Below are 60,230 nucleotides of genomic sequence, written 5' to 3'. Positions count from 1 at the left end.
AACGTAATGCATATCAGCCATTTCCTCATTTGTGTATGCCATTTGATTAACAAGTGAATTAAAGTAACAAATTGAGAACAGAACAACAACATACAATTAATATTAATTCAATTTCGAACATTCACATACCAATTCAATTGTCACTATCGCTAATAGCGACCTACTAGATAGATTAGTTTCGTATTTTCGCATTTATGACGATTTATCTCTGTAGTTGTTCCTAAAATAATGTTTTGCTGCGAACTGGTTTATTTTGGGCAAAAAACCAAAGAGACGTTTTTTGTTCAGAATGAAACAGGCTATCAGAAATGAATTTTCAAATGGTAAACAAATAATAAGACAGAAAGTTACATTGGAAATAAATTTTAGGGGTTGCGTTTTCCACCCCTTACAATCATGGGGTAAACCGAATAAATCACTGGCTAAGTGTCTTTTTGGTAGTACAAAACGTCAGGTTAATTTCAATATTGTAACTTCTTTAGTGCTTGTGAAAAAAATTGTTATACAAATTTTATGTGCCCCATTTAAGGGATTTATCTTAACAAGGGATGCTCCAATGAAGTTTCTTCATATGAAAGATCCTATCGTTTTTTCGATGAGGAATCACCTCCTTAAATGTTTTACACTTATTTAGTTACAATCTGTATATCTTGTACCCTCTAGGTTAAAGAAATTATATCAATTGGTAATAGTTTTCTCAAGCCTTTTTAGGCCTAAATACCGCAACAAATGCAAACAATGTATTTATGATAAATATATATGTATTCATGTAAGTAGTATTTCACGGAAATAAATGTTCTCCACAAGAAATCTCTTTTCGTAAAATATAGTTTATGAAAAGATGAAACCGATAAAATTGAAGATATGGGGGAAAATTATTTATTACTCTTACTGGCTCAAAGACAAAGAAATTATGCTCATTTATTGTAGTGAAACATTTAAACTATGAAGATTGTAGATCAGGCTGGTCATCTATTTTTTTCAATTCACTAATGTTGAGGTATACAAATAACGGCTTGGTATCCATACCTTTGGAAAAATGGCAGAAAAAATTTCAAAAATTTACTATGCATTGTTTCTGCAGAAATTCCTCTACATTGTTACTGGACTTTGGGACGAATATAACCAGATTGAAAAGGCATGGGAGTTGGAGATCATCAACAATAGTCGAAGGTTTTATGGAAGACTCTATAGCTGTACAAATAAAATGAAAATAATCATATCTACTATGATTACAAAGGGCGAAACAGTGGAGTAAAGTTGGAAAATTGTTCGCACATTACTATAAGTACCCACAACTATCATTCTGAATTTTGCCTTTCTTTTAATGAATATTTTCCTTCATTTGAATTGAAGGGGTTATATTTTTAGGAGTGATTAATTTTTGGGAAAGAAAGTTTTAGGCTTTCTACTACTCCATCTGATACAAAAAAAAGGGATGAGAGAATCTTCCAAAGAAAGGAAGGAAGTAATCAATTTGAAAGTAAGTAACTCTATACATGGATGTGTAGACCATGCAAAGAAGTAACTTTCAGACACAAACTGAAAGAAAGTCCTCCTGAAACAGCTACTTTCATATAAACATTGAATTACACGAAAGAAAAAAAAATATTTCGAAACAAATACTTCTATATGAACACTGAATTATACAGATGATACTTTTCTCTACTCAGTTTGTATTTCAAACATTCGTTGTGGAATAAAAATCAGATATCATTCACATGAGTTCTACTTTAAATGAATGGTAACAAATTGCACTTACATGGAACACTGTCATCCTCACTGGTATACATCGATGTTTCGCTTTAAGACACTTGCCCTAAAGCTCTTCAGTACCAAATTGGATAACATCTTGATGCATGATCTACACATCCATGTATAGAGTTACTTATTTTCAAATTGATTACTTCCTTCCTTTCTTTGGAAGAATCCCTCATTCTTTTTTTTTTGTATCAAGATGGAGTAGTAGAAAGCCAAAAACTTTCTTTCCCATCTCCCTTCAATTATATTTTCCAACTACAAAACAAAGTTACTCTACAGTAACTTTGTTTTGTAGTCAATTCATTAGAGAGTTTTTGACGCGGATACGTCAAATGAAAAGAGAAAAGGCATTTTTCAACGCTTAGGCATCAAAAATTCGTCTGGGCATTGAAAATGCTACTTCTATGGTCGATAAGCCACTAAAATTGACGTTTATGCCAATCGGAGAAAAAGTAGTTTTCCGAGTTTGTTTACGAGTATAATAGGATAGAGATTTTCTACTTCCAGAAATCACTATACAAGGTGTACTTGAATTCAGAGACCATAACATATTACTTAAAAATATCCATTGTCAACAACGTGAAGGCCCACATCCACTTTTCGTTGGGTTAATTAGTGAGTTATTGCTTTATTGAAATGTTCATATTAGTTGTTCTATTTATAAACAGTTGTAAATCAGTCCTGGGCCCCTTATCCCGAATTATCCCGATGGGCGTCCCGTTTTAAGGATGTAGGAGGAGCGACTGGAACAACACGCCCAGGAGTGCTAAACAAATTTAACACCCAATTAGTTGAATACAAATAGTTCTCTAATGAGGAGGAACAAGTAATTGTGGCGGTTTTCAGTTAGTGACTTTGTTGTTTCCCAGGTAAGGACTGATGTTTTATTGAGGGTTGCTGACACTTTCAAATGAACATAATGGAAATATTAAATACTCTTCTAGTGCTAAATTTCTTGGTATGATTCTTGATGAAAATGTATCATGGGGACAACAGTAAGAAGAAAAATAGCTCCCATAATGGGAACTTTATTCTAAATGAGAAATGTACCACTAAAATACCTTAAATTGATTTATTTTTCATTAGTATATGGGAGTATGGGGAGTAACAACAAATTTGAAACCAATTGAAAAACTTCTGAACAAAATTATAAGTTGTATATTCTAGTTAAAGGAGCCTACGGTCAACTTGTTGAAACCAAAAAAACTATTAAATTTGTCATCCTTACATAAATCCAAAGCATGTACCTTCATTATTTGCCCAAAAATAAGCTCAAACATTCAAATTTGACTTTCAAAATCATTTGACGTTATATTTAGGCAATATGAAATTAATGAAAATGAAAACAAATATTGGGCAAACTTCGATTTATTATAAAGGCATCAAGTTTTACAATAAGTCACCGAATGCTTGGAAAAAATGTAATAAACAAAAATTACGAATTAATATAAAATACAAACTTAGTTTTTTACCGACCTTTTTTTTGGGTATTTGTTACCTTCCACAATCTGAAAAATATAAAAATTATAATGGAGAACTTTATACACGTGTAGAATGGCAAACTTTTATGTTTACCCCGATAAGTTACTGCGTAAAAATCAAAGTATTTTTGACAAAGAAAAATCTTCTATTCATCAGTAACTTGTCGTATTTAACAATTTTGCCTATCAAAAAAATATTAAGAAATAATACTTATCTTTTACGTTTCGGAGGCCAAAATCTGCCTCCGTCTTCAGAAATGGACAAAAAAGTTCTAATATACTGGCAGTTATTCATTTTTCATTATTTATTTCTTTACTTCTTCGACAGATGTCAAAGAAGTTTTGAAATATGAAATTACACACATCGGAAAAGTCTAGGGATATTTTTATAACATACTGAATATCATAAAAATAAATGCATGAGGTCATTTAATTTCGATTAAATTGGTACACTCGAGCACCCTGTAGATTTCTATGGGTTGAACAAAGCCTGCAAAAACGGTAACTAATCTTTTATCAAGTTTTTTACAAACTGTAGGTTTTCGGCTAAAATGAATAATCTGAAAGTGTCGAGTTTGTACATTCTATGCAGTTCTTGCTCAGCAATTAAACTGGAAATATTGTGCTTTAACATGGAACGCCATCACTTACCATTGGCTGAGATGAATAGAGCTGTAGGGCTTCTTCAAGGTGGTATGCGACAAAATGATGTAACTCTTCGTTTGGGGGTCTCCCAAAGTGTTATCAGTCGATTGTGGCGGCGTTTCCGTGAAACTGGCAGTCCAGCCGAACAACATCCAGGGTGATGACGCGCTACAACTGCAGTTCAAGACCGATTTTTGGTCTTAACCGCAAGAAGACAACCGACAATCACAGCACCTGAGTTGGTTAACGTGTTGCAGCAGACGCACCAGGTAATCATTGGTCGTGATACTGTCAGAAATCGACTGCATGAAGCAGATCTCCACAACAGAAGGCCACTTAGATGTCCACCTTTGTCGAAAGGCAATCGCGGTAGAAGATTAGAGTGGTGTCAAGAACATAAAAACTGGGATGCAAATGATTGGGCCACAGTTTTGTTTACAGACGAATCCAGATTTGGATTTCATCCAGATTCTCGTCGAGTAAGACTGTGGAGACGACCTGGAAATAATGAACGTTTAAGACACGTCCAGGAAGTCCACACATACAGAGGTGTTACAGTAATGCTATGGGGCGGAATCATGATCGGCGGCAGAACCGATCTCGTTTTTTCCAAATCGCTCCCTCACAGCTCGACAATACCTCGACACCATTCTTCTACCTATCGTCCGTCCGTTTGCTGGTGCTGTTGGTGAAAACTTCCACCTAATGCACGATAATGCTCGTCCACATGTCGCGCGACTAGTGACTGACTGGCTCACCAACGAAGGAGTTGATGTATTGCCATGGCCAGCACAATCACCGGACCTGAATCCCATCGAGCATGTGTGGGACATGCTTCAACGAAGAATTACTCCGCATATGGGGAACATTCACACAACGTTTCAATTGAGAGAGCTTTTAATCGCTGAATGGGCAAATGTACCTCAACAAGACATTGACAATCTCATTTTGTCGATGCACGATAGATGTAGGGTCGTAATAAACCAGCGTGAAGGCCATACTTTGTACTGATTCCATTTTTTTTGTATTATGATTTTTTTTCGGGGTGCCAAAGAAGAGCCATATTTTTTTTAGTTTTGCTTATATGCGCACTCAGTATTTTTGACCATTTAATAAATTTTGTTGTAAGTTACATTCGTTTAATAATCACCCGTCAACTTTTTTTCCCTAAAGCGATCTAAAAAAAAATATTGCCATTTTTAAAAATATCCATAGACTTTTCCGATGTGTGTATGTCAATGTTGTTGACAACTGAAACATTCGATGTAATACAAGGTACTCTCCGATATCAGTTTGTTGCCATTTCGCCACTATCCAAAGTTTTCTTCAAGATGGGTACCCAAGTACGGTCTATTTCTAAGGAGCTATTCGAGATACAATTCTCTCCAGACATGAGAATATACGCTGATTCTTTTAGCTTTCGTCTCTTAGAATGAGGCTCATTGGTAATCATTTTTGGCCTATTCCATTCCACTCGATGTTCACCGTCTGATTTTAAAATGTGTTCTGATAATTTTGATTCCGTCAATTGTCTATTTTTTATATAATCTCGATGTTCATTCTCACACACTTTGAATGGTCTTGAGGTTTCACCAATGTAACTTTTACCACAAGAACAAGGTATTTTATAAATACAATTTTTTGTTTTTTCTTCAGTGTTGTTGGGTTTTGCATGTGTGAGTATAGATCTCAGTGTATTTTTTGTTTTGAAAGTAGTTCTAACATCATATCTATTTCCAATTCGTCTTATTTTTTCAGATAGTCTTGGAATGTAAGGTTTAACGTTAGTTGTGAAAGGTGTCGGTGGATGTTGAGTCGGTAATTGTTTAGTTGGATGTTGTTGAATTAGTGTTTGTTAGTTAGGTTTTCAATTGACTCTTTATTTTCTATTGCATTTATCTTTGAATTTATGAACGAATCTGGATAAGCGTTATCTTTCAAAACAGATTTAATTAATGATATTTCTTCATTGAGATTTTCAGTCGAATTGCATATCATTTTAGTTCTTTTGTAAAGGCAATTTATTATACCTTTTTTAACACTAGCATGATGATTTGATGTATAGTGAAGATATCTATTTGTATGTGTTTTCTTTCGATAAACATTTGTATCAAATTGATCTGATGATTTCTCTAACATTACATCAAGGAAAGGGAGTCGACCATTTTGTTCAATCTCTATTGTGAATTTTATTGTCGGCTCCCGCTCGTTGATATAACTCAAAAAAGCATTCAGGTCATCATGGTTTCTATTCCAAACAGCAAAGATATCGTCAACGTATCTCCACCAAACTTTGGGACCATTCTGATAAGTTTCAACATAAGATTCTTCAAAATAATCCATATATATATGTTACTTAAGATGGGAGATAAAGGGGAACCCACAGCCATGCCAAATTCTTGTTGATAGAAATCATCTCCATATTGAAAATAGGTTTTGTCTATACATAATCTTAAAAGTTCTAATATAGAATAAACATCCAACTTTGTTCGATGTTTTAAAGTTGAGTCATTTTTCAACCTGGATTTGACAATTTGAAGAGTTTTATCAACAGAAACATTCATGAAAAGATTTTCAACATCAAAGCTCATCAGAACATCACCATCACTGAGTGTTATGTCTTTAAGTTTATCTATGAAATGGGTTGTATTTTTTAGGAAACTATTACCGTTTCCTGAGATTGGTTTCAAAATTTCCAAAAGGTATCTTGCTAATTTCTGACTGGGAGATGCAATGGAACTTACAATTGGTCTTAAAGGAACATTAGGTTTATGTATTTTTGGTAAACCATAGAAATGAGGAGGTTTACTAAAATGAGAAATTAGTTGAGTGCGTTCTGTTTTGGTTAGCATGTCTTTATGTTTAGCTAATGTTCTATGAATTTTTTGTTCAATTGATTTTGTTGGATCATCCTTTAGTTTTTTGTAAACGTTTTTTGTTATATTATGTGTTCGGTATGTTGTGTTCGAAATCAACTGAGATAATTTATTTTCATAATCGAGAGTATCCATTATCACTGTGGCATTACCTTTATCAGCTGGAAGTATTTTGGGTAAATTTTCGTTATGTGGACACCCGGCGATTTTGAAAAAATTTTTGACTGTACTTACGTATTTTGATGCGTAGATCACGAATCCGAAAGAAAAAAGCGGCGCTCTCCCTTATTTAAAAAGTTACGGCCCTTCAAAGTTCAGAAAAGTTCAACTTTTCAGCCTTCTTTTTCACTAAATAAACTATATAAAAAACACAAGCATTTATTCACTAGGTCACCTTTACACCTTATTCCTCCTTCTTTAACACTTTTCACTTCAATAATCAACATTTTTCTTATAAAAACTTAATTTAAAAACGAATGCTTCTCCTGATGACATTATTCTATTTTTAGGTTAGTTACTAGTGATATTTCAGAAAAAAGCGGTTGGTATTTGCCGTCGCCTACTATTTCAAATTCGTAACACACCACCAAAAACCAATTTACGATCTAAAGAATGAAGGTAAAAAAACATTTGAATTACTTCAGGAATATGGACTGCATCAGTCGTACCAACCATATCATTAACCTTAAAAACGTAAAATACAGTGATATGTAACCAAAAAGCAGCTCCGTACATTTTTTAACATTTTTATAAGAAAAATGTTGATTATTGAAGTGAAAAGTGTTAAAGAAGGACGAATAAGGTGTAAAGGTGACCTAGTGAATAAATGCATGTGTTTTTAAATAGTTTATTTAGTGAAAAAGAAGGCTGAAAAGTTGCCCTTTTCTGAACTTTGAAGGGCCGTAACTTTTTAAATAAGGGAGAGCACCGCTTTTTTCTTTCGGATTCGTAATCTACGCATCAAAATACGTAAGTATAGTCAAACATTTTTTCAAAATCGCCGGGTGTCCACATAACGAAAATTTACCGTTTCATCTATAGCAGTAACTACTTCAAATGTTGGTACTATTTTTGGAGTTACTGAGAAATTCAGTCCTTTGCCCAGTAGCGATTTTTCATGAATATTGAGAATTTTTGGATGACAAGTTAACTTGTCTTTTTCTTTCCTTTTTTTTTCTTCTTTCCTTTTTTTTAATAATCTTAGTTCTTTGAATTGATTTGTATTACAAGTTAACTACAGTTTTTTCTATAAATTGTTGGTTATTTTCTCTATTACTAAAAATACCTCTTTGTTTTTCTTCCAGTAGTTTTTTAAATTTATTTATGTGAGTTCTTTGATTGAAAGAGTTGAAAGTTTGTTGAATGCAAAAATATAAATAGTCAAAAGTGATTTTTCCTTCACAAAAAATGACAAACTTAGTCTATTTCACAAATCGCCAAGCTTTCGTCTCTGAATAGTCTTCGTCAGGCCGCTAAAATGAAATACAATAGAAAATTACTGAAAAAATGGACTGTACTCACGAGTGATCTGAGTTTTACAATTGAAAATTGAATACTGTTGAAAAGATTTTACAAAATTGGAGCATTGATGTTAATAATGTCATAATTTTCAGATACCTGACATTAGTAATGTCATGTTCAAAGCTTACTGTAATAACAAGAGTGACATTACTATTGAAAAAATTTCTATTTCTAATTGAGAATATTACCGAGATTCATGTATGTCTAGTAAATAATTGAGAATTATACATAGATTATGTCTGTTTTTTTGTTCATATTATTGTGACCATTTCATAAAAAAGCCTTTTGCACATATTTTTTTCTGAATATAAAACTTTTGCTTGATCGAATTTAATTTTGTATCCTGTTTCAATATAATGTTGAGCTAGTGCACATGAATTTTTGTTCAATCTCATATCACTTTGTGTGAAGTTATTCTGCTTGATGATGTTCTGTAATTTATATCACAATTATTATTGTGATATAAATTACATTGGAACAACTTCCAGATCACAACTTCCAACCACAATGATCATTGTTATTTGAATTATAATAATTGTGATTTAAATTATATTGGAACAACTTTGAGTACATTATCAAGCAGAATAACTTTACACAAAAGTGATATAAGTAAGATTAAATTAGCACAACATAAAATTTGATCAAGCAAAATTTTTATATTCAGAAAAAAATATGCCCAAAAGGTCTTTATTAAAAAAATCTCAATAACATGAACAAAAAACAGACAAATCGAATAGTTTCTTTGGTTGACTGCAGGCAGCTTATGGTTCAACTTGTGTATACACATTATAATTTTGTTGTGAAGTTTTTTTATTGGTTTCCATGAGGAATTTGTTGCCATACCCCATACTGATATCAGATATTGAATTTTGGAATATACTTATGAAAAATAAATCAACTTAATGTATTTTAGGGGTACAACTTTCCTTATTTTGAATAAAATTCCAATTATGGGAGCTATTTTTTTCTTATTGTTTCAATGTGTCTCCATGGCATTGAAGCCACAAAGATATTTGATGTAAATTTACTGCAGCCATAGAATTGAAATATATAAGAAACAAAACAGGTCGAAGTATTGATCCTTGCGGTACCCTACATATGTTTTAACTAATTATGTCGCCAACATATTGCTTTCTATTCATCAAATAATTTTGAAACCCATTATAAACTAAACCTCGGATACCTACAGTGTGACCCATTTTTAATGGAAACACCCCCCTAAAATTTGAAGTTGTAAATCGATTTTAATAATTTTTTTTTGAAATGTCAAGTACTGAAAGGTCTACCTTGGGACAAAATTTGAAATGTTTATTAAAGTTTCAGGGCATACTACGATATTTTTTCTTAGTCGAAAATCGGGATTTTTTATTAGCAATTTTTTAATTGAAAAAATCACTACGTCACTGGATTCAGAGTGCCTCTAAACAGGTGTGACCAAAATTTCATGAAAAAATATTCATTATTAACAAAGGTATGACAACTCAAAAATTTGAAAACTCACACAGCTAACAGTCACAATATATCATTTTTTTTATGATTTCAACAATAAAGTGCCGCCAGATGAAAAAAAAAACAAATGGCGTAAATATTTTCAATGAAAATAACGGAATTACATTCACACAATTCAACTAACAATGAAGCAAAAAATTTTAATAAACGTAACTAATAACTAATTATTGAAATGTTTCGATTCAGTGCAACAATTAATTCTAACTCATATTCTAGTAGCCTCTACTAATCCACCACGTATTTCGATACATGTGTCGTAGCGCTTACGAATGTTTCTGATTACGTTCCTTTGTTTTTGAGGGCTAATATCTGCACATACCTGTCGAATTCTTGCACAAAGTTCATTTCTATCTCTTGAGCGGTTTTTGTAAACCTTTTGTGTGAGAAGTCCCCAGAGAAAAAAGTCCAAAACTGTGAGGTCTGGAGATCTGGGTGGCCACTCTATAAACGGACTACCACGGCCTATCCATCGGTTTGGAAAATGTTCGTTAAGCCATTGCCTCACAGCTCTGGCATAATGAACTGAACACCCATCTAACTGGACAATTAAATTTGATCGTTCATTGATTGGCAGCTCGTGAATAGCATCCCAAAACTTTGTGTTTAAAAATTCTAGAAACCTCTGCGCATTAATGTTTTCCTCAAAAAAAAAGGACCAATAATTCGTTCGTTCAATATCCCACACCAGACGTTGATTTTTTGGGAATACTGGCTTTTACAGTTTATTACCCAGTTAGGATTATCCGCTGCCCAAAAGCGACAATTCTGTGATGACACTACTCCATTTATATTGAAAGTGGCTTCGTCGATATATAAAATATTTTATAGGAAATTTCTATTGTTTAAATATTCCCCTTGGGCCCATAAACAATATTCCAGGCGTCTTGCTTCGTCGCCTTCTTGAAGTGTGTGTAAAAATTTTGGCTTGAAAGGTTTAATTTTCTTCGCCTTGAGACATCTCCGAATAGTTTCTCGTGGAATATTCAAATCTGAAGTGGCATTCCTTATTCTGGCATTAGGATTATTTCCGAAATAATCTAAAATGAATTGATCATTCCTGTCATTCCTGTTTCGTCTTTGTACAGGATTACTTTTTAACATCATTTTTGATACTGCACCTGTTTCATTGAACATTTCATTTATTTTATTTACTGTACCGCAGATAATACGAGGACGATCTGGATGTCTCTCATTAAATACTCTACAAACCTCTCTAGCACTTCTAACGTCATCTCCCGAAAGGCGTACAATTTCAATTTTCTCTCTTACGCTCAATCTTGCAGCCATTACACAAAATAATTCGAAGAACTGTAAGGTGAATATTGTTGACAATAGTACACTTAAATATTTCACAAGTGTCAAACTGTAATATCATTTCCATGGCAACTAAGATTTAAATTGAAATATTAATTCTTAGTTTTAGTTAATTTGCGTGAAAACTTGAATGTAATTTCGTTATTTTCATTAAAAATATTTACACTATTTGTTTTTTTTTCATCTGGCGGCACTTTATTGTTGAAATCATGAAAAAAATATTCTCATGGCTATATCTGTTGATATAGGGTGTTTTTTGTAACTGTTAGCTGTGTGAGTTTTCGAATTTTTGAGTTGTCATAACTTTGTTAATAATGAATATTTTTTCATGAAATTTTGGTCACACCTGTTTAGAGGCACTCTGAATCCAGTGGCATAGTGATTTTTTCAATAAAAAATCGCTAATAAAAAAATCCTGGTTTTCGACTAAGAAAAAATATCGTAGTATGCCCTGAAATTTTAATAAACATTTCAAATTTTGTCCCAAGATAGACCTTTTAGTACTTGACATTTAAAAAAAAATTATTAAAATCGGTTTACAACTTCAAATTTTAGGGGGGTGTTTCCATTAAAAATTGGTCACACTGTATAATATACATTTTTTTTAGAAAAATTGTATGGTCCACAGTATTTAATGCTAATGAAAGAACTCCACATTTTTTGTTCGAATCTAAGTCTAGCTATGTCACAAATCTAGAATGTATATTACTGGAGTTTTTTCCCAACACCAAATCGTTATTTTCAACACTTCGACACGTGTTTCGATCACCAAGTGATCATCTTCAAAGAGGAAGGAGTTTTAATCTTCCGAATAGCTCCCTCAGTAGGCCGACGAAACTGCCCATAAATTGGAAGAAGTGCACTAAGCACTTTCTTCACCGAGCATGAATTTTGATAGAAAAATTCTATAATTTGCAAGCGTTGTTCATTCGCAAGTCGATTCATGGTTAAATTATAGACAAAACTGAACAAGTTTGACAGTGACACAAGACACGATTCACGCGTGATCTGTCAAAAGCAGTTTTGCCAAAAAGATACCTGCAAAAAATCACTCATTAGATAGTTGAAAAAAAACTGTTACAAATCTGTTTTTCCGTTAACCATCTGCTGCCCCACTAGGAACTACAGCTCTCAATAGTCTAAACTTGTGCGAACTAAGGACTAACGAGGTCTTACCTTTTAACGCGTGATTCCCAACACAAACAAACTATAAACAAACATCATTTTCCTTCCGCAGATGAAAGATGCCGAGAAAGAGACGCTCCACAGACTCGGACTCTGACGACGAATTCGACGACTCGAAACGACCGCAGCGGAACGCCGCCAACGAGCGAGAGAGGGCGCGCATGAGGGTGCTTAGCAAGGCCTTCTGTCGTCTGAAGACGACCCTGCCCTGGGTGCCGGCGGACACGAAACTCTCCAAGCTGGACACTCTGCGGCTAGCCACCAGCTACATCGCCCATCTCAGGGCCGTACTCATGGACGAGCCCGTTGCGAACGACCCCTTCCACAAGCACCCTCTGACTTTGGTGAGTAAGCATGGTAGAAGTTTCAGCAATCAACTGAAGGCTTGTACAGGGTTTTCCCTACAACTACTTACTTTAAAAACATTTTATTTCGTTATCGATTTTTATTTCTGTACCTATTATAAATTCTTGTTGGGAAATAAGAGCTTTTCTTGAAGAAAATCGAGCAGTCTGGGTTTCGCAAAAAACATGGAACACAGACTTGCCCTCTTGAAAGCAATCGACGATCTTGCGAGTTTCAAAGATCAATCAAAAGCCACCATTTTAGTACAGCTTGGTCAAAGTAAAGCTTTCGATTTAGTTAATTTCGATTTACTCATCAGCAAGCTCAAGTTTATAGGATTCGATGACATTTCTCTTAAATGGATGATCAGCTATCTCTCAGGCCGATCACAGAGGGTCAAACTGGATGATTACTCATGTCATTCCTAAAAGAAACAATCTCAGGTGTACCGCAAGGAAGTATTTTCGGACCCTTGATGTCTTCAGTGTTTATTTTTTATAACCCCACTTTCTTATCACATTGTCAAGTACATCTATACGCAGATGATACACAGCTATATTTGTATTCTCATAACATCGATACAGAAAGTTGCGTGGCCAATAGAAACACAGATTTGCACAAAACATTCCTATACTCGGAGAATCATGGACTGAAAATCAATCCAAATGAAACTTTGGCCTTATGCATAGGGTCTCAAAGACAAATAGTAGAAACTCAGTGTAACTTTAGGCTCACTCTCGATAACGCAGACATTGACTGGGTAGACAGTGCTAAAAATCTTGGCGTAACCATAGATAGCTCTTTGTCTATCCATGAACAAGTGACAAACATTTTCAAAGTATCATTCTTCAAACTCAAATTGCTATATAAATTCCAAGTATCAGTTATCAGAAGAAATGAAACTCAGGTTAGTTAAAACTCTTATTTACCCCCATATCGAGTATTGTTGTTCGGTGTATTACAATTTTTTGCCGCAATATAACAAACAGAATTTACAACGCATGCGATTCGTATGCTGTATACCATATGGTGAACATGTCACCCCATTTTTGTTAAAAATGAAGGAGCTGAATATGAGGTACAGAGTCCAATATTTGATAAAAATGTTTTTTGTTTAAGTTGCTTCAAACTAAAACACCTATAGTCCGTTCATAATTTGTCGATAGCACAAAATGAGGGCCCAAGTCATAAAACGGTCGTAAAACTCGTAAAATCATAGGCGGAGGTTCCTGAGGTGTTTATTCATTAAATATAAAGCTTCAGTTTATATTCGAAACTTGCCTTGAAAGGGTGAAGTTGTTACGAACGAAAATAATTTTTGGTTTAGTACATTTTTTAATCGCATTTAATTTACGGCTCGTTGGTGTTTCGGCGTCTACGGCAGTAATTAACGTCTCTAATATTTATTTTGCGAATTTTGTGCAGTGCGTGAGTAACTTTTTTTCATATTCCTACAAACATATACGTACCTTTCGTTCCTGCTTGTTTTGTTTGATTGCTTGCGATGGCTTCGTCATCATCATCAACATCATCAAGTTTTACACCGGTACTGTTGCGTACAGTCAGTAAGTCTGTCTATTCACCAAGAGAGAAGACTATTGTTTTGAACGTTCACGATGCTCTGGTTTCTCAGAATCCCACAAACACTGTTCAGAACATAATCAAGAGTTGTGCCAACATGACAGGCGTAGGGGAGTCAACAATATATAGGTTCCTATCAGAAAGAAAAAAAAAAGGTATAGCTAACCCAAATACAAACGAATACTTAAAGAGGGGGAGAAAACCTATTGAAATTGATGAATTTGCCAAAAATGGTATTCGAAGGAAAATTCACGAATTTTTTTACAAAAAAGAAATACCCAACTTAAACAAAATTTTACAAGAAGTTAGAGACGACCCGGATTTGCCTCATGTCGGACGAACCAAATTGTGGCAAGTTTTAAAAGAATTAAATTTCCGGTGGGAGAAATCAGACCGAAAATCACTTTTGATTGACCGGGAAGGCAGGAAGGCCAATTTACTATCAGGAATAAACGTGGGTAAACGCAGGTCATACTCTCACAAAAATTTGGACAGATAAAAATATATCAAGCTCCAGGCAAGCCTTTATGGAAGGTTGGTCTACTGGTATTTTCCCACCCTCTGGTAAAGGCAGTAGATTAATAGTTTCTCACATTGGCAGTGAAAAAGGATTTGCTAAGCATGGTTTGTTGGAATTTGAATCCGAAAGCACAAAAGACTATCCCGAGGAGATGACAGCTGATGTTTTCGAAGAGTATTTTGAGCAGATGATTGAACATATACCACCAAACTCAATTATAGTATTAGATAATGCACCTTATCATTCACGACTAGTTGAAAGACTTCCAACGACTGCGTGGAAGAAACAGGATATCATTGACTGGCTGCGGAATAAGTCCCTGCCTTACGAAGATGGAATGGTTAAAGCAGAACTTTTAAAAATTGCCCGGCAACACAAATCTAAATTCAAGAAATACGTAGTTGACAAAATAGCGGAAAAACGAAACATCACAGTCCATAGACTTCCACCCTACCACTGCGAATTAAATCCAATTGAACTCATTTGGGCACAAATGAAAAGCTACGTGGCTAGAAAAAATACGTCATATAAAATACAAGCTGTACGTGAATTGTTATATGAGTCTTTACAACATATTACAGAACAAAATTGGCGAGATGCAGTAAGACATGCAATAGAAGAAGAACAAAAAATGTGGGATCTTGACAATATAATTGATGCGACTGTAGAGACACAACCGCTAATTATTAACCTGCAAGACGACTCGGATTCCGAAGATGACCCTGTTTATTTTGAATTTGAATAGTTTTGTAAGTAATCGTAGTTTATATCATTTAAAAATAGGTATTAATTAAATAAATGTATCTTTTACAAATTGCAAGTAACTTATTATTTTTGAATAAAATAAAGAAATTTTTTAAAAATAAAAATACAGTTTACAGTACCTACAGTTTAAGAATATTAATATATTTATTTATTTAAAGTAACTAATGTTTTAATCATATACTCTACGACACTGGTCACTCATTTCCACTCAAAATACCTACATAATCGGATTAAAAGTTTTATAGCTGTATTGTATTTCTTCAGATACAAGGTGGGTTAGTCGAAAACATCTTAAACTGCCAGTTTTAGTTTGGTTTTTGTTATTATATCATATTAGCTGTCCTCTCTGTATTTCAGTTCTCTAATGAGGGTCAAACTTGCAGTGAGCTATCAACAAATTATGAACGGACTATAGATACCGTACTTCCAAATTTCAAGGATGTTTTTTCTTATATAGCCCCTTCTTATCTAAATGAAATTTTACCCCTTTTAAATCATAATCAATTTAAGAAAGAAATAAAATCACAGCTAATTTAAAAGATTTAAAATTCAATATACGGTAATGCAATGAAATTGTTAAATTGATCAAAATAATGTTAAGAAAATTAAGAGTTATTAGCAACTATATGATGTATTTTTTTTTTCTCTCCTCTATCATTGTTATGATACTAAATAACTCTATTATCGAGCAGTCGTCCAAAACATCCATCTGCTTGGGTTTTTATGTTGATTCTTTCATTTTGATTTTTACCTATCATTTTCGTATTTTATCATCACATATCATTGAAATGCATTCTTCTCTCAAAACGAAAGTTTATTGCCGATAAACATGGAAGTTAGAAGTTAAGGATGTATCGCTTCATATAAAAAACAATGCTGATGACCGTTTCTGAAGAACGAAACGTCGTATTCAAAATCTGAGCACTTTATGTTGTAGAAATCGCGATTTTTCTGTTTCTTCAGGATATCTCTAGACGTATTCGTAATTTTACAGATTTCAAAATATAATTTTGAAGAGTACCGACTTTCCCTCAATTTAACCGACCCTGTATCTCTTGAGGTTTCCAAGATCCCAATGGTCCCCCTCGGATTTGGGACACCCTGTACATGTACAATACAAAAGTTATAGTAATTACTTGAATTTGAAGATTGGTATGGGACCAAACCGTTACTTTAGCACCTCAACACGTGTGTCGTAGTTTGATCTTTCTCTTGAAGATGATCACTTAGTGATCGACACACGTGTTGAGGTGTTAAAATAACGGTTTGGTCCAGTAATATTAATTACTCCACCAAAACAACAACAACAACCAAACAATTATATGATAATTTGAATCAAAAATGTTCATACAACAAAGCAGATGAGTGGAACATACTACTAGTATATATGGGTACAAATAACGCATGTTACAGGAGTAAGAAATTACACGCCTTTTTTACCGGGATTTTAAACTCTGGTAAATATTCGTTTTGAGGGCACCCGGCGATTTGAAAAAAAATGTGAGTGTACTTACGTATTTTGATGTATAGATTACGAATCCGAAAGAAAAAAGCGGCGCTCTCCTTATTCACAAAGTTAACGCCCTTCAAAGTTCAGAAAAGAGCAACTTTTCAGCTTTCATTTTCACAAGATGAACTATTTTAAAACACAAGCATTCATTCACTAGGTCACCTTTACACCTTATTCCTCCTTCCTTGACACTTTTCATTTCAAAAATCAACATTTCTCAAATCAAATATTCAAAAATGTACGGAGCTGCTTTTTGGTTATATATCTCTGTATTTTACGTTTTTAAGGTTAATGGCATAGTTGGTACGACTGAAGCAGTCAATATTCCTAAAGTAATTCAAATGTTTTTTGCCTTCATTCTTCAGATCGTAAATTGGTTTTTGGTGGTGTATTAAGATAATCTACGAATTTGAAATAGTAGGCGGCGGCAAATACCAATCGCTTTTTTCTGAAATGTCACTAGTGACTAACCTATAAATAGAAGAATGCCACCAGAAGAAACATTCGTTTTTAAATTGAGTTTTTTATAAGAAAAATGTTGATTGTTGAATTGAAAAGTGTCACTTAAGGAGGAATAAGGTGTAAAGGTGATCTAGTGAATAAATGCTTGTGTTTTTAAATAGTTTATCTTGTGAAAAAGAAGGCTGAAAAGTTCTATTTTTACTTGTATTTTGTTTCACTGTTAATTAATTTCAGGGTCTTTTTGCTTACTTAGTAAAATTGTTATTTTCAGATATTCTTTTTTATTAGTTCTTTCAGGGATTTCAAACCATTTTATATGCATCAGACAATGGAAGTCCGAACTAATGAAATTCATGAAAGCATTTGTTAGAGAAGGGAAATTCAGAATCCAGAATTGAAAATAGGTTAAGCGTTTTCTGGGACCGTAACAATTCGTATCAATCCAAATGGAAACACGCTTTTAATAACAATGAACTAGTGTTGACGAATATATTAATTAGTAAACATATCAAACTGAAAATTGATAATAGGCAAAGTCGAAAAAGAGCCATAAAGGCGCATTTCCGGCTAATTTTAGAGTCTGCTTATGTTGTGCGGGACACGATGAGTGGCAGCACTTCGCTTATAAAAACATCTTGAACGTCTCGCCTGAATAATTAGAAAGCGCCGCCAAATGCGCCCAGCTGGCGGATTTTCGGCATTAAATGATTTTTGGCCCGAGCTCGTCCCTTTAAGAGCCTCCTTTTTATTTCCGTTTCATTGTGATTGTAAGTATTAAACTTCAACGTGTAAATAAACAACCGCCGAATATATCTTTCCGAGGAAATATTTTAAACTGCCAACGAGCGATTTGTAGGCTCTTTTGTTCGTGGAGCATTTTGGTGTATCAATTATTCGATAATAAAATATCTCAACATAAAACTGTGGGAGACAGAAACAGCCACCACGTTTTCCAGACCTATGTTCTAGTTATAGATATGAGTGTACATGGTTCTCTATGTTTCGCTTCGAAAATACAAAGTGACAAATAAATGAAAAACTCAAAATAAGAAGCAATTTAGATTTCGCTTCACTGAAACAGAAAACACCTGCTCGTAGAAGAAAGAACGAAAAGTTGTTTGATTGTAGGATTTGAATTTGAAGTGTTCTGCTGACAACGAATAATAAATTAAGCTTCAGCATCCAGAACTAGAAGCTGAGAGAGATGAAATACGGGAGGAATCGTGAAAAAATAAAAATGGACTGAACGATATCCGTACATTGAAGATATTTTTCTCTGTTTGTGATAATAACTGATAGTCAAGTTATCTTAGTGAGTTTACCTCGAAATTTGAAATAACCAGCTATAAACTCATATTAACTTGTATTTGACTATAGAAATTTAGGGTCAAAGGTAACAAAAATTAATTTTTTGTACAATTGTCATTGAAATTGACATTTTTAATGGTTGTCAAGAGTATTAAATGATGTTTATATAGTATCTAGTTAATATTTAAAAATATTTTCGACACTAGATTTAAAAGTATTTTAACACGATTTTTTTTGACCAAATTGCAATGAACAAAACATAATTATTCAATTTTTAAGGAAGTTTCATTATGAACAATAGATATAGAAATAATTAAAATCTATTACAAATGTATTATATACGTTACTTACATTATTATTATTATTATTTATGAACATTCATATGAAAAGTATAATGGGGAATGTCCTCAATTTGGGTTATTACAGCAAATGCAAGTTTGAACAAAATAAAGTTGAGTTTTAATTCATGAGTTTTTTAAATTCACTTCGGAAAGTATTCAAATTGATGTTTCAAATGTTGGGTTTTACTTTTTAAAGGGATTTGTTTCTAATTCACATATTGGCAACAGCGCTTATATCAAGTTGAAATAATTTATACTTACCAAGATATTCTACTTTAAAAAAGGAAAATTATCTTTATAAATCAACAATTTAGGTAAAATATAAATTATAGTTCAATACCACCTCCACAAACCAAATAAACATCAGTTTTGTTCTTTATTTATATAGAGGAAGGTTAGGTGCACAAAATGTCATATGTCACAGAATGCCTCGGAACTCGGAACATAAGTAAACAGAACAGCACGCCTCTGAAATATGTCATCTTTGTTTGTCTCATACAGATAACAGATTCATTATCCTTCATTAGCTATAACCGATGTTGCCAAATAGTGAAATAGAAACGAATCCCTTTAAATGTTGAATGCATTATTTCATTCCTCTTTTTTAAGTATTTGAATAATTTTTAAAGAAAAAGGTTGAAATGATAAGTTTAAAATGCGTTGTTTTAGAGCTCTATTATGAAAACTACTTGATTTTCGTCAGGAGGAACATTCCCCATTAGAACAACTGCTGATATTAATACTTCGCGATGTTGAAGAGCCTTATAATAAATTTGAACTATCTGAGTTAACAATTTCATGAGCATTTACATTCAATTCTTGAAGTGAAGATGACGATGCTGTAACGCTGGAGCTAGGCTGTTGGAATTATTCTTTTAGCAATAGCCTTTTTATAAGAAACAGATTGATCGATGTAACCCTCAGGTACTGTTGTAGACTTCCATCCTCCGTGCTTGTTAATATCCGTTGTATTTGCTCCTGATTCTGCTAGCAAAGAAGCAGAAGACCTCTGAAACAGTGACCTGTAGGTATATTCCTTCGATTCCGGGAGGTTCAGAAACTCAGCAATAGAAAAGCTGTCGAAAGCGCTCGCAAATAATTAATAGAAGATATAAAGCTTCAAACCCTTTTTGTAAAATTTAATATTAAAATACTGAAAATAAAGGAAAATTAGTTGCATCATTCATATGTTATGTTATGTTAAGTTATTTCTTGTCTAATGTGATTGTGAAGGAAAACTGATTCAATAAATGTTTGATTGATTGACTAATGTTCAGAAAGACCGATTTCGTTGACGAATTAATTTCCACTCGACAAAGACTCAGTTCTTTTATTTGTTATAGAGAGCTTAACATTTACCTGTCTACGCCCCTGTACTCATGTCAACAGCAATTATTAACCACCGTTTAGAGCTTTCGACACCTCTTTTAACACCAGCCACCTTTATTTATTGCAGACATGGCCGTTCAGCTTCCAGCGGCCCGATTCTTCCACAGATGCGGCCCAAGAAATGAAAGATCACCACCATTGGGGCGATGTTCCTATCCAAACCGCTGTCGTCAGGGATAGAGACGTATCATATTACTACTAATTCGTGTGTGATTTATTTCTGGGGCATATGCGAGAGGAGTTCGATACAGAGTGGGCCACAGGTGACTGAACGGAAATTTGTACAGAAGTGTTTCCAAAGTGTCTTTAACAAATCGTGTCTATCTCCCGATATTTACCTGTGAAAATCTGTCAATTGCAAGCGTTTCCAATCACTATGCGGTTTTTTGTTAGACGATAGAAATATTTGTGTTCTCTGGCTCACCCTGTATAACCATTTTGATGAATTATGATACATACTTATGACTGTCTTCTGTGTCAAGGGGCTTGTAGCAATATTTTATTGTAGGTTATTTATTTTTATAGTTTTAGGAAAGAGAGAAAGGTGGATTAAATTGTCTATTTGAATTATCAGGGTCTTTTATTTTATCTATTGGAGTTCTTTCTAGGATGGAACTTATTTTGATCATTATGAAATTACAACTGGTGTAATAATTATAATTATTCACATGCGGCGTGGCGGCAGGTATGTTTTTTAGGGCTACCCTTTTTCTCGTGCAGATAAATTCAATATATGAATTGAATTTACTGAGGACAACAGTTTATTTTTTTCAAACACAGAGGAATGGAAAAACAAAATGATGTATAGTATTTCCAATACCAATTGGAACAGCACAGATAAGAAATTCCCGCCTCGACATAGGCGTCGGCATATTATTTTTCAGTGGTAGTTTTTCAGTTACTTATTCTTACAATCATAGCAATTGATCACCCCATGAAAAAGTTATCTCAACTGAATTTTTCCACCATGGGTGATTATGAAAAACTTGGAAATTTAAGGTAGTTGATTTCCGAGCCGAAAAATCTGAAATACAATGAAAACACAAATAATCACACCGAATTCTCGTCAAACATATATTTACAAAATAATAGAGGCCAACAACATTGCTAGAAAAATCGAAATTCTTCTTCGCTATATTCGGATGAGGTGGAATCATCATCGGGTCGAATAACGATCGGATTTATGGAACTTTGCACATAATATTTGCCAACCTTGGAAATATCATTTCTCGGTTATTTAACGACGAGATTGGAACCTTTGGTGTAAAAGTTGAAAACTTTTTCTACAGATCAATTACCCTAACACCAAACTGATATTTTTGCACTCGACCCGCTTTTAGCTAACAAGGTTAGCATCTTCAGGAGGAGCAAATTGATACTGAATCTAAAGACAAGGATTATCTGTTTATATACCTAAAGTTTTTTGGTTCGATGTGGACTTTGTTTGTTAAATGATGATAATCCTAATTGATTTTTCGGTAATTAACTAGTGGAACAGCTTTTTAATCTATTGTTGACAAATTAATTTGTAGGTAGTGGTTCCACTAGTTAATTACCGAAAAATCAATTAGGATAATCATCATTTAACAAAACAAAGTCCACATCGGACCAAAAAACTTTAGGTATATAAACAGCTAACCCTGAAGATGCTAACCTTGTTAGCAAAACGCGCGTCGAGTGCAAAAATATCAGTTTGGTGTTAGGGTAATTGATCTCTAGAAAGTTTTCAAAAATCGGTTTGCAAAACCACTCACTACCTCACCTTACCCCACGAACACACGGCACTGATAAAGAAATATTGTGAAACGAACAAAAAATTAAAAATTAAACGTTGATAGCACGTTTACTAACTATCTGGGCGACTAGGGGCCACAGGCAAGAAATGTTTATGACTGTACTCTTATTTTTATTGCCGTTCCAATTGGGAATGGATAGACTATAATGTAATGTTCATAAATTAACACTGAATCCTCAAAAATCTAGTAATATTCATTTATTTCACTATGATTTATTCGAAATTACAATTTTTAATATCAATTTGGGATATTGCAACACAATCTGTGTTGAAACCATTAAGATCATTTCAAAATGAAACCCTAAAACGTATTTATAAATACTCTTTTCAGAGCCTAGAACCTGAGTAAGTTTGGAATACAATCACTAAATTCAAAATAGAAATATATTACACATCTATTGATGATGAATGATAAATGATTAAATTATCAGACCCAACTGATGTTTTTCATTTTCTCAACATTTTCATTGGTTGTTGGTGTACTGGGGCGTCCAAAAAGCAGGCATGATACCACCAAGGAATCCAATAATAAAAACAACTCTCTTGACAGAGTCTGCGGAGTTCGAAGAGAAAATCTCGTTACTTCATTCGTTTTTACGCCTCTTTTTGTACAATATTCGTCACTCCAAGAGCTGACAGCTCCATGACAAATATTGTCTTATAATAATCATCATTATTATTCGTACTATCACTTAGATTGGTATGAATATTTTAAATATTTAAATTTCAGAATACACGAATAACGAGAGTTGATAAATAAAACTACGGAAGGAAGTAAACAACTGAAACTTTTTTCTTTTTCAACAGTTTGAAGATGATAGATCTAAATCATCAATACATTCAAACATCGACACTGTCATCTTGTTGAAAGGCACATTTTTACTTACTTTTTTTAAGAGAGATATGCAATCAACAACATAGCAAAACAACTCGGCATTTTCACTGCGAGGCAAATAGTTTTCTCATTTCACAGTGATTATTATAAAATTGGCAAACATCTGTGAGTTGGACTTCAAACTTTCAAAATTATATCCACCTTGAATAGAACAGAATTAGTAGTTTGTTTTTCAAAATTATGCATCACAGCACAAAAGCCAGCATTTGTATTCTCTTGAATCTCGATTCTATAGTCTACATTCGCCGAGCTCCTTTTCTTATCACAGTCTTTGTCGCTCCTCACAAATACGAGCAGTATATTTAGAGACTTCAAGGCACTGTAAACCTTGTCAAACATCTTCAAGGAGTGCTGGAAGTAGCTCAACATGTTTGAACTTGCCTTGGCAATCCAATAGTGTGCAGCAATATTATCGATTAAGACTAAACTAACATTTTCATTAGCATAAATGAATCTTTCCAGGCTCATGAAAGTCACTTCCAACTCTTCCAAGCTGAAACAATTGAATATGGTGAGGTTTTTCAGGGCATTTTCCAATATTTCCTTCTTGGAATCCTTAATATTGCGAGCAGTCAAGTGTGTTTCTATGACTTTTATTATCTTGAACAGACTTATTTGAAACTCGGTGTTGATGAAAATTGCTCCTGAGCCTTTGAACTCGTCACTGTATTTGCTGGGAAGGATACATTTCACCAAAAAGTCCATCAACAAGTCATTTTTGTCGATTCTTGGGTGACCAGTGATTTCAATCACTTGATTTGGATAAGGACCCCCGTCTGGGAAGAGAAATTTGTTGATTCCTTCCAAAATTGGTCTGCTGTTCAGCCTCGAAAAAAGTTGTACTCCAGATTCAATATAAGAGCTCATGTTTTATCATCTTCATTCCGTAACAAATTCAAAATCGTACCGGTTTTCAAACCAAATTCTTTAACCTCCAAATTTGACAGCATAACATTCTCAGGCCATAGAATCCAACCCACGGGATATTTGTTCTGTGGTCAAGTATAGGATTGGAAAAACGCACATATGTCTCAATTTGAAACCATGCAGAGTTTGGCACGAATGGATCTTTGTTTTTATCATAATATCAAAATGATGTAACTCCCATTTCAGGGCATATGTTGGTTATTGCGTCTAGCTGCGTCATTTCCAGCGGGAAAAAATTACTGTGACTCGAAAATAAGGCCCCTGCTGCTTGGCGGTATCTGAAAGGAGGGAGGCCTGTCCGTTATCAACATTGGAATTACAGGTGCTTTACAAGGATTTTTTTTATGTTCTTTGTCGTTTGCTTTGAGTCATTATATATCAGTACTATGTACCAGCAAACCCATAATTATTGAGAATATAATGGATAGGTAGAGATGATAGCGACAAATCGTTAAATAGAGTACCAGTAGAGTTTTCAGGTCACTCTATGAAAGTTCAGTGAACATTTTTCGATTAAAAACCATATGAGGGTCTCCTCTCTACTTTACCCCACAGGTCTGTGCTCTGTTCACAAAATTTATATCTAGACACTAAACCTTAAAACAGTAAAAACTTCCTCGTATTAAATAACTTGTTCAGCAACAGTTGAAACTTGACTCCCAAAGTTAGTAAGGTAATAAAAAATCCAACTCTGAACGAAGAATTCAGCCGTTTTTCTTATAATAACCCAATCTTACCTAAAAAAACATCATTACGAATGTAAAATTGTAATTTTACAGTCAAATGCTGAAAAACTTTGAGTTCAAATTCGAAAACATAAAAAAAAACAACTAATAAAGGCTCTTCTATTACATTATAGAACTGTTACAGTCATTGAGATCAATTTGAAAAAAAATTAAATGATGTGTAAATAGATTATTATAATAACACAGCTGTCGAGAGTTTTATCTTTCAAATAGGACAGCCAAGTTACAACTGTCGCGATTCCGCGATACACTCCGGTTACAATATCCAGTACACAAGCGTCATCTTAGAATTTTTTGTAATCCTATACTATATACCATCCCAAAAAAGTTTCACAAGACAAATCAAGATGCATAATCTTATTTCTCGCGTCCATAGTTTTTGACCAAACCATTAAACTAAACTAAATGGTTAAAACATCAGGGTTTGTATGGATCTTGAGATCGAGACATAGTTTTATATGGACTCACTTTATACAGCAAAAAGTCTGGAGAGAACAGAACATTTTATAGTCACAATACAACATTTAGAGCTTAAAATGTTATTTTCAGCATATCTAATACTTCATTTACTCTAATCATAGAAAAAAGTGACTGTTTTTTAGCATCTTGAAACTCTTTCAATCAAAAAATGAAAAGTACTTTTCCAAAATTCATTATGTATTAAAAGTAAGAAAAAATAAAAAATAACTGAAGATATAAAAATATATTTGGCTGATAGGACATATTTATTAAATATTTTAAAATTTCCTCCCATCAAACTTCTTGAACAAATTATTCATGATTGCTTTTCTCTGATACACCACCTCTCTTCTGCAAAAAGACGACAAGACGGTCGGACACTGATACTGAATATGTTCCTCACAAGAAGCCCCCTTTGACGAATTACCGTGAGAGAACTTGAATTCGCTCACAGAGTTTACTGTAAAAACACAAATTTTCGTATATAACGTCGAGTCCACTGATGATAATACTTACAGCAGTACAAGCCAAATAATAAACAAGTTTTATGTGTAGAATGTATGAAGTAGGAGTCTTTCTTCGGAGAGGCTTTGATATTGAAGTGGGCAACTGCGGTGTTGTATGAATGTGGCCAGTGGGATAGTTTTTCGGAATATTCAAGAGAGTATTTCCAGTGGACATAATCACCACTCTCGTCCAATAAGTTGAAATCGATTCTGGAAAAAAGTGTTGCAAACTATTGAAATGTTGAAATTAAAAATTGCAAAACTTACATTGTTGGGTTCAGATATTTCATGTTACTAAAATCAGCCACAAACTCCCAAGGCTCACTGGGGTGAACGTTTGCAAGAAATACAAATGCTTTGTGTTCATAGTTCTTGGCTCTGACTATCAAGTAAAGTATAGCTAAAGTTGTTACAACCCCCAAAGAACGATATTTTCTCCAATAAAACCTTGTCATTGTTTCAGCCAAAAACCAACTGGAACTTAATAGTAGTCCCTGAATCTGAAATTGAATGTATGTAAATTTCAAATTTGATACTCAAATTAGGTTATCTCACTTGGCTATTCAGTATGGAGATTTCTGGTTTGCCGATGAGTTATTCAGTACCCTGGATCAAGCACATGATAATGACTAAAAATATCTTTATTTGTTATTGTAATACGGAAAGGAAGCTGTTTATCTTATTGTAAAATGAAGAGGAAGTTAAGATAAACATTTCAAATTTCAAGTTTCTTAACGACACAAATTTGTGTGACATCCTACAATTAGACAACTAACAATGCAGTACTGTCAAATAGGGAAAATCCACAGAACTCATTAAATATTGGACATACGTTTACCACTTCTGTGCCTTGTTCTATAATCATTCACAGAACTGAGGTTCTGCGGGGAAATTGGCATGCAACATTAATTAATATTAGGACGTAGGACCCATAGATATACTTACTATGTGTATTCTCTATAGGACTACATGGTAGGCGACATCTAGGTTTCAAAATCGAAGGTGAAACTCAGGGAAAACTTTGATTATTTTTATAAGAGTGCGTTCATAAATATTCAAATATTTATTCTGTTTTTTCGCATAAGCCATCAACATACATATTAAAACTATTTGGCCGATATAGTAGAGGTACATAGTTTGATGATGACTTACTAAATTCTTTGAAAAATATCAGCAGAATGAAAGTAAAAATAATTTGAAAAATATATGTTTTAAACTATTATATTATTACTAGAAAATAAATATTTCGAAATAAACTTCTTCCCAGGCTAATACCATTCTGAATACACTTACAGACCGATTTCAAGGTATTAACTCTCATCAGTGCAGGAAAGTTCTCATTATTCTTCTGTGAAATTATCGTTTAAATACTACTTATGGCTGTAGTAACATTTGGCCAGTAAAAAGTTTATGACTTTCTTATAGAACAGTTTCAGAAATCAACCTATTCACAGAAAGAGGCAGTCTGTTATAAAAATTTTGTGATTATTTCAAGTTTACAAAAACAAGGTGGTAAATCAAAACTCTAGTACAATTTTTTTTCATATTTTTATTGACAATTATGCTTATCGTCACATACATTAGTTTTAAATCTTTCATTCACTTCCCTCAAACACCTTCCAAACCCCTAAATTTTGCTTCAGCCAATCAATCCATCCGCCATCAACTATCTTCACCATAGTGACTTCCTGAAAAACATGGCTCCTGCTGACTTCTACGAATCCCAACTTTTCGAACATCCTGATACTAATCTCGTTGACGTAGGAAATCTTGACGATGAATTGTTTCACCCCCAGGTAGGTGATCCCATACATGAGCATGAGCGAAGTGGCTTCCCAACCACACTTCTGTCCCCTGGCCCACTCTTCTGCAATCATAATTTCCACTTCTGCACAAAGTCGATCATCACAGTTGGCGAAAAAAAGGTTTGTGTCTCCCACCATTGAAGCTACGAATACAATTCATGGTACAGGGATGATTAGGGTAACGGTGAAAGAATTAGTTTTACCTATTTCATCTTTTGTCTCTTCATATTTAAGCTTACTAAGAACTATGAACGTGCATTCTGAAAACGAAAAATTCAATCAGAGATTGTTTACCATCGATATGGGGTTTGGTAAGTACTATTTTCATCCATAAGCCATGATTTTTGCATTGCGTATTCTTCTTGAAGGGAAAGTGGTTCGGAACCAGTCAACTGTTGCAGTTCTTCTGATTTCATCCATTCGTGATATCTGTGTAATGATGATTCATCCTTAGTAAGAATAATTTATAGAAAAAGAATACTTACTTTTCAACATGCTCTTTCCTGTAAGGAACTAAGATGACGTTTTTACCAGTAATTGTGGTATTCTTATTTATCCTCATATTGACCTATTACGATATTACACTGTATCCAAACATTCATTCATCCATGCTTTTATTAATTATTTATATAAAAATCTGATATTTGGATTTCATAGCATAACCCAAAATGTTAGTATTATAGAGGTTGCATCGCAACTTCTTCATCTTCTCTTTTTTTTACGGTCTTTGCTTCCCTTCGGTGCAGTAGACCAGTTTCTTGTATTGCATAACAGATATTATGCAACAGTCGCTTCGTCCGGGAACGTGTCTCTTGCTTAACTTAAACTACATCTGTAGGTTGTTAATAGACAGTAAGTCCACGTGAATTGAGGTTTTCTTGCGTAATTAGAACTTTTGGCTTGAGTATCTGCGTTCTATCTTCACTTGCTGGTAGGTCACCGGACAAAGAATACATACAAAGGTTGTGATAGGATTGAAATTAATAAATTTGGGATAAAGAGTGGATGTTGGTGTACCCCCCTCCCCCCGCTATTATAATTTGATATGGTTATACTCCATGAATTTGCATATAGCAATCGCATCACATCAGCAGATGAAGCCTAAACACTTTTGAGTTTCTGAAACAAGATACATAAAATACTTATGCATTTTCCTTGAAAAAGAAATAACTATTTGAATTCATCAAAAAAGTAATTTTAGTACAATTCCTAACATTCCTCAGTTATTCCATAAATACATTATGTTTTCCATATTATGTGTGATTGATGACTTGTTTATTTTGTAGTAATTCATGATCACTTTAATGAAATGAATAAAAACATTTTTGTCTAATTACCACCAGTTAATTTTATTCATACGACCGGTTTTGGGTTTGACTCCATTTTCTTCATTGATTTATCACGCGCAGACATTGAATTCTGCCATTTGTTAGGTTAGATTAGTACTCGTATCTCTGGTACTGAGTAACATTTCAATAAAAGCATTTATTATCATTATTAGTAAGTATAAAACTGATACAATGACATAGTCTTCTTCATCTCCTGAAGTCCCTAACCAGGTTGAACAGCGCATGGTTGGGAAAATTGCTTGTTTTGGATTTTATACGACAGAGGTTCCTGTTTTACCGTTTACGTCTTTTATTATATTAATGCTCGTACCCAATTATAAATGATTCAACTGTAGTAGGCGGTAGGCAACTAACCATTCTTTAACTCTGATTTGCTAGTTTTATACAAAGTTGACACAGTTTTACTTATCTTTTTTAACATTTTTTCTACTTGTCAAGTCATTGACTTCTTGGTCCTTGAGATGTCACTGGAAATTATCATGGTTATTTAATCGCGTATGATAGGTAAAACAAGAAAGATATGGTTTATGAAGGTAGATTAATGAGCATTGGTTGGAAATTGTCGAGGTTATTCAATACTTTCACTTAATTAGTCCATGACAAATAGCTGGAGGTTTCCGAACAGAATTGTAAACTTCTATAAAAAATTCAAAAAAGTGACCAAAATGTCTTCCAAACACTTATCGCTAGGTGAGATTTTCGAAATTCAATCAATTGAACAAGTTTTGCTTTATTTTTTAACTACTTTAAGGTTCTGAAGATCCGCCCCGTGTAGATGGATTGCTCAGATTGTATGCAATGAAATTCTGCCCATTCGCCCAAAGGACACTATTAGTTTTGAAAGCCAAAGAGATTCCCCACGAAGTGGTTTATATCAGTTTGTTCAAAAAGCCTGAATGGTACAGCAAAATCCATCCAGGAGGTAAACATTTTAAAATTTTCCCTTTCTTTAAAACCTAATTGAAAAATATTTCATCAGGTGAAGTCCCTGCCCTTCTAGATGGATCGAAGGTTCTAGTCCAAAGCTTAGATATTTGTAACTACCTTGACGAAAAGTATCCTCAGAATCCTCTGTATCCTGCCGAACCTGAAGCCAAGAATCGCGATAAAGAACTTATCGGAAAAATTGGATCGGTGACTTCAGTTTTTGCCAAATGTTGCTTCACCAGTGAGGAAAGATCTGCCTCAGAATGGTTGAAACTTCTCTTGGAACCCCTGCAGGAGTTTGAGGATGAACTTGCAAAAAGAGGAACTACGTTCTTTGGAGGGGAGAGGCCCGGAATGGTAAGCGGCGTTAAACTATTTCAAACCAAACACTCTGCCATACTAACATTCTCTCATATCACTTTGCAGGTAGACTACATGATGTGGCCCTGGGCAGAGAGAGGAGAGTGTATCTACCTTAAACTTGGCGAAAAGTTGCCTCTGGAAGACAACCACATTCCACTGCTCCGAAAATGGAGAAAAGAAATGATGAAACAACCGGTGTGTCAAGAGCTACTCATAACTGGAGATAGGTTCTGGAAGATAGCCCAGTGTAAGCTTACGGGAGCCGAACCAGCTTATGATGAAGTTTGAAGAAGCTGCCCGTGATATTATTTCAATCCCTTTCCTGTATTTTTTGTAGAATAAATTGAGTACTTAAGTAGCAATGTTTACCAAAGCTTTGTCAATGAGAATTTCTCTTTGGACAATAAAGCATATTTATTATTATTATCATTATTATAAAAAAAATCTCGAAACCTTATCTCCCGTAAAATAATTATAATGATTACAAATGAATACGGTTATTGATTTTCGCGAAGTAGCGGGTCAAAGTATTATACAGGGTGTTACTAAATGAGTGTAAAACATTTAAGGAGGTGATTCCTCATCGAAAAAAAGATAGGATCTTTCATATAAAGAAATTTCATTGGAGCAATCCCTTGTTAAGATACAGCCCCTTAAAGGGGGTACATAAAATTTTTTTCACAAGCACTAGAAAAGTTACAATATTGAAATTAACCTGACGTTTTGTACTACCAAAAAGACTCTTAGCTAGAAATTTATTTGGTTTACCCCAGGATTGTTTGGGGTGGAAAACGCAACCCTTAAAATGTATTTCCAATGTAACTTTTTATCTTATTATTTGTTTACCATTTAAAAATTTATTTCCGATACCCTGTTTCATTCTAAACAAAAAATGTCTCTTGGGTTTTTTGCCCAAAATAAACCAGTTCACAGCAAAAAATTATTTTAGGAACAACTACAGAGATACATCGTCATAAATGCGAAAATACGAAACTAATCTATCTAGTAGGTCGCTATTAGCGATAGTGACAATTAAATTGGTATGACGCTGTCAGTTTGTGAATTTTCGAAATTGAATTAACACTAATTGTGTGTTGTTGTTCTGTTCTCAATTCGTTACTTTAATAATTCACTTGTTATTAAAATGGCATACACAAATGAGGAAATGGCTGATAAGCATGACGTTTACGGTCTGTCGCAGGGAAATGGGTTAGAAGCTTCTAGAAGATATACTGAAATGTATTCTCAACGGCAGCATCCTTCACATAGAATATTTGCTCGACTTCATCAACGATTACGAGAATATGGTTCATTCGACAAAAGAACGCAGGATTGTGGTCGCCATCAAGAAGTACGAACACCACAGCTTGAGGAATCATTACTTAATTTGATTGAAGAACAACCTACTACCAGTACTAGAAAGATTGCTTTCCAGCTAAATGTTGACCATATGACGGTATTTCGAATTTTAAAGGAACAACTCAAATACCCTTACTATCTGCAACGAGTACAGGCACTGTTACCGCGAGACTTTCCGAACCGTCTTGAATTTTGCAATTGGATGCTGGAAATTATTAGAAGAAATTGTGACTTTCTGAAGACGATAGAATTCACAGACGAATGTAGTTTTTCTCGGGACAAAATTATTAATTTTCATAATTACCACATATGGGCTGATGAAAACCCCCACTCTATTGTCGAAACTAACCATCAAGAACAGTTTTCTCTTAACGTGTGGCTCGGAATTATTGGGGATGATTTAATTGGGCCTCATTTTCTACCTCCTCGATTAAATGGTGAGGCATACGTTCAATTTTTAAGAGAAGTGCATCCAGTACTGCTGGAGGAAGTTCCTTTGGGCGTAAGAAGGGATATATTTTTTATGCATAATGGGGCTCCCGCCCATTTTAGTCAAGTAGCACGTCAGCATTTAACTGAATCATATGCAAATCAGTGAATAGGTCGAGGAGGATCACAGAACTGGCCCGCTCGATCCCAGGATCTCAATCCTCTCGATTTCTCTATTTGGAGCCATTTACAGTATTTGGTTTATCGTACTCCTGCTCGCGATGTAGAGGACTTAAGAAACCGCATCATCAATGCGTGCAGGGTAATCAGAGAGACTCCAGGAATATTTGAGCGATAACGTGGCTCAATGCGCCGACGTCTAGACGCATGCGTAATGTCTGAAGGTAGACATATTGAACATTTACTATGATTTCTAAATGTTGTGTGTTTTGTTATCAATAAATTAGTTTTGTTTATTACCCTTTAATCGTTTAATGCAAGTACTAACTTCAAAATAACAATAAATGCAGTTCGCATTTATGACGATGTATCTCTGTAGTTGTTCGTGAAATAATTTTTTGCTGCGAACTGGTTTATTTTGGGCAAAAACCCAAGAGAAATTTTTTTGTTCAGAATGAAACAGGCTATCGGAAATAAATTTTTAAATGGTAAACAAATAATAAGACAAAAAGTTACTACATAGGAAATAAATCTTAGGGGTTGCGTTTTCCACCCCTTACAACCATGGGTAAACCAAATAAATTACTGGTTAAGTGTCTTCTTGGTAGTACAAAACGTCAGCTTAATTTCAATATTGTAACTTTTTTAGTGCTTGTGAAAAAAATTGTTATACAAATTTCATGTACCCCCTTTAAGGGGCTGTATCTTAACAAGGGATGCTCCAATGGAATTTCTTTATATGAAAGATCCTATCTTTTTTTCGATGAGGAATCACCTTCTTAAATGTTTTACACTTATTCAGTTACACCCTGAATATTTTTAAGCAATGTTTTGTGATTTGAGCAAAAACTTCAGAAAAGTGCTTTCTATCTTTAAATAAAATACAATGTGTGTAAGAAATATGGACCAATGTCGCAGTCAGCCCAAAATCCACACCAAACAGTCTTTTTCGCGATGCATTGGACGCTCTGTTCAAATGTGTTAATTTTGCGAGAAAAAATCTGTCCACTTTTGCAACCAATGCATCATCCCACAATCATAACACGCGGCATGGTAGCTTATTGAGAATACCAGCCCACACCACATCTAAATTTAAAAACTCTCCCCAGTATAGTGCTATTACGTTTTATAATAAACTACCCAACTTTTTAAAAAACTCCAAATCAGACAATATTTTTTATAAAAGTACTAAGGAATTTTTTATTGAAAAATGTTTTTATAATGTACAAGAGTAACTGGATGGCAACTTCGGCTGAGTTTTATTTTGTTTAGTATACTAACAAACTCTCATTGAGATTTTAAACTTTATATTTCACTTACTTGCTATATTTTAAATGTATATGTTTAGTATAAATAGTACCTGTTGACATACCATATGTACATATTGTACCTCAGTGGCTAAATAAATTATTATTATTATTATCATGTGGATTGGTATCATCCCAAACGCGACAATTTCGTTTGTTTACGTACCCGGTTATCCAGAAATGGGCCTCATTGCTGAAGATACTTTTTCGATGGAAATTAACGTCAGCTGCCAACTGCTCCAAAGCCCATTCAGCAAACAGACGCCGTCTATGGTCGACTGCCTCGGATTCTCCTGCACACTCTCACAGACAGCGGCGATGTTTTCGGCAGATCTTGCGTTTCGTCAATGTACGGATGTTGGTCGATCATATACTGAACCAGTGGACTCAAATTCATCCACCACATTGCGAATAGTCCTCTCGGTTGGACGATTATGGCGACCATTGAATGGGCGAAGCGAGCGATATGTCCTGTTATGTGCATGTGTTATTGGATGATATATCTGTCCATGGTGATTTGGCAAAACAGACTGAATAAATGAAAACTAATTGGACAGATGTCATAATTCGTAAGTCCTTGTTGGAAAACCCTATATAAACTACCGTAAAAGTTCAAAAGTTTATTGAAACATTCTTTGACTAATTTCTCTATAGTTGGCATTTAATATACCAATTGAAACCGCATTTTTTTGTAAAAAAACGTTTATTGCAAATTCCAAACTACGTATCATTATATCTATAAAGGGCCAAGTTCCTTCTCTTGAGCTTCTTAGGAGGAAATGGTGCCTGGCTCTCTTTGATATCCTCACTTGCATCTGTAGTCTCGACTGTAGGTTCAACCAAAATAGCATCACTCACTTTTACTGGTTCACCTCTTGACTGGGCCGCTGATCCAGATGAAGAATTCACCACTTCTACACAAGGATCACCCAATCCTACTCGCTCAACTGAAGCATCAGCCAATCCTACTGGCTCAACTGAAGCATCAGCCAATCCTACTGGCTCAACTGAAGTATCAGCCAATCCTCCTGTCTTAACTGAAGCATCACCCAATCCTCCTGGCTCAACTGAAGCATCACCCCATCCTACTGGTTCAACCAAAGCATCACCCAGTCCTACTGGTTTAACCGAAGCATCACCCAATCCTACCGTGTCGGTTGAAGCATCACCTGGTCCTACAGACTCAACTGAAGCATTTTCTGGTCCTCCTGACTCTGCAGAACCATCTTTCAATTCTATCGACTCGACTGAAGAATCTCCCAATAGTAAAGGTTCAATTGAAGCATTTCCCGTTCCTACGGACAAAACTACCGAATCACCCACCGAAGTTTCACCAACCACCAAAGAATTGTTTGGTACCACCAAGTCTGCTGATTCCCTAGAAGAATCATCCTTTACTACTGCTGTTTCAGTGACAGATTCTTCAGAAGTGGCATCCACTCTAATTTCCTCTACTGGAGCACCACCTACTGGCTCAATTTCTACAAAGGAGTCTTCGCTCTTTTCTGTCGGTTCGATTTCTGATTCGATGGAAGAGATATCGCAAGACACTTCGGTGTCTTCTTCTAGCTTTGGTTCATTGCCGAAGTCACCTTTGGGATCCGGCAGGCTTAGATTAAGAAGTTTTCTTATTGAAGAACTGTTCGAGGAGTTGTGTTCGTCGCTGTCGAATGTATCGTCTATGAAAGACGTTGTGGAATTGTGGCTTATGTTCAGTGTGGTTCCATCCAGTTCGGAGACCTGTGGTTTGAAGAAGTATAGATTAGAGGGGTGGGTATAACAGTGATGATGTATTGTTATTTTGGTACGTACATGTGTGAAGTAATAAATAAAAATGTGCCTTGCTCGAAACATTAATCAGCAAATAAAATCGCCCTCGGAAAACAGAGTCAGAAGCATACACTAGAAGTGACAATTGAAACCTAATATCCTCTAAATATATCTATGGCTGTCAGATTGAGTGGGGAAATAGTTTTATGGAGATCTGGTGAATATGTTATCTATAGAGGAATCCAGCAATACAATAAACTTCCTGTAGACTTCACAAACATTGCTTCTAGGACTGAATTCAATAAATATTGTTTAAAAAAACTAAAAAACACGCTTTTAAAGAACATCGAACTAAAAAGTTAAACATTTTTTTTAATGTTTTAGTTTTTTGAAACTATATTTTCAATTTTTCAGTTTCGTACGCTATAAAAGCGTGTTTTTTTAGTCTTTTTAAACTATATTTATTTTATCTAAACTTTGGGATCAATCAACCGTATGTTGTTTGTGTAAAGTGAGTTCGAATTATATCAAGGTTACGTACAGCTCCATCTGCCCGCGAATAGATCAAGCAATAATGTCGATATATCAAGAAGGTTAAGTACAGTGCCATCTGTCCGCGAATAGATCAAGCAATAATGTCAATAATTCTGGAGTTACAAAACTGACAAACTTACATACATACAGGTGAAGCAAATAAAAGCGTGTAAATTAAAAATGCTTTAAAAAATTGTATTCAAACATGCAGATAACTGTTTAGAAAGTATGCTGATTGAGTATATAATTTTATTATGTTGAAGTTATCAAACAATAGTTACACCAACATGTTTTGTGGAAATTTCTTTCTTATTTTTTCTTTATATTTTAAAATTTTGGTTTTTATATAGGAACACACTTTTTGTTTTTATTATTTTGTTATTTTGATATTGTTATAAATAACTACAAGATTATATTGATCAAAGAATACTTTGTAGGCCATAACACCAGATCTATTCTAATTACTGGCTAATTATATGTTAATAAAAAAAAGGGAGTGGCAAATAAAAAAAAAAACAATAGAGCCGCCACAGCTTGCTTCGCTTGAGTAGGTCTGTTCAAGAAATGAAGTGAATTGTCATTTTTTCTCAAAAATATGTTTATTTATTCATCATGGATAGGTCATGTTTTGTGACCTATCCAAGGCCTTCGATTGTGTAAACCACATGCTACTTCTTTTCAAGCTAGAAGTTTACGGATTTAGAGGATCTGCATTACTTTAGTTTGAGGCCTTCTTTTTTCATTGGCGGTAGAATGTTCTGTTAGATGGAATTTCATCAGAGGAACTTTTCATTGGCTGTGGAGTCCTACAAGGTTCCGTTTTGGTGCCGGTGTTGTTTCTCATTTATGTCAATGACTTAGTCCATGCTGACGTCAGTGGTAAATTCACATGTTTCGCTGACGACACCATTATCCTCTGGCACAGCAATACCGCCTCAAATTTACTTGATTGAATCATCATCGACATAAGAAGGGTGAAAGAGCGATTCCAATCTTTCATCATTCAACATCGACAAAACAAATGTGGTCACGTTTAGATGTAACATAGGGGAAGTACACTTGGAAAATGTAAAAATTGAAACGTTGGGGAAAACAAATGTTTAGGGCTCTACATTGATGAAAATGTAAAATTTAATTCCCATGTCGACTATTTATGTAAAAGACTAGCAGCAGGATGCCAAGCAGTGAGAGTTGTTGCAAGAGTGTTAGATACTGCTATTACTTTTCACAAACTACACCTAAACGATTTGATCTCCACAAACTTTATTGAAAATATGTCACAACATGTTTCGCTAAACATTAGACTACCTGTAAGAAATTACCGGAACCTCTACATCTCGTACCTGCTCAATTATGATTACCTAAAGCAGGTACGAGATGTAGAGGTTCAGGTAAGGTACCTGAGCAGGTACCAGATGTAGAGGTTCAGGTAATTTCTTACAGGTAGTCTCAATTATGGTTACCTGTAGTATATAAATATGAATGTAAGGATAATTTGATGTATTAATCAGTTGAAGAAAGCTAATGTTTAGCGAAACATGTTGTGATATATTTTCAATAAAGTTTGTGGAGATCAAATCGTTTTGGTGTAGTTTGTGAAATTACTATGGACAGACGTAAACTTGCAATGGTTCTATTCCCTCATAAAATAATAAACTTCCACTACAATTGTTCAGCTATTTTAGATGACCTTTGCCTTTCGACGCGCGTTTCGCCAACAAAGTTAGCATCCTCAGGAGAATAAAATTGATACCTAGTCTAGTCTGGTTAATCCTTATATACTAAAATTTGTTACCTGAGGTTGTATAAGGATTAACCAGACTAGACTAGGTATCAATTTTCTTCTCCTGAGGATGCTAACTTCGTCAGTTTGGTGTTAGGGCACTTGATCTCGAAAAAAGTTATTCAACTTTCACACCAAAGGTTCCAATCTCAACGTTAAATTAAGTCCTATTTACTTTAAGGAATTAACCATACTATATATTTATAAAATTATTACAATGTGTTAAAACAACGATAAAAATAAAATAAATACAACAATAAAAATTAATTGGCGCTCCGGGGCGACTTCATTGATTTAAGGAATTATCTCTACAAAAAAGATCCATCAGATGTTTATGCAAGGCTAGCTACAGGGATTCATGCCGACCTTTATATGTGAAGTATACAAAAAATATAAAAAGCAATGTAATACCACCTCAACTTATAGTACACGTCAGTCTTACTTCATTTTTGTACTCTACTCTAGCTCTTACAAAAAAATTCTATTGTTTTCAATAGTGAGAAGTTATTTAATTACCTTCCCACTAATTTAAGGAAAATACATAATGAAAATAAATTCCTAATTCATTGTTGGGAGGCCCTATTATAGTTTGGACGAATTCTATATATCACACCAGCGATCAAAGTTAGATAAACCGTACTGTAATAATTCTGTATCAGATGAGTCATGAATAACTTTAAACATCTTCAGGTCATCAGTAAACAAAAGAAATTCACTGTAAAGAATAACACCTTTCAAGTCATTTACAAATAGGTTGAAAAGCAATGGCCCTGAATGAGAACCCTGTGGTACACCTGATGAAACTGTGATTGAGGAAGATGCTTGGTTACCATATTTTACAAATTGTACTCTGCAGGCTAAATCATTGATAATCCAATTCAGAATGTTTTCTTGAATACCCAAAACGTTTAGTTTATGCAACAACAAATTGTGGTTTACTCGGTTAAATGCCTTTGAAAAATCTATGTAAATAGAATCCACCTGGTGTCTATTTTCGAAGGCATTCATTATACAGTCTTGATAAATGAGCAGATTTGTGCTGGTAGATCAATCACTACTGAATCCATGTTGTTGATCAATGACTATATGTCTACAATCCCATGTTAGCTTTTTGTCTATATACGCTGCATTATTTTATAGGTTGTATTTGTTCATTTAATGTCTCACATACACGTATAACTTTACTAGACTTTGCCAATAAGATGTTCAAATGTTAGGTAATAAGGCATATTTTGATTTTTAAACTCTTTCAGCAATTTAGTTATCTCCTCAATTGTTGCAAAATGCTGTCCTTTTACGGGTGCCTTCAATTTAATGAACAAAAAAGTCTAAGGGGGCCAAATCTTGTGAATACGGTGGCCGAAGCATGAATAAGCATCCTCAGCAATTTTTTAAGAGGTTTCTTCACTTTTTCAACACTTTTTCTACAACTCACTTCATTTTTTGAACAGATCTCTTACATTCTAATGTCATTGCAGTGAATCAACATCATTGTGAAGATTAATCAAAATATATGTCGTTGTCAGAAGATGTTGGGATGAGAACTCATTTCCCATATTATTATCTTTACTTATAGTCGAGTAACAAAAGTGGTTATCAACAAGATTATTTAATTTTTTGAAACAATGAACATGATTGTGATAAAGAGTACAATAAATATACCAAGGGCAGAATAATAGAAGGCTGATTGATTTCATCATACGAAATTCCCAAGTTTTAGTTATTTTCGTAAATTACTTACTTGCGATACTGGATCATCCACTGCAAGTTTCTCGCAGAACAAAACAGTCTGAGGATTTAAAGTAGGTTCGGGTTGTTTCGCTTTTTCCTTTGTGGTCATTGTGGGATTATAAGCCGGGCAGTTCTAGTAAAGTTTTCGGGCACCAGCAAATCACTGTCAAACCTTGCAGAAACATGGCTCATCTCCTCTTTCGTGGGCGTGAAATTATACCTTCGCAAAATTCAAAATAACTTTTATGAAAATAAAACAAACCAACGACAAGTTAAAACGTTCTTTTAAGGCGACACAGATTGACGTAAAACATCCGGCTCGAAGGACCAAATGTTAGCTTGTCAGTTTTGACTTACCTTTCTTTAGTTCCCGGTCCTGGCATATAGGTGTTGCTGTTTTTTACCCAGAGCAGGTGATTCGTCAAATACAATACTGTCAACCACTCCAAATCGTAACTGATCTCTACTTTGGATTTCTCATCAGTTTTCACATCAATCACTTGGAGAAACTTCCTCTTCGGAAGACATTTGTCCAGGGCTAGAAATTTCGTGACTGTGTCATCGTCGTGCCTGACCAAAGCGGCGTATTTGCAATGCAAATGGGCGGAAAACCAATACTTTGGTTTGAGAAAATGCATCAGATCTTCGCAGACTTTACTTCCTAGCTCGTTCTTCTCTACGTCTTCCCTGAAATATGACGAATTAATTTTTTACTAGTTCATCGTTGAATTACTGAATATTTTATACCTGAAGTGCCGTTTGCGCTTCAAAAGCTGTTGGACGTTCCCGAACTTATACACTTCGCTGGGCCAGTCGTGGGAAAGGAATATATCAATCTTGCTTGATAACTGCTTCAGCCTGAACACCTCCAAGTTTCTTACGTGATATACAGACCTTTTTGAATTCTCATCGTACGGAGGTTTCTCAAAATGACCTTTCATGTAGTCTTTGCTTTTATAAATGCCAGAAAGGCCACCAATTTTGATACCTGCCACATTAATAACACCTGCATACCCTAAATAATAAATATTTGGAGCCACCCATCCACCATAAGGAAGTTCTTGTAAATAGTTTGAGGCTTCGTGGTTCCCGCCGATGAATATCGTCAGCACAGGGGCTTTCTTTTCTCCAGAGTAATACCTACACAAAAAAATCAGTAACTACAAATCGTCAACCTAGGTTAAGAGAGAGAATATATCTAGCGAACACACACAACAGTGGCTTCACTTTTAATCATGTCATTTGTAGAAAGGTTTAACTCACTTATAAAAGGTACATATATCCTGGTACTTCGGTGGAACTGCCATACATTGTAAGTCATTCTCATTTCTCGATGACTGAAAGTCCCCGCAGCAGATCAACAAGTCTATTTTAATGTCCTCCTCCTCTTCAATAAAACTGATTGTGTCATAAATCTTCTCTAGCTCGCCGTGAGCACAACCTTCTATTGCGATTTTCATTTCAGAAATATAGATTAACTGACTAGAAGTGAAAGTTTGAACAGTTTTTGTGTTTATAACCCAGAATATTTTCTAAGGGAAGAACATGAAGGAACTATTTCACAAACCACAAGAGTTCAATTGAAAATGCAGATATCGTTTTTGTTTTATATTTGCAATATGTCACAATAATGAGGTTATAGGTTATTGTTATTATTGTTCATCCTTCAATGTGGTTATGGCTAGGTGCGGTGGTGCAATATATGGATTTTAAATGGTGATACCTAAAGTAGAGGTAGAATCAGTGTTGCCAATAGAAACTGCACAAAATACTGCAAAACTCTGGACACAATTTATTTATTCTTTCATAGATTTCAAATCATATTAGAATTATATCAGACAACTCTTTATTTCATTTGTGAAATTAGACAATAAAAGTCCGAACTAGTAAAATCAAACTTTTTTGTATGGCATATTAAAATAAAATATGTACCTACTCAATATAAAATTCGAAAATATACAAAAGCAACCCATTTTCACAGAAAAAAAATATAAAATAAAATGTATTTTTTAAACTGATGGTAATATTATTCAGATACTTCCTTTTGGTATGAGTGATGAAGCTACTCCCTTGAAAATATTAAAAATTAAATGGAAAGAAGTATCTAGTGATAACTCATTTGAAAAGCATGCATTTCATCTGACACTTCTGAATTATGACAGTTATCATATTAAATGTGTCGCTCATAGATAATATGTCGAAGTAACTCAAAACGATACTGTCAGATTTAAATAACTGCTTTTGTGAATATTGTGTACATCATCAATGTTCCCTGTATTGAAAGAACTGGAATTTTAGCTTTAGGCTATTATGACGACGAATGAATAGCCACAGAGACAAAAAATATTTTTACTTCGGATACCTCTATTGCCTTTTGTCCACTGACGATAAAAAACAGCATCAAAAATAATTACAAGTTTCATTACGTTTTTGTCTTTTATTATCTTTCACATTTTTAGAATTGAATTGTATCTTCCAGCTGGATTCAGAGGTGCAGCTTTAACTGGTGGTAGCTGTTGGACGCAAGCATCCCAATATGTAATGGAAAGGCATAGACATTATAATATGGACTGCCCGTGACGTCAATTTTGCATATATTCCACTTGCTTATACACAGCGTATTAGCCATTCCGTCACAGCACCATGTGACAAATAAAATCCGATAGTTTTCACAATGGAAATATGATTAGACAGGGAAGCTATGGATTATACTGTAGACGACCCCTCCCGATATAGAAGGCCCCGATACTCTGTCGAATGAGGCCCCTATATCTTCCGTTGAAAGATGAACAACGTTTTCATCCAATTCACCCCAGCCAGGCAGGGGTACACCTTAAAGGGCGGTACTGATGTTTGAGGACACTCATGCCGACATACCATTAACACCCACATCAGTCATGACCCGTTTGTCCTTCTGGCAAACATCAGTCCAAAGGGTAAGGGAGCCAGGCTCCAACCTGTCAAAATTCAAGATGACTTCCACGCCAATGGAAATATGCAACACGTAAGACATCGTTACATTGTATATGATGTTTATGAGTGACATTTATGCCAAGCATGAATCTATTCACCTTTTTTTTAGTTTTTGGAGTAAATGTTCTCTCTTCAATGACCAGTCTATATTATGACGTCACTGTGGAAAGGTGAGTTCTTGAATTTATTGCAGAGTCCACCGATTGCTCCAATACATTCATCTATTGGTTCATTTGAAACGTTAGCGTGTTTCTATTGGTGGAAGCTGAATAGTTGTCATATCCATCTGACAGATGACCGAAACGGTCGGACCGTTGTCATTTTGGTTTTTTGACAGTTGTCAATTCGTATACAATATTTTGAATAAATAAACAAAATCGAAAATGTTACCCGGAATCGGGGTCTTCGGAACAGGAGCAGTGGTGAGAGTCCTGGTCCCCATCTTACGCGAGAACGGATTCAAAATCGAGGCCATATGGAGCCAAACGAAGCAAAACGCCCAAGAAGCGGCCAGAGACCTCAAGATCCCCTTTTTCACCGACGTAATAGACGAGGTCCTCCTGCGTAAAGACGTAGACCTGATATTTGTGTTGTGCCCCCGAATCTGCACGCGCAGATCTCCGTCAAAGCGCTGGGGATAGGAAAACATATAGTGTGCGACAAACCAGCGGGGCTGAGCCAAGCGGACGCTCTCAAAATGGTGGGTGCGGGGCAGTATTACCCTTCGTTGATATCGCTCATCAACCACTCCTTCAGGTTCTTGCCGGCTTTTACTAACATGAAGAAGGCTCTGAAGGATAACTACCTTCAATCCCCCGTGACTCTGATCGACATCCGCATACAAAGTGGGAGTCTGTTCAACGATTCTGATACGTTCGACTGGAGGTGTGATGATACCATGGGCGGAGGAACTTTGAACCTCATAGGCAGCCACGTCGTAGATCTGATAACTTTCCTAACTGGTCAGAGAGCTGTCAAGGTTCATGGAGTCGTTAGGACGTTCACGAAGAACACGGAAAGTATCAACGGAATCAGGAATATATCCGCGCCGGACTTCTGCACCTTCCAAATGGAGCTCCAGAACGGGATTCTGGTAACGGCCACTCTCAACAGCCACACTGTAGGCTCCACTTTCAACCAAGATGTAATGATCTGCAGCAGTACAGGCCATCTAGGTGTGTATATTGATAACAACTTGAAGCTAATTTCATTATCACTATTATAAGTGCATCACTTTAAAGAATCGAGTACTTGGGTACTTGTTCTATTCATATAATAAATTTTTCAAAACATATTTTATATTGTGTTACCACTATATGTTTCCTGAATAAGGTTTTTATTATTATCTAGTGGTTCGAGGGGGCGACTTGTTCGGCAGGAAGCACAAAGCCAACGAAGAAGTGATCTACCTGGACGTCGAGGACCTGCAGTGCCCCGTTCCTAACAACTCGATCCTGCCCAAAATATTCATCAAGGGCTTGTGCAAGATGGTGTCAGCTTTGCGGGAGTCTTTCCTGCCAAACAATGAGAAGGAGGGTTGGATAAAGGAACCTGTTTGCTCTGCCGCTACATTCGAAGACGGGCTCTATGTGCAGGCGGTTTTGAGTGCAATAAGGCAGTCGTCACAGACCAGGCAGTGGGTTAAAGTCAAGGTCCTCACCGAACAGCCTGATAAGAATGAACTGCTTATCGCTGTCGTTAGGCGGACTGCTATTACCATTTCATAGATTGATGAATGCCAGTCATTCTTTCCGATAAATTTTATGACCGAATTTGAATTCATTTCGAATTCATGAAAATGTGATATTCGATTTATTTGATTTGGACTGATATTCATTGAAGATATGTACAGCTTATTTATTTTTATGCATGAAAATGGGGGAAATATAACCATTCAAGAAGTTTGCAAATTGTATTTTTATTGAGGCCACTGAGAGTTTCTTTCTTGTGACACTCTTCTCGCATCAAAGTATACCCTTCTTTTCTCTCATTAGCTGATATTTTTGAAGTAAAGAGAATTCTTTCTAATGCAAGATATGATTGCTGCCTTTTTGTTACATCATCATCAGTTGGATGATGTACAAAAAACCTCTGGATTTGATAATATTACAATTGAAATTATAAAAAATTGGTAAAACTGAATTGTTACGTCTGTTTCAAGAAGTCTTTAATATTTAAGTGAGATTGCACTAAACAGTTTTAAAAAATACAATACCTGTTTCCCTATACACGCCTGAACAAGCAATTGTATAGCGAAACACGTGTTGCTTTTTTGTAAAATTGTTACTTGAAGTAAAGACATGCCTGAAGCCACGACGGAAAAACAACAACCAACTGGTTTCGGAGTACTTGCTCCTCGTCAAAACTGGAGTGAACCGAACAAACAGCCATCTTAATTTTTAACAGGTTGGAGCCTGGCCCCCTTACCCTTACAACTGGGGCCGAACAAACAGAAAAAATTCCAACTAGTCATAAGCCACAGACATTCATAAGTTCTATCTGCAGTTGATTCAGAAGGATGTTCACTGCGCCATCTGCAGACCAAGTCCGTAAACAACTCCACAAACACATATTCTGGGGTGGGAGTCAGAATAATAAACATATTCCGGAGAGATGCATATGACATGCCCAAGTTCAGGTGAAAAACACTTTACCCCAAGAATGTTTTGAATAGTCATCGAAAACTTCATAGATTGTTCATTTTTGAAATGATCTAAACCAGGGGTCTCCAAACTTTGAAGTCTTCAGGCCATAATGATTTTTTCAGTTTGTTCCAAGAGCCAATTTCTGCCCTTAACTATATTTCTAGACTAGGATAGTCGCAAAGTGCGTGACCTAAGCAAACTTACGCTTTTTTTACATTTCAATTATTATGCGTTATGACACTTAACGACATCTAGTGGCGAGTTGTGGTACTATGTACTATCTTTTTCAGCTACCCGCTAGGTGGCATTAGACGTAATTGAATATTTGGAATTACCGCGTTGATTCGAGAAAGTTCTAGTTCTAGCTAGTGTATTCCGATCACCTCGAGATGGCAGTAATAATTGCATATAAAAAGGCTAGCGGCGCAACTGCGAGTTAGTCTGCGAAGGAAAGGCGAAGGAAGCGAAACTGTCTATTGTGAAATAAAGTAACACCCGTAAATAAAAGTATTTTGATTTGACTTATTGTTTTTATGTGTGATTTGTGATTTGATGGAAAAGAAGCGAAAAATCGACAGTGAATGCAGAACGTTCCAAGAAAAATGGAACTTTCAGTATTTTGTGATTAAGTCCAGTAATAAGGCGCTATGTTTAATTTGTTTACCAAAGCGAATACTGAACAAGAGTCTGCAACTCGCGCCAGCTTTCGTGTGGCTCTTGAAATCGGAAAACGTGGCAAACCATTCGCCGATGGAGAAATGATAAAAGAATGCTTGATTGCAGTAGCCGAAGAAATACGCCCCGAAAAGGTAAATTTATTTAAAAGTGTTAGTTTTTCAGCAAACACCATGGCTCGGAGGGTGCAAGACAACTGTCTGACAAAAATGGACATCATGAGTGGTTTTCTCTAGCATTGGATGAGTCAACGGATGTGTCAGATACTGCTCAGGTATTGATTTTTATTTGCGGAGTAGATAAAAGCTATAAAGTGTATGAAGAACTTCTTGATATTGATAGTATTCACGACACGACAACTGGGGCAGATATTTTTATGGGGGTTGAAAGTGCCATTAATAAAAAGAACCTTCGATGGAGAAATTTGAAATCTATAACAACTGATGGAGGCAAAAATATGTATGGTAAAAATAAGGGGTGGTTGCACTTGTGTCAAAGGCTGTAGAAAATGATGGTGGTTCAAAACCATTAGTCTTACATTGTATCATTCATCAACAGTCCTTGTGCGGAAAATGTTTGGATATGTCTGAAGTTCTAAAACCAGTCATATCAGTTGTTAACTTCATCAGATCCACTGGGCTGAATCACCGAAAATTCCGCGAGTTTATTCAACAGATTGGAGAAAATGATTTAACGTATCATACTGCCGTACGTTGGCTTAATTGCGGAAAAGTCCTTAAGCGCTTTTTTGAACTTCGAGCAGTGATCGAAATTTTTTTAAATGAGAAGCAGCGCCCTTTTGCCGATTTAGAAAATAGTGAATGGATGTGGATTTGACAAATCATATGAACGAACTGAATTTGAGATTGCAGGAGAAAATCAGCTTCTCCTTGATTTATACACCAATATCAAATCCTTCAGGCAGAAAATAATACTATTTCAATCGCAATTAACGTAAAAATGTTTCACACATTTTGAAACATGTGAAATATTCAGCCACACTACAGAGACTGAATTGCACTAAATTGCAAAGCACTTTGAGTGCTTTGAAGATAAATTTTGATACTTGTTTTTCAGAATTTGATGTCATTGCGAATGAAATTAAGCTTTTTCAAAATTCCTTTTGATTCTGACATTGAAACCCTGGCTCCGGAAGTCCAAATGGAAATTATTGATTTACGGTGCAGTGATATGCTTAAGAACAAATATCAAAATTCATCTTTGTTGGAATTTTATAAGAGTCTTCCACTGGAACAATTTGATAATTTGCATAAATTTGCTCGTGGGTTGTTTTCTGTTTTTGGTACTACTTACTTGTGTTAAAAAAACATTTTCCAAGATGAAGTACACAAAGAATGTTTACAGATCTCAATTAACCGATGAGCATCTTGAATCTCTTTTGATAATTGGTACAAATAAAATTGATCCACAACTACAAAGTATTGTCGGTGGAAAATCACAATTACATAAATCTCATTAGTGTTTTTGTTTTACTGTGATTCATTTCAATTACTTGTTAGTTATTAATATGCTTAAACTTAGATACTTAAGTTAAGTTTTCTTTGTCATCATTTCTGTCGTTAAGTTTTACCTTGCAAGTAAATAAAACCGAGTAATTATCATTCTGTGTTTTCTTCTTCAACTTATCACAGCAATAGTAACAACAATTAGGTAATCATTGGCTGTCGCGAGCCGGATTGATGACACTGGCGGCCAGACTTGGCCTGCGGGCCATAGTTTGGAGACCCCTGTTCTAAGGGCTCACTTTTGTTTGTCAACTGGTTTGGAAACTAGTCAAACCCGAATGAGTTTTCAACAATCATTAGGTTTAATCAAGATGAGGTACCTCTTCATTACAACGAGCTGGTCTGAAAGTGGCTAGATGACAATTATCCAAACCAGTAGACAGGTATACGTGGTTCCTTAGAATGACCCGCTGCATTACCTGATTTGACACTCTTAGAGTTTTGAGGATTGGTGAAATATTGAGTTTTCACAAACTTAGTCTACTTCAGAGCTAATGGTTAGAATAAGAGGAGCTCCTAACAAAATTATCCCAGAAACATTCCATAATGAATTTGTAAACAAACTTGATCATTGCTAGAAAGTGAATAGTGACCAATTTGAACATTTACGGGGATGAACTGAAGTGAGTTTAAAATACAGTTTTTCAAATTATGATAAATATATCGTTTTGTTTGTAAACCCCTAAACTAATATAAAACTGCTAATTAATCAGGAACGGCTGATCCGATATACAAAAAAAAAAAATGTTGGATAGAGAAATGAAATACCTATCAAACGAGTTACCACAAGACCCCCTTTTCTATTTGAAGAAAAAGAAAGTTGGTAGCGCCATCTCGGCGACGACTGATGGAACAATCAAAAAGTGCAAAAAATGATTCGTTTATACGTGAATTTTGCCCGACCTCGATGCCTTGTTCCGTTCTAAAGTTCAGAAGCGCGGGGGATATTTAAGTCCACACAGTATGATTGAAAAATTTGATTATGAATTCATGAAGGTCTTCGACTATATAATCATTTGAACGTTTATGAAACACATATTTCAAAGTGAATAAAGTAAAACAGATGAGTAAATTTATTAAAATCCACACTATTGATAACAAATATAAAACCTTTGGTCCTAATTGAATAAAAACAAAGTCAAAATGAAATCCAGTATATTGTTGTAAATATCACAACCGGGCGTTCCTCCCGCTCCTCTCTTCTGATTCATTCATCATTTTATAAGCAGGTAAGTACGATTCAGCGCCGAGTTTCTCATCGAAGTAGGCCAAAATGGGGTTCTTAATGGTGTTAGAGGCATTGCCCAATGACGTGTACCCCATATCGTAGAGCTTGCAGTACGGAATTTTGTAGTACAGCAAGTAGTCCCAAATGTCGGAGTAGTGCCAATGTAGGATCGGGTTCACTCGCATTACTTGGGGCCAATCAGGGTCCGTCATCTACAGAATAAGAGCTTGTTATATAGAAAAGATAACGGAGCTGAATATTGTAGCCAAACAAAAAAATATCAAGTTGAAATGAAAGCTGAATTGTAAGCAAACTCAGATGCCGGAAATATAACTATTTACATCCATTGTGTCCAAGGAGGGCCATTAAAGGAATTTCGGAAAATGGAAAAGATAGAGCAACAACTATATAGAGAAAAAGTAGAAGAAGAATATGAAGAAGAAGAATATATTTTTTGAAATAGGTAATCCTAATACACAATATTATACAGTGTGTAACAACGAAAACTTAACAGAGCGGTTTTTGAATATAAAAAGTAAGATTTTTAAAAAAATCTCGGACACGTCGATTTCTAATTAAAGGGAGACACCTTTCAGACTAATCAAATTTTTTGTAGTACGCACCCCCTCGGAGGGGGTGCGTACTACAATATTTAAAGGTATTTTTATTGAGTTCAACTCTTTTTAAAATAAATCAAATTGTTTTCAAGGTACAATTTACGTTCGGAACTTTCATAAAAAAAATAAATTTTTGCTTTTTATGACAACCTGCTAATGCGTGTCCATTTGATTTCGTAAAAAAGTAAGAATTATTTGTTTATTACGAGGAGATTTTCGGGGGAAGGGGTTGGTTACCACCCTTACATTTCAGGTAAATTGACGTGGATATTTTATGCTTCTGATAAAAAGTGAATCATACTAAAAACTTACCTACACAACGAATACAACCTGTTGATTTCCTTGAATGCTAATGACACAGAAAAGTTTAAAAAACTGTTTTAGGGTTGATAAATCCCAATAATTGTTTTTAAAGCACACACAAAAAAAGTAACACCTAATAAGGGTAACTCACATAGAAATTTAGAGTAAATGTTCAAAATGTGCACCATTTTGCTCCATGCAACAATAAAGATTTTGTTCGAATTTTGCTCTTACATTATTCAACATCTCAGGAGTTATAGCTCGGCATTCATTAATAATTCTACGACGTAATTCATCCAAATTGGCTGTCTGTGTAGCATAAACTTTAGACTTTAAATATCCCCACAAAAAGTAGTCCAGTGGTGTTAAATCTGGCGATCGTGCTGGCCATTCAATTGGACCTCTTCTGCCAATCCATTGTCCTTCAAAATGATTATTAAAAAAAATCGAACCTGCTGGGCATAATGGGGTGGTGCACCGTCTTGTTGAAAATGAATAAATTCATCTTGACATCTGGGATCCTGTTCAATTATTTCAACTATGCGAGGTTGTATTACCTCTTCGAAAGTTTGTGAATAAGAATCACCAGTTAAATTTCCATCAATGAAAAATGGACCTATAATATGATTGCCTAATATTCCGGCCCAGACATTCAACTTTTGGGGATGTTGGGTATGTATTTCTGCGTATTGTCTTGGGTTTTCATCCAACCAATAACGGCAATTGTAACGGTAAAAATGAGCTTTTGTCCAAAAAACAGATGTTATAAAGCAGCTCGGGATTTTGCGTTATTCTCTCACTCATGCCCTCACAAAACTCCTGTCTTCGGTCAAAAAAATTTTCTTTCAACAGAGTTGTAAAGGTATTCGAAAGACCTTCAAAACAAGGTGCCACTCGACCTACTTTCCCTATCTAAATAAGGGTCGTCGGACGCACCCCTTCGAGGGGGTGCGTACTACAAAAAATTTGATAAGTCTGAAAGGTGTCCCACTTTAATTAGAAATCGACCTGTCCGAGCTTTTTTTAAAAATCTTACTTTTTATATTAAAAAACGGCTCTGTTAAGTTTTCCTTGTTACACAAATTGAGTTCGTTTAATTTCTCTGTAATGTCCACGAGAAAACCAAAATCTCTAAGCCAGATTGAATTTTCTAGTTCCAGAGTCGGTTCATCGCGTTGTTTGAAAAATTGAACTATGCCAGAGAGGAAATCATTAAAACGTTTCAGCACCCATCTTCTACTTAACCATCGGACTTCAGAGTGAAGGAGTAGGTCCCCGTATTAACAGTCAATTTCATCGGCCAAGGTTCTGAATAATCTTCTTTGTAACGCTTGAGCTCTAATCTCGTTCACAATTTTTACCAGCAGTTTCATAACGTTGTTTAGTTTCAGGAAATTTCCACATAATGCTTGCTGATGGATAATCTGTTTAAAAAAATCTATTTAAAACCGGTTTTTCCGTTAACCAGCTGTCGCACCCCTACGAACGACAACCCTCAAAATTCGAAACTTGTGCGAGCTAAGGATTAACGAGGTCTTACATTTTAACGTGTGATTCCTAACACGGTGCAGTGGTAACAGAGAAATTGCGGAAAAGTTTCATCTTTACGACATAACGCCACCAGACCCTTATCACAACCCACCATAGCTGGAGCGCCATCGGTTGTCAAGCCTACCATTTTCGATATTTGAATTTTCTCGGAAAAAATAATATTTTTAAATGAGAAAACAACTCATGTCCAGTAGTGTGTCCTTTTAGTGGAATTAACTTCAAAAGATCTTCTTTAATCGTAAAATCACTAAAAACCATCCTGACGAACACAGCCATCCGGCCGTGAAGTTGAAGTGAAAAATAAACACAGTTATCTAAGTCAGTTCTTAACTGTAAAAAAATATCATTGCTCATCACTTCTACACGTTTCATCACTGTATTAGCAGAAAGTTGCATAGATTTTATAGCTGAAACTATCTCGTCTTAATTTCTAAAGTTGGCAAATAACGAATCAGCAGCTTCTAAAAACGCCTGTTTTATCATTTCCCCGTCTTCATAAGGTTTCTTTTTTTGTGCAATTATCTGGGACACACGGTACGATGCTTCAGTTACAGCCTTTTTTTTGTCGACTGTTCTTAAAAATATTGATTGTGGTCCAATTAACTGCTTTTTTAACTGTTTCAGTTTCTCCTTTCTGGCGGCAGAATGTAGTGGGAATGATTTTTCAAAATTAGAATGTACAGTTTTATGATGTCTCTCAATATTTTCTATTTTAGCAACGGAGACCGAAGTATTACATAACAAACACACATTTTTATCTTTAACTTCTGTAAAAAAGTATTGTTCTTCTCATTCCGAATGGAAGTGGTATGTCTTTACTTTCTTACAACTGCTTGCCATAATATTATTTTTGTTGTTCTCTACTGACCCAACCGCTGGACGTTGGTTACGCGTTCAGTTTTAAACTAAGCGCAATGTCGCCGCGCCGTGCGTATTTATCCCGTTCAAAGCAATCCAGATCGTTCTCGAACACTAACGCGCTGGTCCGGCTGGTCGGTTCTAGCCGATTCTAGCTTGATGGCGTCAGCGGCAGATCGTTCACCGCAACGTTGCCGCTGTTTATGTTTAATATTATGACAATTAGATTTTTTTGTGGAATTTTCGGAAGCTTTTCTGATTTTTGCAGTTTGTATTTTTTAAATTAAAATCGTTGTGAGAGCTACCAGAATTGCCTCCGCGAGCTACCGGTAGCTCGCGATCGACAAGTTGGCGACCACTGGTCTATTTACTGTTTATCTGGTGAGGAATTTCGCTGCTGAGGTTTTCAGCGACATTTTTTTTGGGTTTGAATGCGTCGATTATATTATTGGACTTTCTGCTCTTCTACTTCCCCATAAATATGAAAAAATTATATGAAGATTTCATTTTGGATAGACAAAAAATACTCTTGCAGAAGACAATATTTCACATCTTACTGATCAAAATCAGATGGGTAAACAAATGAGTACAATCACCTCAACAAAATTATTAAGACGGAAGTGGATCAGACCAAAAATCTATACTGCCCAAGTGGAGCGATATTTACTAATGTTTTCAATCGATCCTGGTTAGAAAATCTGTAAAACCTACCTGGAAAACGCTCAGCTCCCCGAATAAGGATCTGTCTTTCTGGTTCCCATGAGGCACGCTTTGAGGTTTGGCCTGCATTTGAGCAACTGACCCAGGGCTTCCTTCATTTCCAGAGTGACACTGATGATGTCCAGATTGTAATAAGTCTGGCATTGAGATATGAACCTGTCCTGCTCTGAAAAAGTATCTTCGCTTTTGACGTAGTGGCACAATATCGGTTTCTTGTAGTTGGGGTACTTCATTCTCAAAACGGTGTACACCAGGTGCAGTAGGACTGTGCAATCTTTGCCGCCGTTGAAACTGAGGAAGATGTTCTCGGCACCGTAACTTTCGAAGCATTCTTCTATAACCTGAAATCGAGTATTTTGGGTTAGGTTTACAATTCAATTCAATTCTTTATTTATCCATTCGAGCAAATACAGCTATAGGACAAGTCAAAAAACATATAGACATACAACAAAGTACAGTGAGTAAAATGATAAAATAAAATAAATTATGTACATGCATAACAAGGATTGCAGACAAAATACAATTAACATAGGATAGTGAAATAATACATGTTTACAGGTTGTTCTTTAAAAAATTAATTCATAATAATCTTCTAGAGAGTAGGGACACAGATCAATTAGTATCTTTTTCACTTCAATAAGAAATTTCCGGTTTGAAAAGGATCTATATCTTTGTGGAAGTCGATTATAGAGTCTTAAGCCAAGTACAGTAGGTGAATTTAAGCTAATATTTAAGCGTCTGAAGGGAACGCAATATTTGCCTTTCTGTCTAGTATCATAATTGTGTAGTTCATCTACACGCATATGATCGTCACGAGCTTTGTGTATATTCTTCAAAAGTTCTAAAATGAAAATACCACTAACTATTAAAATCCTCATGTTTTTGAAAAGGTCACGACAACTATGGTTAAATGAGACTCTAGCAATACATCTAACAATGCGCTTTTGAGCCAGAAAAACATTTTGTGCATATGCTGATCCACCCCAGACTGCAATACCATAGTTTATTCTTGATTGAACTTCTGCAAAATAGAATGAACGGAGATGATTCAAGTTCAATGTATATCTAAGATTTCTGATTTGGTAACATTTTGAGTTCAGTGTCTTAGAAAGCTGTAGACAGTGAGTTCGAAATGATAAGTCTTCGTCCAAAAAAATTCCAAGAAATTTAACACTTTCAGTACTATAAATGCATGTGTTATTAATGTTGATATTTAATGGCAGTACGTTTTTGTTTTGATGAGTATGAAAAGTTACACAATTTGTTTTGTTTGTATTAAAAAGAAGAGACATATCAGAAGACCAGACTGAAAAGTTGAACATTGTGGTGTTAATTTTTGTTTTCAGAATTTCAGAGTTTTCTCCTGTAAAAAGTAGCGTTGAGTCATCTGCATACAATGTAGTGAATGCATCAGTTAAGATCAGAGGTAGCTCATTAATATATAAGACGAATAGTATTGGCCCCAGAATGGAGCCTTGAGGTACCCCAATGTCATTTCTTTGAGGAGATGACCGAGATGTATTACCACAATGAGAGATTTTTACAATTTGTTTCCGTCCTTTCAGATACGAGCTAAACCAGTCATGAATTTTACCTCTTATACCAAATTTATATAACTTATCAAGCAGAGTTTCGTGTTGAACACAATCAAAAGCTCGACTTAAATCACAAAATATTCCTGTTGGATTTTCACCCTTCTCAGTAGCTATTAATACTTTCTCATAGAAGGAGATAATTGCTGTTGTAGTAGAGTATTGGCTACGAAAACCATGATGATTATCCATAATAACTTTGTTCCTCTCTAAAAACGATACCAGTTGATTTAGAACCACATATTCAATTACTTTTGATATTACTGATGGGATAGTGATTGGTCTATAATTAGATATGTCAGATGGATTACCTTTCTTTAAAATAGGAGACACTAATGAAGTTTTCAATTTTGTTGGGAATATCCCGTCCTCAAGAGACTTATTAATCACGTGAGTTAGAGGTTTAACTATGTATTCTGCAATTTTTTTTAATATTACAGCTGAAATTCCATCATAACCACAGGAGGGCTTATTTTTAATTTTATATTTTATAACATTGAGAACATCTATCTCAGAAACATATTGAACAAACATACTCTCTGTTTGAAAATTATTTTGTGGATATTTAATTCGATGATTTAGGTGTTGTATATTTCCTATTGTTTCCTTAGGTATGTTTACAAAATAATCATTAAATATATTTGATAAAATTGATGGTTCTTCAATAATTTCATTATGTAATTTTATTGCGATGTGTTTTTGGGGTTTATTTTTTCCATTGAGCTCATTTATAATCTGCCAAGTAGACTTACTTTTGTTTGATGAATTTTGAATTTTATTGATGTAAAATTGACTTTTCGTACTTAACAAGAGGTTTTTATGTTGTTTTTTGGCAAATTTATACTCAAGATCAAGTATTGGAAATTGTTTTCTTAGGTAATGTAATTGTTTTAAATCTTTAGATGATTTTTTTATTTCATTTGTTACCCATTCATTTCCAGTGGTTTTTTTAATTTTTTTGTTTTTAATGGGACACGTGGCTTCAAAGTTGTAAATCAATGTGTCAAGAAAGGCGTTAAATTTTGAATCAGTATTGTTTACCAAATCGAGTATTTTGGGTTAGGTTTACAATGTAGCTTCTTGTTCAAGTGATAACATAGACTTCATAAGCTTATATAAAATATTTTCACAAACTTTATTTTCCAAGATATCATAACATGTTTTGCTATCACAGTAGATTTTTCGTAGTGAATAACATACTGTATGTTATTGTATGTTGAATGTATGTCAGCCACTACGAAAAAGCTACTGTGATAGCGAAACATGCGATATTTTTGAAAATAAATTTTGAGAAGATCAAATAGGTGCAGTTTGTGAAATTAGTATGGATCTTCATCGTGCTCATTTTGATTATATATACAGAAAAATTACTGAAAACATATTTTTTCCTAATAATTTCATCTCAGCTTTCGATCTACTGAGAAATTACATTATATAATTGTATAATCCAACCCCATTTTGATTATTGTGCTAGTCTTTTATACTTATTTGACCACAATGAGGTATCGGCTTTACAAAAATTACAGAATAGTGGAATGAGAATTATTTTACAAGGGAATAGGTATACCAGTATATAACACATGTTAAGTACATGGCAGAGGTTGTCTGTTTCCCAGAGACTGTACTAGTTAGCAAACTAACACGTAACTTGCTTCCAACTTATTTTGAAGAATTCTGTATAAATAAATCTCAAATTCATAACAACTCAACAAGAGCGAATAGCTCCCAAAAATTCCACCTTCCTGGAACTAATTTGACTAGTACGATGAAGTCGTTATTTTATAAATGAGTACAAAAAACTTCCACTTTCGTTGAAAGATTAAACAAATGTTTTCCAATTCAAAAAAAACTCATGAACTATATAAAATATCATCCCTGATTTTCTTTAATCTGTTTTGTAATATATTTGTTATGTATATCCTCATGTTGAAACCATTCTGGATTCATTGAAAAATGCGTTTCTTTTTTTCTTTTATCATATCATCATTTTTGTTATTTATACATTATTTATTTATATATTTTAAAAATAATGTAAGTATATTAGAATGTCCTAAATAAATCAATAAGTATTATTATTATTATACCAAGCAGTTATAAATAGGTTTGGTTATCATGAAACAATTATGTACATAATCAAGTTTTTATTGAAATTCAACAGGAATTGACTACTGATATCTTTTAATTTCAGTGATAAAAGTCAGACATGCAAATACATTGAAGTTTATCAGTAACACCTTAATGGCACATGAACAATTTGATAAATGTTATTCAAACAAAGTAGAGTGAAATATAATATCTTTAGTTCTTTTATAGATGATACATAATATAAAGACATTTATAGCTAATATAGGAAAAACCGAAAGATTACTTTCAGCTGTTATCTACTTAGTTTATACCACCCTTTGGCCGATGGTTTTTCTCATGACCATTGCACACGTCATGGCAATCCGTTAAGAATACCCAGTCACAAAACAACCAAATATAAAAAAATGTTTCTTTATAATGCCATCATCTTCTATAATGAACTGATAATTTCGATTGAGAAATCCAAACTTCATGATGTGTTTTGTGAACGGTCCAAATCTTTTCTTAGTTAAAAATGCTACTATAACTACGAAGATATACTTGAATAATTTATACTGGAGTTTTATGTTCATGACTTCAATTTTATTTATTTGTTTCTTATTGTCTATTTACTGTCAATCTAGTTAAGGCTTTCGCTGCCAAGGTTTTCAGGGTCACTATTTTTCAGGTTTGAATGCCGTAGATTATTGGAATTTCTGCTGCTTAAACTCCTGTAAATCGTCTCAAATTGAAATAAAAAAATGAGAACGCAATTTATTATCTTATAAATAATACGGCAGTACTGAAAATAACCTATCTATGTTAATCTTTGTTATCAAGCCTGAATAATCAAAATTATCTGTAAGGTGTTTCGAATTATTATCATAATCACTTCATTTGCATTGTAGTTTTCGGTCAATTCTGAAAATTGTATAGAGAATTATGTTTTTCGAACAATCAATTTTTTGAACCCTAGTATGAAAGTAACTACTTACTTCTAAGGCTCGGCGGATGTAGGCTTCCTTACTTCTATAAATACATTCGAGAACATCATTCTCCTCGTAAGACTCTACAAATTTGTCGTGCAACTCTTTCTTGAGCAACTGTTCACCCTCTACGACGTTCTCGAAGTTTTCGTGCGTGATTGTTATTCTCGACAGCTCTTGCAAATCCTCCAATTGCACAGACACCAATTCGTTGAGTTTCTTCAATATACTGCTAGTATTTCCATTCTTCTGGAGATGCACCACCTTGCTGAACTTTGCTCTAGCAGCATAAGTCTCCAAATGCGGTTTTAGTAACTCCGTAAACTGCTTCTCTGCAACGTCCTTTCTCAATATGAAAATCCTGTGTAAGTATATTACAGGATGAACAATTCCGTTGATGAGTTTCTTCGAGGCTGATGGTAATCCGTCTAAGCTCTTACTGTCTTCGCCGCAAATATTGGCTAGGGCTTTCGTTAAAATGCGATTATTTACGTCAAATACCGCGATAACTATGTCGTAGTGTCTTGATAGCGAGGTGAATTGGTCAGTTACTACCTTTTCGCTTTCTTCTTGTATAAAAACTTTATCAACTTCATACCCCAGATTGGTTAATTCGTACACAAAAAACGAAGAAATGGTTTCTTTTTTAAAGAACACTAGAACTACGGACTTTACCATTTTCTCTATCACTATGAAAGGTATTCACCATTCAAGATATTCGTCATATGAAACTACTCGAAGCATTTCGACGTGTTATTGGCAGAAACAATTTTTTTGAAGTTGAAACCATCTTACGGTGACTGCAGAACCAGGCGTTATCTACAATGGTACCATTCGAAATAATTCATTTAAAATTTCCATATTGAATTATAGGTTAGTAGATTATGACTTGTGTCATGTTTGTGACGTTTCTCTCTTCCTTTTTTTTTTAATAGCCGTTGCTTCCCACTCGGGCACATTTAGCCAGGCTCCCCTATTAGTAGTTGATAGGGGAGCGCGCAGTCTTGCTCGAAGCAATGCTGCCACCGTGAGTTTTTTGTATATTTTTTTTTTCGTTTTTTTGAGTCACCTCCTCCTCAAGATACCTTCGAGTTTTTCAGATACATGGCCCCCCAGCGTGAAGGAGGCCCTCACTTCATATTTTTGTCTGAAATTTCACATATTGGAGACTGCACAACGGAAAATTACAACACAAAGAGAAGCCCCGCGATGGCACATAGCATCCGCGTACCTTCTTTGTTGACGGATGTTATCAGCACGTCCGTCTACGACCACCACGCATCTTAATTTGAGACGTTTATATTTTCATAGACTTAGTTACAAAGACCGCTCTTTGAGCTCTTTATGATTGGAATAGGCATTGACCTCGATTCCGTATGTACGAATGGTCTGGGTCTGGGTTACTCCAATCAGAACGACTTTTGTATGTCAACTGCGAACCGTTAAACAGAATTTTTTTGCTGTCAACGGCATCGGCTACTCTGGTCATTAGTCTCGTGTTCTGGGGTGCAATGTTTATAACTCCTAGAGCCATCTAGGGAACATCATGGCTAGCCGCAGTCCGTAAATTATGTAACGTTGCAGAATCATTTCAACCTTAATTAGATACATTCTCTCTAGAAAAATATCTGTTCGAGGTGGGGATTGAACTTACGACCTTTTGATCATGAGTCGTTCGCACTACCAGTGCGCCAATAAAATTTATCGCTTCACATACTATCTCTCTCTATGTTAATGGTTTTTGCTTCCATTGAGGCGCATTAAGCCATTCACGTTCTATTGTCGTCGTTGTTATGTAATCTCGTCTTTGGTATTTTGCCCTAGATTTTTTAGGGCGAGTCTGTTTTATATTACTTGAATAAATCCACTCGAGGTTTCTCCGTTTGTAATTTGTGTCTTGTTTATAGTTCTCTAAGTTTATTTATTTGTATTTCATTAAATGATTATAACGTTCTTTCTCTTTGCATATTACAAAAAAAAAATCCTTAAATGATGTTTTTGTTGATCATAATCTTTGTTGAATGCAGTGACGGCTCGTGCATTGGAGAACAGGGAAGGACTATATACACACAGAAAAGCCCGCCGGAAGCGCGAAAATTTTCATGTTGTTGCACGCTTTGCTTAATACTAAAGTTAGGGCATGGGCATGAAAATGCGTAAAAAGTGCATGAGGAGCTATGGACTTTATTTTAGTTTGTAAACCATTTAAATGGCCGGCCATGACCGCAGCCCCATCATAGATTTGCGCAATCAACTTTTGCCTAAAATTATAGGTGTCACACGTACGAAATAAAAAATTAAACAAATCGTCAGCCCAGATGAAACATCCTCAATTTCCCAAGCAAAAAAGAAACACTTTCAATCTGCTTGCTTATATTTTCCTTAATAATATATGCCACACTGTCTATAATGAGCTCATTTTGGATGGTTTTTGAGGTGTCCGAAAAAATGCTACCGTTTAAAAAAGTGCCAAATTGTGAATCATATTTGCCCCATTACACGAAGTAAATTTTTTAAATCGGAGTACCTATCCTATTTTAGACCACGTTTGGTATTCGGTTTGTACGGAAAATAAAACATAGGGCCAACAAAAAAGTTTTTCTTGTTTAATGGAGCCGGTTAACCAATCGCATTTATCGTACCAACTAATATTAAAGCCACGATTTTGTCGATTATCTGACGATTTAATTGAAATCAAATTTGGTTGAGGCCTTCCCAGAGTTTTAATAATGTAAATTTTATTATCATAAGATAAAGACTTAAAATTATTTGTCAGCAACCAATCGACTATATCGTCAGATTTTTTAATTTCGTCCAACTTATCCATAATAAATGGAAAAAAAACTTACCGAAAAGTGAAAACCTGAAAACACCTTGAAATTGAAAGAAAACACTTCGAAAACACATTAAAAATATTACCAAAAAGCACTGCTGTAATATAATACTGCCTGTTCTATACACAAATAACAAATATTATCAAGAAACACTAAAACGATTTACCGGAATATTTTTTAGTTCTGGTCCGTCACGGTATCCCGTCCGAATAATTAAATAAAAAACAAATGCATTCGTACACTAACGAGGACCAACTGGAGGCAAGCCTCCTCTGACGCT

General features: G+C 34.9%; 8 protein-coding genes across 8 annotated transcripts; 3 read left to right on the top strand and 5 right to left on the bottom strand.

The window, feature by feature from the left end:
* The first annotated feature begins 2,481 nt into the window (after positions 1-2,481).
* On the top strand, positions 2,482-21,083 carry LOC111507787 (musculin). Its single transcript, XM_023163143.2, has 3 exons — positions 2,482-2,630; positions 12,345-12,636; positions 20,581-21,083. The coding sequence occupies exons 2-3, from the start codon at positions 12,352-12,354 to the stop codon at positions 20,713-20,715; spliced, it is 420 nt and encodes a 139-aa protein (XP_023018911.1). The 5' UTR covers positions 2,482-2,630; positions 12,345-12,351; the 3' UTR covers positions 20,716-21,083.
* A 1,995-nt stretch (positions 21,084-23,078) lies between these two features.
* On the bottom strand, positions 23,079-24,171 carry LOC111507788 (DNA repair protein XRCC2-like). Its single transcript, XM_023163144.2, has one exon. It carries the CDS (start codon positions 24,068-24,070, stop codon positions 23,321-23,323), a length of 750 nt encoding a protein of 249 aa, XP_023018912.2. The 5' UTR covers positions 24,071-24,171; the 3' UTR covers positions 23,079-23,320.
* Positions 24,172-25,564: 1,393 nt separating this feature from the next.
* On the bottom strand, positions 25,565-26,584 carry LOC111507783 (uncharacterized). Its single transcript, XM_023163138.2, has 4 exons — positions 26,397-26,584; positions 26,109-26,341; positions 25,852-26,051; positions 25,565-25,795 (listed from the first exon to the last, which is right to left on the bottom strand). Exons 2-4 carry the CDS (start codon positions 26,294-26,296, stop codon positions 25,614-25,616), a joined length of 570 nt encoding a protein of 189 aa, XP_023018906.2. The 5' UTR covers positions 26,297-26,341; positions 26,397-26,584; the 3' UTR covers positions 25,565-25,613.
* A 793-nt stretch (positions 26,585-27,377) lies between these two features.
* Positions 27,378-28,352, bottom strand: Mnat9 (microtubule-associated Nat9). Its single transcript, XM_023163139.2, has 4 exons — positions 28,132-28,352; positions 27,966-28,075; positions 27,850-27,906; positions 27,378-27,789 (listed from the first exon to the last, which is right to left on the bottom strand). The coding sequence occupies exons 1-4, from the start codon at positions 28,206-28,208 to the stop codon at positions 27,437-27,439; spliced, it is 597 nt and encodes a 198-aa protein (XP_023018907.2). The 5' UTR covers positions 28,209-28,352; the 3' UTR covers positions 27,378-27,436.
* Positions 28,353-29,416: 1,064 nt separating this feature from the next.
* Positions 29,417-30,708, top strand: LOC111507790 (pyrimidodiazepine synthase). The gene is made up of 4 exons (XM_023163145.2): positions 29,417-29,685; positions 29,747-29,917; positions 29,975-30,279; positions 30,349-30,708. Exons 1-4 carry the CDS (start codon positions 29,592-29,594, stop codon positions 30,571-30,573), a joined length of 795 nt encoding a protein of 264 aa, XP_023018913.2. The 5' UTR covers positions 29,417-29,591; the 3' UTR covers positions 30,574-30,708.
* A 3,536-nt stretch (positions 30,709-34,244) lies between these two features.
* Positions 34,245-41,085, bottom strand: ldbr (lariat debranching enzyme). Its single transcript, XM_074180691.1, is given in 6 exon segments — positions 34,245-35,258; positions 39,377-39,504; positions 39,507-39,598; positions 39,736-40,065; positions 40,126-40,518; positions 40,642-41,085. Coding segments are annotated over 6 exon segments (2,118 nt in total). The 5' UTR covers positions 40,839-41,085; the 3' UTR covers positions 34,245-34,280.
* A 1,574-nt stretch (positions 41,086-42,659) lies between these two features.
* LOC111507792 (glucose-fructose oxidoreductase domain-containing protein 2) lies at positions 42,660-44,261 on the top strand. The gene is given in 3 exon segments (XM_023163147.2): positions 42,660-42,945; positions 42,948-43,526; positions 43,702-44,261. Coding segments are annotated over 3 exon segments (1,167 nt in total). The 5' UTR covers positions 42,660-42,734; the 3' UTR covers positions 44,079-44,261.
* Positions 44,262-48,255: 3,994 nt separating this feature from the next.
* Positions 48,256-58,009, bottom strand: LOC111507793 (uncharacterized). The gene is given in 4 exon segments (XM_023163148.2): positions 48,256-48,637; positions 52,466-52,482; positions 52,485-52,815; positions 57,126-58,009. Coding segments are annotated over 4 exon segments (1,287 nt in total). The 5' UTR covers positions 57,795-58,009; the 3' UTR covers positions 48,256-48,367.
* Positions 58,010-60,230: the final 2,221 nt, after the last annotated feature.

Source organism: Leptinotarsa decemlineata, unplaced genomic scaffold (assembly GCF_025532065.1).
Source record: "Leptinotarsa decemlineata unplaced genomic scaffold, Ldec_3_MD MMD2_P_RNA_scaffold_2, whole genome shotgun sequence".
In the NCBI taxonomy this organism is placed as follows: Eukaryota; Metazoa; Arthropoda; class Insecta; order Coleoptera; family Chrysomelidae; genus Leptinotarsa; species Leptinotarsa decemlineata.
Note: the sequence above shows the minus strand (reverse complement) of the source record. Positions and strands in the feature narration are given on the sequence as shown.

Excerpts from the sequence above, each read along its gene's own strand:
- LOC111507788 (XM_023163144.2), bottom strand. The coding sequence starts at position 24,070 with ATGAGCTCTTATATTGAATCTGGAGTACAACTTTTTTCGAGGCTGAAC.
- LOC111507787 (XM_023163143.2), top strand. The coding sequence starts at position 12,352 with ATGCCGAGAAAGAGACGCTCCACAGACTCGGACTCTGACGACGAATTC. Across the intron at positions 12,637-20,580 it reads ACAAGCACCCTCTGACTTTG|ACATGGCCGTTCAGCTTCCA; the intron begins GTGAGTAAGCAT and ends TATTTATTGCAG.
- LOC111507783 (XM_023163138.2), bottom strand. The coding sequence starts at position 26,296 with ATGACAAGGTTTTATTGGAGAAAATATCGTTCTTTGGGGGTTGTAACA. Across the intron at positions 26,052-26,108 it reads AAATATCTGAACCCAACAAT|AATCGATTTCAACTTATTGG; the intron begins GTAAGTTTTGCA and ends ACTTTTTTCCAG. Across the intron at positions 25,796-25,851 it reads ATTATTTGGCTTGTACTGCT|TAAACTCTGTGAGCGAATTC; the intron begins GTAAGTATTATC and ends GTGTTTTTACAG.
- Mnat9 (XM_023163139.2), bottom strand. The coding sequence starts at position 28,208 with ATGAGGATAAATAAGAATACCACAATTACTGGTAAAAACGTCATCTTA. Across the intron at positions 28,076-28,131 it reads AGGAAAGAGCATGTTGAAAA|ATATCACGAATGGATGAAAT; the intron begins GTAAGTATTCTT and ends ATCATTACACAG. Across the intron at positions 27,790-27,849 it reads AGAGACAAAAGATGAAATAG|CTTCAATGGTGGGAGACACA; the intron begins GTAAAACTAATT and ends TTGTATTCGTAG.
- LOC111507790 (XM_023163145.2), top strand. The coding sequence starts at position 29,592 with ATGACAAATAGCTGGAGGTTTCCGAACAGAATTGTAAACTTCTATAAA. Across the intron at positions 29,686-29,746 it reads TTCCAAACACTTATCGCTAG|GTTCTGAAGATCCGCCCCGT; the intron begins GTGAGATTTTCG and ends AACTACTTTAAG. Across the intron at positions 30,280-30,348 it reads GAGGGGAGAGGCCCGGAATG|GTAGACTACATGATGTGGCC; the intron begins GTAAGCGGCGTT and ends ATCACTTTGCAG.